This window comes from Electrophorus electricus, chromosome 4 (genome assembly GCF_013358815.1).
Source record: "Electrophorus electricus isolate fEleEle1 chromosome 4, fEleEle1.pri, whole genome shotgun sequence".
Classification (NCBI taxonomy): Eukaryota; Metazoa; Chordata; class Actinopteri; order Gymnotiformes; family Gymnotidae; genus Electrophorus; species Electrophorus electricus.
In genome coordinates, this window is record NC_049538.1 from 28,421,566 (window position 1) to 28,477,625 (window position 56,060).

General features: G+C 40.2%; 2 protein-coding genes across 2 annotated transcripts; one reads left to right on the forward strand and one right to left on the reverse strand.

Moving 5' to 3' along the window:
- The first annotated feature begins 9,126 nt into the window (after nt 1–9,126).
- Nucleotides 9,127–22,257, forward strand: rgma (repulsive guidance molecule BMP co-receptor a). The gene is made up of 4 exons (XM_027004580.2): nt 9,127–9,722; nt 12,549–12,664; nt 15,034–15,554; nt 18,578–22,257. The coding sequence occupies exons 1-4, from the start codon at nt 9,709–9,711 to the stop codon at nt 19,289–19,291; spliced, it is 1,365 nt and encodes a 454-aa protein (XP_026860381.2). The 5' UTR covers nt 9,127–9,708; the 3' UTR covers nt 19,292–22,257.
- A 1,593-nt stretch (nt 22,258–23,850) lies between these two features.
- chd2 (chromodomain helicase DNA binding protein 2) lies at nt 23,851–55,359 on the reverse strand. Its single transcript, XM_027004577.2, is given in 44 exon segments — nt 23,851–24,547; nt 24,960–25,209; nt 25,491–25,689; nt 25,785–25,884; nt 26,096–26,274; nt 26,513–26,629; nt 26,833–26,973; nt 27,161–27,280; nt 27,583–27,705; nt 27,945–28,095; nt 28,456–28,594; nt 28,705–28,844; nt 29,201–29,242; nt 29,340–29,515; nt 30,689–30,859; nt 31,079–31,171; nt 31,275–31,371; nt 31,824–31,972; nt 32,109–32,258; nt 32,666–32,685; nt 32,688–32,736; nt 33,278–33,427; nt 33,520–33,682; nt 34,651–34,839; nt 35,150–35,340; nt 35,492–35,581; nt 35,708–35,924; nt 36,259–36,383; nt 36,652–36,821; nt 37,078–37,119; nt 37,251–37,351; nt 37,575–37,800; nt 37,992–38,128; nt 38,291–38,461; nt 38,933–39,049; nt 39,823–39,884; nt 40,224–40,310; nt 41,091–41,325; nt 45,840–45,950; nt 46,297–47,872; nt 49,875–49,933; nt 53,542–53,593; nt 53,720–53,775; nt 55,196–55,359. Coding segments are annotated over 39 exon segments (5,442 nt in total). The 5' UTR covers nt 45,902–45,950; nt 46,297–47,872; nt 49,875–49,933; nt 53,542–53,593; nt 53,720–53,775; nt 55,196–55,359; the 3' UTR covers nt 23,851–24,246.
- Between the last annotated feature and the right edge of the window lie 701 nt (nt 55,360–56,060).

Below are 56,060 nucleotides of genomic sequence, written 5' to 3' on the forward strand. Positions count from 1 at the left end.
AGTGGAGGTGATCAATAAGGGTGTAATTTAGCTCGTTGGCACAGTCCCTGCTTCGAGAAGACTGGGGGAATATCTGTAACTCATTTTCCAGTAATCAGGAGCCTGCAGCCTCTTTAATTCATCTGGACCTGCGCTCTGGCATTTCTACGGCGCAACTAATGAACGACGTTTAACTCAAAACCTGACAGATCCCCAGCGCCAGCCCAAAACACATTCACAACATCTCAGGCCATGTGTGAAGAACTTGGGAAACCATACTGCAAAGAGAAGTACAGAGAAGTGTCACCTAAGCTTAGTGTTGGGTTAATTGTGTCTTGCACATTTGTTTCACAGTTAAGAGGTTACAACTGACCTGTAACTGACTATAACTAGTGTAATACACTATTGCCATGTTGAAACTAATTAAATAAAAATATCAAAGTGTGTTTTCCCCTATATTGAATAGTTTTGTGTGCGTGTGCATGTGTGTGTGTGTGTGTGTGTGTGTGTGTGTGTGTGTGTGTGTGTGGGTGTGTGCACTATTTGTTTGAATTCAAATCAAAATGTGTAGGCTTATTTGCCATAGCCCTATTCAGCACTGGTGTTGTACAGTATAATTGTTATATATGTAAAAAATGAATAAGCAGGGCATGTTTATATGTGGATGCTCATGTGCATGTCCAATTACACCTCTATTTAAAAAGTCCCATAATCCGCCCAAAGGGCACAGGTCCACAGGTTGCCATCTCAGATCTGCTCTGCAGAGGAGCAGTGGGGACACAGTGAAGGGCTGCTAATTGGCTCGTGCAGCTGTAGTAACTTTAGTTGGGTGGCTTTGGCCCCTTTCGTGAGTGGATGCCACAAAGGCGAGAGAGGACATTGCCTCCACAGCTGTGCACACAACTCAGCTCTGCAGGACCTTCCTCAAAAGTCTAACATCATAGCCATTAGATGTGAAAAACAAAGAGGGATGGAGAGGGAGTGATAGAAAGAGAGAGAGAGAGAGAGAGTGAGAGAGAGAGAGAGAGAGAGAGACTGACCTCTTACATGAATCATTGCCTTGTTGCTTGTTTTTTTTCCCCTTTTTTCTAATCTCTGTTCACCAGATGTCAGACAGTCAGTTTCATGGTTTGGAATAAAATTATAGCACATTTGCCTAGGAGAGGGTGGGTAGAAGTTGATCTATTTCCCCAAGATGATTGTGTTCTGTTCTCTTGTTCTGAGTGTGCAATGTATCTGTGTTTCCAATAGGAACACAGATATGACTATTCTGCAATAATGCAAGAATAGAAAACAACAAGCTTGTACTGTATATACACATATTCCAAAAAATACACAAATGAAAAATACACGAACTGGACAATCTGGTGGCTCTGATACTCAAACAGTTGAGAGTATTAACTGTAATATACATAAGCCATCTAACATACTTTTTCATACTTGGATTCTACCAATTATGAAGTGTATGTTCAATATGTAGTGCATTGTTTCACATAAATTCATAAGGATTCTGTATAGTATAACATTTCACTAAATCTTCCATACAAAAAAAAAAAGCTGAAGAGCCTCTGTTACCATGACAACAAAGCAGGATGTGGTCATGAAGTCATCTTAGAGGACATCTTAGCACATGAACAAAATCCGAGTGTCAGTGACAACTGAGTGACCAACACTGAAGAGGAAAAAACCCTAGGCCAATCTGTAAAACGACCAAGACAGGATTATTACAATGCACAGACAGAGAAGCCTGTAACCCATTGCAGAAACTTAACCCAAGTCCTTTAAAATACTCAGCTGAACCAAACTACCAATAGAATGTTACACAAAAACTGTTTTGTGTTTATTTGCTCAAGTTGTATATCCTATGATTTGAAGACTTGAGTGTGAAACACAGGGTTGTCTTTGTTGTCCATCTATACTGATGCTCTGAGAAACAGAACAGTCTGGCCTCTCTGTACTGGTGCTTTGAGAAACAGAACAGTCTGGCCTCTCTGTACTGATGCTCTGAGAAACAGAACAGTCTGGCCTCTCTGTACTGATGCTCTGAGAAACAGAACAGTCTGGCCTCTCTGTACTGATGCTCTAAGAAACAGAACAGTCTGGCCTCTCTGTACTGATGCTCTGAGAAACAGAACAGTCTGGCCTCTCTGTACTGATGCTCAGAGAAACAGAACAGTCTGGCCTCTCTGTACTGATGCTCTGAGAAACAGAACAGTCTGGCCTCTCCGTACTGATGCTCTAAGAAACAGAACAGTCTGGCCTCTCCGTACTGACGCTCTGAGAAACAGAACAGTCTGGCCTCTCTGTACTGACGCTCTGAGAAACAGAACAGTCTGGCCTCTCCGTACTGATGCTCTGAGAAACAGAACAGTCTGGCCTCTCTGTACTGACGCTCTGAGAAACAGACCAGTCTGGCCTCTCTGTACTGATGCTCTGAGAAACAGAACAGTCTGGCCTCTCTGTACTGATGCTCTAAGAAACAGAACAGTCTGGCCTCTCTGTACTGATGCTCAGAGAAACAGAACAGTCTGGCCTCTGTACTGATGCTCTGAGAAACAGAACAGTCTGGCCTCTCTGTACTGATGCTCTAAGAAACAAAACAGTCTGGCCTCTCTGTACTGATGCTCTAAGAAACAGAACAGTCTGGCCTCTCTGTACTGATGCTCAGAGAAACAGAACAGTCTGGCCTCTCTGTACTGATGCTCTGAGAAACAGAACAGTCTGGCCTCTCTGTACTGATGCTCTGAGAAACAGAACAGTCTGGCCTCTCCATACTGATGCTCTGAGAAACAGAACAGTCTGGCCTTTCTGTACTGATGCTCTAAGAAACAGAACAGTCTGGCCTCTCTGTACTGATGCTCTGAGAAACAGAACAGTCTAGCCTCTCCGTACTGATGCTCTGAGAAACAGAACAGTCTGGCCTCTCCGTACTGATGCTCTGAGAAACAGAACAGTCTGGCCTCTCTGTACTGATGCTCTAAGAAACAGAACAGTCTGGCCTCTCCGTACTGATGCTCTGAGAAACAGAACAGTCTGGCCTCTCCGTACTGACACTCTAAGAAACAGAACAGTCTGGCCTCTCCGTACTGATGCTCTGAGAAACAGAACAGTCTGGCCTCTCCGTACTGACGCTCTGAGAAACAGAACAGTCTGGCCTCTCTGTACTGATGCTCTGAGAAACAGAACAGTCTGGCCTCTCTGTACTGATGCGCTAAGAAACAGAACAGTCTGGCCTCTCTGTACTGATGCTCAGAGAAACAGAACAGTCTGGCCTCTGTACTGATGCTCTGAGAAACAGAACAGTCTGGCCTCTCTGTACTGATGCTCTAAGAAACAAAACAGTCTGGCCTCTCTGTACTGATGCTCTGAGAAACAGAACAGTCTGGCCTCTCTGTACTGATGCTCAGAGAAACAGAACAGTCTGGCCTCTCTGTACTGATGCTCTGAGAAACAGAACAGTCTGGCCTCTCCGTACTGATGCTCTGAGAAACAGAACAGTCTGGCCTCTCTGTACTGATGCTCTGAGAAACAGAACAGTCTGGCCTCTCTGTACTGATGCTCTGAGAAACAGAACAGTCTGGCCTCTCTGTACTGATGCTCTGAGAAACAGAACAGTCTGGCCTCTCCGTACTGATGCTCTGAGAAACAGAACAGTCTGGCCTCTCTGTACTGATGCTCTGAGAAACAGAACAGTCTGGCCTCTCCGTACTGATGCTCTGAGAAACAGAACAGTCTGGCCTCTCTGTACTGATGCTCTAAGAAACAGAACAGCCTGGCCTCTCTGCCCTTCATGAACTCTCCAAGTATTCTCCGCTCTCCTCAAGGCCATTCAGCCTATCAGACTGTCCATTTGCTATGCAGTGTACAACTGGGTATTCAAAAGCATAATGATTTTCAATTCAATCAACCCCTATGACAAAAATAAATAATTAATTGTGAAATATTCAATAATCCTTTGGGAAATGTATGAGGAGAATTAATCTCAGAATATAACCCTCTACAAGTTGATACGTCTGCACAAGAAACATCTAGCCCATTTATGTAAAGCAGTCCTAAACTTGCAACACTGGTATACCACCTTTAAAAAAATAGTGCATATGTTCTGCTGCTTTAGGACTCAAGATAATTCTGGGTGACACTGATCAAGCTTGACCGTTGTGATAATTATAAACACAACCATAAAACACCCCAGCTCTGTTCTGTGTGAGATCCTTTGTGCAGAAGATGCTGATGATGTATTCTTATCTGTGACTGGTTTCTTTCCTAATGTGCTCATGGACAGAAAGGGCCACCCGACCACCACAATGACCGCTCCTTTTCTCTATCATTCAGCCAAACCCCTGATGTATAATGTATGTCTAATTATACATCCATGGGGTAGATCAGGCAATGATGTGTGTGTACGTATGTGTGTGTGTGTGTAACATAAATAGAGGTAAGCTACAAAAAACAATAGGGTGTGCGTGTGTGTGTGTGTGTGTGTGTGTGTGTGTGCACATGCGCGCATGTAACATAATGAAGGTAAGCTACAAATCCCAATAGTAATATCTGCCTGTAATTATTTATTGATATTTTTTTTTCTTTAGCTGTATGCAGTCATTGTAATGCACAGAAAATTTCCCAGTCTACAAAAGATACAGAACATTTTCAGACCATTTCAAGTTTTCCACATTTTGGTATATTTAGACTCATCTTAAAATGAAGCCAATGCATTTTAGTTCTCCTTAATCTACACAACATTCTCCACACTGACAAAGCAAAGTTTGGCTTGTGTAATGTAAATGTATTAAAGGTAAAAGACATACATGAAATACAGACTGTTATGAGACTTGCATACATGAAATACAAACTGTTAAAACACTTGCAATTCATCTCTGGTGCATTGTACTTCTATCAATGGTCTTTTCTAATGGTACAACTTCAGTGGAATCCACCTGTGCCTAACCAAATTGATTTGACTTAATTAGGAAAGGCACCAACCAGCCTATATAAGGTCTCAAAGATTGTAGCAGAGTTCCTTTGTGGAGATCAGAGAACCTCACAAAAAGACTATCAGTATAGCACTCCACCAGCTGGGTCGTCATAGCAAAGTTGCCAGACAGATGCAATTCCACACTAATGGGCACATTAGAGCCCACTTTGCAACAGCAGTGGCAGCATCGTGCATCAGTGTATGACTGGGAGACTAATAATGGCAGAGTATCTTTGGAGAGACTAGTAAGGACAGAGTATATCTGGAGAGACTAGTAAGGGCAGAGTATCTCTGGAGAGACTAGCAAGAAGAGAGTATCTCTGGAGAGGACTGAAAATAGCTGTGCATGGACACTCCCCTGCCACCTGGCAGACGTTGTGTGATTCTGCCAAAAGTGGCGTAAACTTCCAACAGAGTGGTGTGTCAAGATTCTAGGACCTTTCTCAAAACAACTTGTGGTTGTCATTGCTGCCAAACGTGCTTAAACCAAGTAGTAAGGGTCTGAATACTTATGCAAATATTTCCTTTTTAATTAATTTATAAAATATTCCAAAAAGATATTACATAGGTAACATTCCCATCATTCTTTGTTTAAATATGTTGAAATTCCAAAGCCACTGAGGCACACAGATACAAGGTTGTCTGTTGGTTGTCCATTGATTTGAGGCTGCTCAAATCTTTCTGTTCAGCAGTACTGTCTCCTCCCACAAACCCTACCCCAACCATCACCCTCAGTGTAGACATTACTTCAGGTCTTTGCTCATCATAGAGCTCCCCTACAACCATTTCTTTAGGACAGTCAAGCTGAGCTCTTTTGACAGTAAGGGATATAAACAATGCAATACAATTTCCTCCCATTGTATTGATTACACAGAAACCCTCAAGGCCTGTCCCTTTCTAAGACTTCATAGGGAGCCGACACGCAAATTACCATGGGGAATGAATAATTAATGAGATCTACTTTATGCATATACATACAGTTTTGAGTTTATAGTGATCACTTGAGATAATGAGGTAATCATATCCCTGTATTTATATGCACAGTTCTATGGGAGTAATTACAGTCACCTGCCATCCAATGAATTGACTTGATGCATAATGTATGAGCTCTAACAGGAGAGGGGATTATCCTCATCTGTTCTGTGGGACAGACAGAGATAAATGAAGGTGCTTATTTAGGTTGGCACAGCAACCACAGGTAGGGATGTTCTTCACAGCAAGTCCTGACATACTTTGTGTGAAAAGTAATGATTTGGCATTGCATTTGCTGAATCACTAAACCACCTAATCAGTGACGTATACCAAACTATAGGGTCACATCCCAAAACCATCAGCCTCTTAATTAATTAACAAACACATTTTTATTGATTGCTAAAAGTTAATTATTTTACTTTTACACCAGTATTATTGCACCTATAATTTTGTCTAATCTCTGATCACCACTAGCAATGTTTTAAGCATCGACAATTTGCATTCATTTTGTTGTCATTTGGCAAAGTGTTCCATTACTAATTTAAATATGTCAGTTCTTAACTCTGTCTGTATCTCCTGGCCCAGCACCTGTAACTTTTTTCGCTATCATAAATACTTATTGAGTACCTTAAATATATTTGTTTAACTGCTTTGTGCATATAAATGACAACATGGAATGTCCCTTGAGCAAAAAAGTGGCTGAGTAAGAATGTAAACAAACCTGAATCTATCAGTTCTGTCATTACATGATTTAGGAAAGGCAGCATACTCACAATAATCAACAAATTATGAAAAGCAAAAATGTTTATGCAAATGTCACTGTGCTTGTTGTGAGGGGGACAGCTCTACACTGCAGATTAACAAGTTAGGTAAAATATTTAACCACAATAAAACATCAAACTAAAACTTTAAAATAAGAAAATATAACTACAAATATATGCACAAAATAATTTTTCTTGTACTTTAATCCTACTAATATATATGGACTATAACACGTTAGTATACAATAATATATTTTAATAAAGTAGGTATAATTATAAAGAAATGACAGTGATATATAGCATGTCTTAATGGAAAGTACTTTGGAGTTGAATGAACTTGACAATGTTATTGTGTTTTGTTCAGTTTTTAATTCAAGTGCAGCCCATTTGCTCTTTAAATGCTGATTATGTAGTCCTGACAAGGTCACACTTACAAGCAAATGACTATTCTCCAACTATAGTCCCCCCATTACAGCTGGCTTGTGCTGCAATGAAGATAACACAGCGACAGCACTGTTTAATTCTCCAAGCAGCTATTTAGAGAGCTTAGTATGAATATTCCCAGGCACACACTAGCACTGATAAGTCCTTGCCTTTGTAAAGAGGGAAATCACCAAGCTAGACATTCTAAGCTTATCTACCTAATTACACGCCGTACAATGGAACTTAGATAAAGCCTCCTTTGATCGGGTCCTCTGCATTGTTACACGTTTCCTTCAAATGTGTGAATAAACTTGGGATCATAACGGTCTTAAAAGCAGTCCTTCAAATGCAGACATTCATAAAATAAACATCTGCTGGAGCCAAGTGGCCTTTCGCAAGGCCATTCCCAATCTCCGGCCTTTTCATAGAACAAATTGGAAAATAAATGGTTTTGCCTGGATCAGGAACTCATGATCTCTCTTTGTAATTATTAGCTGAAATACACCTATTCTCTTTGTGACACTGTCATCTTCAAACAAATCCTAATTTCACTTTCAGGCTCTATTATAGTGGTTGGGCATTTAACACAGGCCTAGACCTGCCAGACTGCATATAATGGATTGAATGAAACAAAATTACATTGGCCCTGTCAGTCATCTGTGGTAAGCAAATTAAAGGAAGTCACAGGGTGTCAGGGCGGGATGGGTTTATTGATTTCTGCTCTATAGAATGTGATAATAACAGTTACATGGCTGATTGTCTGTTTTCTGAACAGAAAATAATTATGTTTTAAGAGAAAATAAATAGCTTTATTTTTTATTCATACAGAATATGTGTATGTTGTTGATACAAATAAGTAATCCTGTGTGATAAGATGTGTGTGACCTTGATGTATGTATTTTTCCTTTATTTGTTCTGCCCTATTTTCCACTAGATTCATCACATTCTTTTCACTTGCCATATCTATTTTCAATTAATATTCACCTCTGATAGATAGCTCTCTCACTGAACACCAAACAAAAAATGTGGAACAAGATCAATCTCTGTATGCCCCGATCATTTTTGAAGTCCATACAATTGGTTTCACAATAAGAAGCCTAAAATCCTACTTCCTGTCACCCTGCCCACTGTGAAATGACTGAATAGGGTTGGGGTGGGGTGGGGACGCTGAAGAACTTAAAAGCATCATTTTTCACCTTGCATGGTGTATCACTCAAATGTCAGCTAGTTATGTGTGTGTCAACTGCTCATGGTGCTTTAGTGAGCCCAGTCTGTTTGCCCTCCCCCCCCCCCCATTTCTCCTCCCACCAGCTGTGTTTGAGGTAGAGGTCCAGCACCCGGCCCTTCTGAAGCTATTCTCTTCACACCAGGGTGAAAGCCTCTCCCATGGAAGCTGCCAGATCAATGCAAATTGATGCATCTCATACATCCATCATGGACAAGCTGGAGGTTGTGTTGCTGATATTAATAACACACAAATTCCCAAGCGCTAATTAAAACATTATATGAAATTAAAGTGCATGTTATCAGGTTAGTGTTACAAAACAATTAGAATTTGGTATTGAATCATACATTATAGTTTTCACAGAATCTCAGTAAAATAGTTCTACCTGATATCAAACAAGATTCCTTTAAAAGAACAACGTGAAGAACCTCTGTATTGCACAACATGCCATTTGCTTCAGCTCACTCATTATATATCCTAGGCAATTTATAAACTTAAGCGTTGTGTTACTGTGGTATAAATATGTTACATATATAACTGGCAGTGTCTTTATTGTGGTGCTATTTCTTGTAACATAATATGCAAGAGTCTAGACATAACGAACTTTACCTAGAACTGTCTATCTTATGTGTTGGCGTTAGCCAATTCTAAATGTAGAGTATGTCCAGAAACGATAAGCTGTCAATGGTCAGCCTTCACTGGGGCGATGTTGGGTGCTTTGGGACTGCGGCGTCACACAGCGCTGAATAATGTGTCTCACACTTTCTAACCAGCCGTTTCACAACATTGAGGAGAGGAAAGGAGCCAGTGCTCTCAGCAGTCCCCGAGGAACCGCAGCGCCCCGAGGGCTCTTCTGCCTAAAGTCTGAGCGCTAAGAAGGCATGCAAGACTTACTCACGCCAAGATGAAGAATGCATTTGATTAAAAAACAGCAACAACAACAACAACAAAAAAACAACCATCGGTTAAGATTTTTTTTTTTAATCTTCTACGACTGCGTGAACAAGAACTTGGATCGTAAATAGAAATCGCGACACTTCGCCTTACGACGACGAAAACACACACCAGACAAGACAATCGAAGTAAGATATCACCACATCTGAGTTCAAGACCTGTTTCGTTATCTCCGAGACGTTTATCTGTAAAAATCACTTTCCTCGCGCGTCTTATCTGGGACAGACTACGTAGAGAGGAGGACATCATGCGGGACCGACAGCAGTATTTTTCACCTAGTTGAACCACGGTGTTCAGCACTAATTTTGGATTATTGATCCACGGACTAAGACGTCTGCTTGTGTGGACTCGGGTGTTCGTGCGGTTGTAATCTTCGTCCCGGTTCCGAAGCGGAACTCAACCGCGTTGAACTGGAAAGCTCCATGCATTCAAAAAGGTCGGTGGTCGTTTGCTTACTAACCCATGTGTATAGTTTGTGGTAAATTAGGTTTTTGACGCAAATACGGCCAATTTGTCATTGTTGCAATCGATCGTCCAACATTTTAAGCCTTTTTTTTGCTTGGAGAACACATTTAACGTTATTTTCACAATCGTCAGCTTCTACATTTACGTGATCTTGGAGGTTTTTATGTCTCAGAAACATTCGGTGGGAAACTGAACCAGCCGCACTTTTTATTTTACTCTAGCCTGAGCTAAAACAGTTTTATGTCAGATATTTTGCCATCTTTCGATTTTGAAAACTAGCATTTCGTTTCTGCTTTATAATGTACCAGTCTATGGTGCAGCCACAACAAGCATACTTTAACGATGTAGATAATGACAAATTATTATTAACTGAACTAATCTAAGTATATTACGAATAATAATGTGTGTTGTCCTTATTAATCTCTTCTTCGTGAATCTGTTAAATCTGGAGCACGCATAAATAATGTGTCGTCCGTTGATCTGTATGTACTTTAAATATTTTGTGCAGCTGGAAAGCCAAAACGGGGTCAGAAGTTGGCATCATAAATTAATAAAAAGTTGCCCTAATCCTCAAATAAGGCCATGCGCATAAGAGAATGTATCTCCTTCATCACGCTTCCACAGTACAAGCGCCATCTACTGGACTTTAAAATGTGTAGTCTCAAAACCTATATGGATGGTTGATGTGTGTGTGTGTATTTTTATATATATTCAAATTGTAGTAAAGTACACAGTTTCCAGAGAATCAGGACGTTTTGGAGAAATTTCCCCTATCAGCTATGCAAGCAAAGTGTCTGTGTGTGTGTGTGTGTGTGTGTGTGTGTATAAATATATATGCTGATATGTATGTGTATATGTATATGTTTGCATCATGCAATGCAGTCTTTGCAGTGATTGATATCCCCCACACTCCCTTCAGTATTTTATCAAGACAACTAATGTAATGTATATGACAGTCATGTAGCAGTTTTTAGACACTGGAAAACTGTGTAGACAACAGTTTTTGTTATTGTCTGCAATTTGTAAAAATGTAGAGAGGCCATTTAAACCCTTTGACAGCCAAATACATCATGTAAAAAGCAAAATAGATCTCTGTTTATCAGAACATTGTCTCGTTGTTTCGTTCATGAAGCTGGTAGTCTTATTACATGAGCTACGTCACAACTTTATTAAATGTCCTGTTGTATTAGTGTATCTAATGTTATGTTCATATTGAGCTGTCATTCTGTCTGTGAATATCTGGAAATAAACAGGGAAATGTACAGTATATTTATGGGTAAACTGGATGCTGTTAATATTAGCATTTGGCATATGATGATTGGCTGATCAGTTGATTGGCAGGTAGACCAATGATTAGATTAAATCAAGTAATATTTACTGGCCTCACTGGTTAATATTTCCTCTTAGTTTGAGCTTTGTTAATTGGAAATGCACCATGGTTTGTTTCTAACTGATAAGCCTATATTCCTGTTAAGCAAAATAGAAAGGTGCTTTTTTTCCCCTTTACTGGACACATTAATAGAGGAAGAATTTGCACATGAATCCTGTAAAGCTGACCTTTATACTGAGGAGGTCACTGGGACACTAGCCTAACTAATGCATTAACTGGTTGAATGCATGCAAAATATGTACTTTTTGCAGAATGGAAAAAAGCAATGTGGCCTGATTAGTTATCTCTTACTCTGAGCTGCATCCGAGTTTGCATAATTGTGAAGAAAGACCTCAACCCAGATTGCTGGTTGCTGAGTTCAACAGATGGTGGTTTCCGTATTCTCCACTAATGGTCTAGTCTCCAACTACAAGCCATTCAAAACCTGCATGACAACATTTCATGAAGCATTGCTGTTTTCCTGCACTCAGAGCACTGCATTAATATATTGTTTTGTTCCCATTTGTTTGTCTCAGCTCTGTACATTTTGGCTTGGCTGAGCTCAGATTGCATATAATTTACCCACTGGCATGTTATGCTACTGTGTTCCAGTTGTGTTTCTCTGAAATTAACATACTATAGCATTATGGTCTAGTGTTTTATCAGGCTCAAACACTTTCATTTCTTGAGTGCAACTTTATGTCTTCACACTGTTTATCTTCACCAACAAATAGTCTACTAGCAGGCCTTCATGGGCAGACTTCGTACATCATATCAAAATGGTAAATGACTCTTTTAGACAATGTAATAGTAAAGTATTAATTAAATATATAGGTCTACTAATAAGTATAATACAAAAATGACTTCAGTTTTTACAAAAAAACCTATAGTTTAATGTATGTGAGTTGGCTGTACAACTCACATACATTAAACCAATCATACAACTAACTACAAACTAATCAAGCTTTGCAGTGTATATAACTATAGTTATATTATCTACTTATCCCTAATGAATAGTATTCGCACGTTAAATAATTATTCCTACCAGTACGTAGGCCTACCATTATCAATGTTCGATATAACAGCTTTCTACAGCAGCACAGGGTAAGGAAACGAAGTAGTTCGCTTTTCAAAAGCAGATGTGTAATTTGAAACTGCAAAGAGAAGGGGGGCGAAACAGCGATCTCTTACTGGTTCAATTCATCGTGTAGGCTGTGCGGTCTTTACTCTACGGCACTGCAAGATCGATCGCTACGTTATAACGCGTGTTGAGGAATTTCGGGGAATAGCGTAGCTGAATATAACCCAGAGACACGTTTTAACGGAGGCATGGTCCCGGAGTGCCAGCATTCTTCACCAGCAGTCCGCAAAAGTGGAGTTACTCGCAGTCGACTAACTGGCTTTTCTTCCCATTGCTGACTGACCCAGGGAGAGGAGAGGAGCGCTGTCCTGTGCTGGATGGATGGGTATGGGGAAGGGAGCAGGACCTTCGGCGCTACAAGTCGGCAAGATCCTCCTAGTGCTTCACTGTTTCTTTCCAGCGAGTAAGTCAACTCTTTAAACTCCAGGCATTCATTCTTCATCTCAAAGTACGCAGACGATGTAGAGCTTTGTTATTTATTGAATTTCCAAGTTTGATCCTATAGTTTAGCATGTATTGAACTAGTTTAGTATGCATTTAACACCGGTATCTCATTCTTTTTGGTTAATCTGTTACACATATAAGATAGAATGTTTGATGAAAGGCTTCGCTAAAACAAAGAGGTTGGCCGTGTCAAACGAGGTTCTGTCGAAAGGTTTTCAGTGCAAATAGTAATTGGCCAAGATGATTTTCTGTATAGTTCGGTATTATTTTCTATTAACACTACGTCTGTTGACGGGAACATTAATGTGATTTGTTTTGTTACAGTTTATGACTGAAAAAAATATATACCGAAAAACATATAAATAACATTTTGAAGTTATTACTTTGATTTAAATCTTGACAAGTCTTGAAGTGTTATATCAAGCTATCTGAGTTAGCTCAACTCAGGCATTCTAAAAGACCCACATTCTGTTTTGTTTGGGGGAGGGAGGAAAGATGTTGGCTTTCTATCAAGATCATCTTGATTTTTTGTTGTTGTTAGAGATTACACACAGTTATTATCTGCACGTTTCAAATGGGAAAATAGTTTTCTTGTGTTTGGAAAAGAAATGTTATTACTAAATACAAAGAGGTAGTTCTGCATCAGGAAATAGGTTTCATTTAATTTAGTATCTAATCACTTTGTCAGGATAGTTAAATCCAAACAAAAGACATACAGTTTGTTTCTGTATGTCAGATTACAAACCAAGGGCAATAGCCTATACATACCATGCTAAACTACGAATGTTCACAAATTATATTTGAATGAAATACATATTGAGAGGAACAGTGTTGAGGAACCAGATGTAGGCTACTAGAGCATAAAATATAGGCTAATATAGCTTAAAGTCTTTATGTCAAATGAAGACTGTAGTATAAAGAAGTCTCCCTTTTTCAAAAAACCCTGCCACAACAGGTAGTCTACTTTTGTTGCAGCCCTTGTAATTCAATATGTGTTTGAAATTGCATTTGCCTTTGATTACGGCCTTTTGCAGTGGACAGGTGGCTATCTTATATCCCTTCTGACCTGTGGAATGGCGAGAGCTCCTCTCTGTTGCACCCTCTGGTATTGGAGCCAGTTTCTCTCTAGAGATCCTGTTTCTTTAAGGGAGCCTTCCTCCCCCTTCCATGCTGGCCTGCACGCCTGATGAAACTCTACCTAATCCCTTTACACAGGGCTAATTTATGACTCTGCTGGTCTCTTCTCAATGGCAAATTACATTGTCTTCATTCAAAGCCCTGAGCACCACCTCCTCCACTCACACACACAGATGAGCACACACATCCAAACCGCTGGCCTCCTTCTGTTAAAACCAGCAGTGAATTTTTGCAGAGATGCATTTGTTCGCCCTCCCTTCTGAGGGGGAGGTGAATGACACCTGCTGTGTCCTTACTCACAAAAGCCCCCCCTGTAGATCTGCTTCGCAATGCAAAAGAAGCTAGAACTGGGGTGAGAATGTATGCAAATCCACACTACAACAATTAGCACTGGTAACTGGCTGACATTTAGTGCAGCAACTGACTGTTTGCATACTTCTTTTCCATTTGTCTCAGTGGGCCTGCTTGGAGTTGTGCATTTGACTGAGAATAACTATTCCATGTGCCAATCAAATATTTGATATCAGTCAATATCTTGGTAATAGTGGGTGCAACTCAGCTTTGTGTGTATTTCTGCCATTGCTGAAGTTGTTGAGAGAGTGCAGGATTCTGCAATGATGTCAGTTCACAGGCTTTACCTATGGCATATCAGGAATGTTGACACAGGAACATTCTGTTTTCATATGTATATAGAAAGATATTAAAATTATTTTTTTTTGGGGGGGGGGGGGGGGGGGTTCAGATTTTTTTTGCATGATGCCAGCAAATTTGGGCAGTTCAAATATTCACAGATCTCCTTCTATGCTTCATACTTTTGATGTTCTTAAAATTACAGAACACAGTGGACTGACTTAGTACACTAGGCACGCTTTCATTGGAATGTTTGCTTTTTCACTACACAAAACTGCAGTTATGTGTACAATTTGGTGAGAAACTGCAACATGTAGAAGCAGTTTATACACATGCAGTGTGAAAAGGTCACACATAAATAATCTCAATAGAGGTTAAAATTCATTTGTTTGTATATTCAGTACCTTGAAGATGCTTAGTTTTTGTATGTGAGTGTGTATAGCTATATAATTCTGTGACATTATGGCTTCTAATGGATTTTGTGAGCTACATGAATTTGGTGGCGTCTTTCGAGTCTACGGTGCTGCATGGATGTTCATATCCTCTTCGTTTTTCCTGTAGTCACTCTGCAGTGTAAGATTCTCAAGTGCAACTCTGAGTTCTGGGCCTCCACCCCCAGCTCGGGCCCCAAGGAGGAGTTCTGCACTGCCCTGCGAGCCTACAACAGCTGTGTCCGGCGCACAGCCCGCACCTGCCGTGGTGACCTGGCATACCACTCGGCCCAGCATGGCATCGAGGATCTCATGACACAGCACAACTGCTCCAAGGAAGGCCCTACCACACAGCCTCGTGCCCGCACACCCCCACCACAAGCTCTACCCCTGCCGCCCCAGCCAGACACCCACGTGCCCTCGGATGGCCCCGAGGTGTGCCACTATGAGCGGAGCCTCCCACGCCACACCGCACCGCCCAACTACACCCACTGTGGCTTCTTTGGGGACCCACACCTACGCACATTCAGTGACAACTTCCAGACCTGCAAGGTGGAAGGTGCCTGGCCACTCATTCACAACAAGTACTTGTCCGTGCAGGTGACCAACACTCCGGTCCTGCCTGGCTCAGCTGCTACCGCCACTAGCAAGGTAAGCACAGCCAGCTCACAACTTGACGACTGTGGAATCGAGCTGCCACATTTGTTTCTTACTCTGACTTAAAAATACAGGGGTATTGATATTTAAAACATTCACTGGTCATAATAAATCGATTGGAGTAATTACACAGGAGTGCCAACTGCCACTTTTAACCATTATACTTATTGGACTTAAAGCACCTTTGATTTCTTGCCAAATTAGTAATAAAGAGGCCACAAAAGGAGACGACTCTCAGACACACTAGAGCTGAACTAACACTTTGGGAGCTTTTCTTTTTGCTCCTTCAAGTGGCAAGATATCCCACACGCTTTCTGTTAGACTAAAGCAGTGAGCCAGCGAACCGCATGAACATGACAGGGTGTAGAGAGCAAGCAGGCTTCTTGAGTGCCGAGTCTGGTTAGTATTTGGAGCCAGTCCCCAGCTGATGAAGACACGATAAACAGAACAATTGATGAGGTCTCGATAAGGCCTTTAATTCAGCGTGGGAGTGCCAGTAGTGAAAGAGCTGTAATAACTTAAAATGTTACCAGGCCTCAGCTTTCTTGGTCCTTTCTTCAATTATTTTCCCAACCCGCCAAGACGAATGTTACTATATCTGTAGCAGTCCACACCATTGTTTGCATGCGCATTAAGGGCTTTGTTGTTTCAGCTAAGTGCTTGGTCTGTGCGGGAAACCAGCAATATTTTCTCCGCATTAGCTAGCCCCCATACCTCATAAATTATCATTGTTTTTCTTTACGGTACATTGGACGGGGGCAAGGAGCCATCTTAGAGCCGGCCAGCTGCAGGGGCTTGGGGTGAAAGTGCAGTGCGGGCAATCTGCGAACACCGTTGCCGGTGGCTACTTCATTTATTCCACATGCCGCGCACCTCCGGCCAGCCCCTTCTGCAGCTGCACTCAGGCAGCCGCGCTGCTCCCGACATGTCCCCTGTATGGCTGGTTGTACAAGGGGAAGGGCAGGAAGGAGAAACATAAGAGAACTTTTTGACTGGGGCCACATTTAGAAAGAGACCAATTTTCCTTCATCAAGATCCACTAATGATACACCATTAAGTAGATTGACCACAGCTCTTTGTTGCAGGGGTTGGGGCAGGGGGTTGCATAATGATATTTTGGTTAAGCTGAGCTTGGAAACAAATGGCAGGTTAGGAGGCTGCTCAGCTCTCCACAAAAGGGAAAACAAGACTGTGTGCAGATGCCACCTGTGCAAACAAGGCCTGCGCTGTTTATTGATAGGCCCTCTTGCTTTGAATGACTTCCTGCTACAGTATGGACAACTGGCCTGGGATGGAGGCCTGCAGTTTGCCTGACCGGGGTGATTGCAGGGTGATTTGGTTGTTATCCCCATCTCTGCTGACCCTAACCTTCCCTCTCTTGTACACACACACGCAGGCAGGATCTACAGTGCCAAGGTCACATGGTGACAAAAGCCCACTGGCGTTCTTAATGAAAGAAATGCTGACCAGAGCCAGAGTCAGGAGCAGCGCTCCCTAATTAGCCCCTGTGCAAGCTGGGCTCTCAGGGTTGGCATGGGTCCACTTCCCTGGAGCAGAATCTGTGCTTCACAGGCCATGAATGCATTGCCTTTGTGTCTGCACACTGAGGCCTGCTGTAACATAGACTGAAAGCTGCGTTTCTCCAGAGCACGTTTACATTGCCCCCTCCCCCCTGAGTGCTGGCCAGTGACTTTACAAAGTGGGCTGGAGACTGCACGCCTCCAGACTGATCAAGCTGGAGGTTTAACCTGCGCCAATGCATAAAGACCAGTCACAGCTAGAGCTGCCTCCTATCGCTCACCTTATGCAGAGGGATATTTAAAAATGGTTCATTAAAAAGAGAGTGAGACAGAGATAGATGTATTTTCCTTAGTTAAATACCCAGGAACCCTAACGCTGTGTTATCTTTCTAATTCAGTTAATCTTGCTCTTCTCGCTATATAATGTAGATATACAAAGTGTGCTCTATGAATACCAATTCAAAGGGCAGCATATGACTTATTTAATATGCCAGAACATCTCCTCTTTTGATGTAAAACGGCCGGTCCTGATGCTCTCTCAAGCTTATGTAAGTTTTAGTGTACCCAGTGAAAGCTACACTGACATTAACTCCAGGAAAACTCTATAGTAGACTGTACTAGGTTACGTTATTTTGGAAAAAACACAGCACTGTCCGTGTAGGTCGCTGTATGTGTCTAAGCATATGGATTCATCTTCATCCTGACAGACAAGATTAAAAACCTACCATTCCGTCAGCAGCTGTGAATGAGGCTTATCTGATGCTGGAAATTAAGAATTATTTGAAGATTCTTCATTGTACACATTGTATGTGTACTTTTATGTATCAGTCCAGTTCTCCCTGATTGTGGTGTTAGATTCAGCTCTGACTGCGGAGCATAGCAAGCTAGGAGTCTGACCATGGGTGTCAATCAGTTGTGCTCGCTGAAATGTTTGGATCATGCCCAGTGTGCTTGCTATCCAGTTTGGTTGGGTTTTGAGCAGTGTTATATCAGATATGTTTTTCATTTAGAATTTGCTGAATGTTTAATATAACACTCTAGTTCAGTTTCATGCAAAGTTTTTTTTAAATATTTTTCATTGTGTTCATTGGTTCATTTGAAAAAAAAAATATAAGGGAACAGACAAACCACCAAAGGCCAATTTAAAGGTTACACAGTAATGTAACAAAATATTTGCATATGTACTTTGTGTGAGTATATATTGTAAACCTTTTCCTGTATATTTGCATTTGCTCTGTTCCGCTTTTTGTTGAGCACCATGTAAATTCACTGCATTATTCACAATGGGAGTTTTAAATAACTTCTGCAACTTGTTGCACCAACATGCTGAAAGGTGCCTTTCTCTGTGAGAAACAGACTTTTTTTTTTTTAACTCTACATTGGCACTCAACATAAATGTCCTCCAGTTATTTTGACATAAAATTATTCATTATTTAATTAAATTAAATTAAAAAAATTTATTCCTTCATTTCTTCATGTTCTTTCTTTGTCTTACAGCTGACAATCATCTTCAAGAACTTCCAAGAGTGTGTGGACCAGAAGATGTACCACGCAGAGACAGACGAGCTCCCGGCGGCATTCGCTGATGGCTCAAAGAACGGTGGCGAACGTCATGGGGCCAACACACTGCGTGTGGTGGAGAGGGTCCCAGGGCAGCATGTGGAGATCCAGGCCCGCTACATTGGCACCACCATCGTGGTGCGGCAGGTGGGCCGCTACCTCACATTCGCCGTGCGGATGCCCGAGGAGGTGGTGAATTCAGTGGAGGACCAGGAGAACCAGGAGAACCAGGACCTCTACCTGTGTCTGCATGGCTGCCCTGCCAACCAGCGCATCGACTTCAGGACCTTCCGAGGGCGGGTTGTCGAGAGTCAGGGCCCGGGCCGGGCCAGGCCGGGGGTGGCGGCCCATGGCTTCACCTACCAGTCGGCCATGGCCATGTGTAAAGAGCGCCTCCCAGTGGAGGACCTGTACTTCCAGTCTTGCGTCTTCGACCTGCTCTCCTCTGGAGACATCAACTTTACCCTCGCGGCCTACTATGCCTTCGAGGACGTCAAAATGCTGCACTCCAACAAAGAGAAACACCACCTTTTTGAAAGAGATACGGGCATGTTTAACACAGCCTCCAGGCGATCTAGCGTCATCTTGTTTATGCTCCTTAACCTTATTGCTGTGTCTTTTTGGACTGAGTTGTGCTGTTTGTGCCTGTAGTTCTGCGTAGGTGCCATTGTCGTATTGTGACGGTCGTCATAAAGCTTCGTGTCTGCCAAGCGTAGCTTTCGCCATTGTCGCATCCAATCTTAGCAGAGGCGGAGCCCATTCACCCTGGGCTTTTGGTCTTATGCGAGTCATCACACCCGCCCCAGCCATGGACTCATCTGTTTGTCGTTGTCGAACGGACCTCCGCTGAGCAGCACGGGGGCAGATGTGCCCCTGTGCGCACTGCCACGCTCCTCCTGCCGCTTGCAGGCTGGAGAGGATGGTGGCACCAAACTGTGGAAGGGAGGCTCTGAACTGGATTAGACCCTGCCTGCCCCCTCCCCTCTCAGACCTTGTTCCCACCGAAGTGAAACACCTTTGAGAAGGGTAGGGAGGATGTTCCGCTTGCAGAGAGAAGAGCTCTGGAGCTCTGTCCTGCTCTCCAGTGCCAAGACGAGAGGCCTAGCATGTGTCTTCTGGAACAAGAGCGCGAGATATGACAGGAGCTTTTATTAACCTCTGCTGAAGGAGGGAGCCTTGCAGGAGCTTCTCGCCTTTGATGAGGTTCCAGCTTTGGAAAATTCGCGGTCTTTTTCTGGAAGAAGCCCCCAGCCAAAGTCATGTCATATCAGTGAGCCATGTTGTCTGCATCGGGATTAATAGGCCATAACGGCAGGCCTTTCTTGTACGATGTGTGTAAGAGACTGTGCGTCGCACACGTGGGTGTGTTGCTGAAATGTTTTGTGCATTTGTGTGCATGTGTATGTGCGTGTGTGTGTTCTCGAGGGCTGTAGGAGTTAAGAGAAATATTTCCGAACGTGTTTATATTGCACCCAGGGTTCTAATTTAGCTCTGGCGTGGTGGTCCATGGGTCAGTAAAGAGATTTTCTGCCTGCCAAAAGTGCTCTCCTGCATGAATTGGCAGGCAGGTTGGAAAAGAAATTCCCCATTTCAGTCTCTATGTGTCAGTCATGCTGTCCTGTATATTTTCAACACACCCACACTGCTTACACATACATCTCTGGAAACATGTTATATATTAATATTGGTTGTCCAGGTTCATTTGGACTGTACAGCCCAGAATTGATTTGAGGGCACATACAGAACAAGTATCTTAAACTTTGTGTTTACTAAGTAAATGTCATTGTTTAGATGAGAGAGCTTGTAGTCCAAGCCATACAACTTGTGCGGGAGAAGAGTACCTTGTATTCAACACATGTACTTCCAAGAAAATACAGTAATAGTTAAGTCAGTTAGCAAGACAGTAGCCACAAGTACATAGCCGAGGAGGAGCGGCTAAGAGGCTGATTTTTGGCAAAAAGAAAAGGACTTGCAACGTCCACCAGGCCGATCCATCGGTCATCTTGACTGCTTCTTGAAGAATAAAGTCTCGCTGTCCGTTTCAAAAGGGTGTAGACTTGGTTGCATGGTATTCTCTTTTTGACTCGTAACTCTGTGGATCTGTGAATTTATGGTGGAGGTCTTTTGCCAATGAATGAGCCGTGGTGCCAGTGATTTCCCCGAACAGCTGAGCTCTCCTCTGCCTCTCTCATGGGACATTTTGTGGTTCGCTCAACTATTTGGGTTCAGACCAGAAATCCTGGTTGCGTATAATACTGGAAGGTGCTGCTAAAGCAGAGCGAGCCAAATGAACATTTCCAATGCAGGGGCACACTGAGACACACCACATGCATTTCTCAATTTCTGAACATGGATTAGGGTGGGGAAGGGAGTATCTTCTCACCTGTTGGTAGGCTTTTTGCAAGCAATCACATAGAAGCATACACAAAACGCACACCCAGTCACTGCTTTTCCTACAGATTTTTTGAAAATTGGATTACATGTTCCAGACTTCATTGTCTTTCTCTATAGGCTGAAAGGTGGTGGTTGTTGTTATAACAGAGATTTGGCAGAGATTTGAAACAGATATTAAGAAATGGCACCTCACAGGTGTAAAGGTTATTTCGGACGTTTTAAACCAGATTTCATCAGCATGCAAGACTAAGATAATGTCACCTCTAAGTCTCACACTTGGTGACTTTACAATACAGAGTGGCTCTTAAGCCAACACCTGGAGTTCAAAGGTTGTGTAAGAAATGATTCGCAAAAGGATCCTTTTTTTCTGACCTACATCCAAAGTGCATTTCCACTGAAACAGCCATTACATCTAACAACTGAATGTGTTTGTTAACAGTGTTCTGAGTTTTAAGAGTGACCTAAAAAAAACAAAAACCTAATTAATTAAACATTGGAATCGTTTGAGTAATTTATTTCTACACTGTAAGCTTCGACAGGCCTTAACTACTGCTCTGGAAGCCTGTAACAGTGCCCCTTGTTCATTAGTCTCAAACAAAATTGAATTGTCAAATCTTGTGTGGTTAGTGTTGCCAGTACTCTTTGAATCTAACAGTGTAATGTGAGTTGTAGATATGTTTGTGAGTTATTGAGTTTGCAGATGATAATGTATTTGTGTTTGAAATCTTATATATATATATATATATATTTTTTTTTTTTTTTGGATGAGTGGGATCAGTGAATGTTACCTTTTAATATAAAGGGATGTTGTGTACATGAATACCTCAAACACCACAAATATTAGTGGATCTCAAAACTCCTAATTGTTCTAGAAGACAAAAGGAAGGTTATTCAATCAAATGCAAACAGTAGTTTAGGAAGTAAAAGATGCAGTTTTGTGGTGTTTGTGTTGATTACAAAAGCACTTTATGTTTTTTTTTTTTTTTTTGTCTAATTCTAATTTGGTTGAACTTGATTGTAAATAGACAACACATTTGTAATATTAGATATGAAAAACAAACAAAAAATGAAAACTCTGATATGTACTGACAGTGAATGGAATGAGCCAGACAGATCAAACTGGTTTTGTATGTAGGATTAAAATGGTGCCACACTCCACCTGTATATATTGTAAATTATTTATTGAACAAAAAAATAAAAGTGTCTTGTTGAGTTGTTTTGGACAAATGACTGCATTTCTGTGCTTTAGAATGGTTGGCATTAGGGGTACGCACAGACATTAATTTACCACTTTATAATTGATTAAATCAAGCAGTTAATAACCTACAGCTTTCTGAGATTGCCTTATACTGCCATCTGCTGGTTGTATTTCCACAATCCATTCTTTTGAGTTTCATAATAACTAACTAAAAAAACAATACTATGGTTGTGTTAGATTCTACATAATCCCAAAAGAACATTTACTTCAGGCACATAAAACAGTACTAACCAATAATGCATGATGTAGGAAAGTTTAATACATATAGGTCTATAAACAGTATGTACAGTGTAGTACATGTGAACAGTGGGTTTTTCACAAATATAAATTACTTTAATTGGTTTGTCTCAAAGAACAAACAGGTTCATGAAGTGCAGCTTCAAGCACTGGGGGAGAAAGAGAGGAGTGCTAACACCTCCGCACAGAAAGACGAGTTCTGAAACCTCCGCACAGAGCACCATCCCTGTTAGAGGTCTGCATTCATCCACTCTCTCTGCCCTCAAACGCTGACACCACAACCCTCTAGGATTCGCAAAGAGCACTGCCATATCAATCCTGTTTATCAGCAATTCTTCGTATAAAGATCAGTTTAAAACCCCCGATGTCCCAACGAGTGACTCCATCAACCACTACTCGATACTGCATTGTCTTCTGTTAAGACCATGAAAAACACCATATGCACCATACCGGAGTTTCATTCAGACACAAGAGTAAGGCACAGATGGAGGGGGAGGGGGAGGGAGAAAACACTCAACGAATGTTGTTTACCAGCACGCCAGTCTGTGGTTTTTGGCACCAAACCTAGTGAACCCAGAATAGCACTACATTCCTGTTTTTTTTGTTTGTTTTTTTTCCCACACACTTCTGTGCATTATATTCAAATACATACAGTTCCAACATATCCATTTAAAGGATATCGACAGTTCAGAACACTTACATAGAAAGGGAAAACAATCCAGAAATTATTTTCGGTTTTCTCTATTGGATACCGGAGATTCATAGAGTACTGTACTTTTAGTGCAACATAAAGCTTGGACAGTACTAATCAGTACTGACATTACAGATAAAGAATGAAATTATGCCACGTTTGCGTTTAAAAATCCTATAGCGTTCATGTGTCAGTTATCTAGTGTTCTAACATTTAGGTCTGCACAGACTCTGAACTCCATCCAGCCTTTTAAGTCAAGTCAGCAACAGGGGGATTGGGCACCACAGACTCAACATGTTGAAGGTTTGTAATAATAAATTTAGCTATTCGCTAATTCAGTGGCCTCTCGTGTCTACAGCTTCTCAATCATTCCATAAGATCAACAAGAGCACAAAGACAAATGCACAAGTAGTTACAAGTTCTAACAACCAGGCTTTTTTATCAGTATGATGTGCCCAGGAGGAGGAGGGTGTTGATCTGCTTTAGTCAAGATTAAACCAATACATGATCAACACAACTCATAAAACATGGCTAACATTAATGTTCAAAGGTGTGGTTGAAGAACCTCCACTCCCCCAACAGGTACTTTCATGGAACTTTTACAAAAGTAATTCACGGTTGGGGGGGGGGGGGGGGGGGGGGGGAGTAAATTAAATATACGTCAAGGTAACATTTGCTTGGGAACACTCCCTTTTCTACTAATGACTTTCAAAAAAGGCCAAATACATGAGGCACTTTCAAGCTTCCAACTCAGTCATTTCAAAGGCTCTCTTTAAGGTTATTCACATAATAGTCCATAGGACTAACCCCATTTCTTCTCCTCAGTTCAAACCTCCTGACTTGTACCTGGTCACCGACACCCAAGGGAGACCTCCAGATGCTGGATCTTCAGGTTATAGCTGAAGGAAGGGATTTGGTGGAGGCTGGTCAAGATGGACCTGTCGTGCCCATGAGGGACTGATGATGTCCTCCCTACAGTGTCTATTAGTGGTACGGACTGCCCCCCACGCATACCCCTGCCCCTGTTCACGTCTTTCTGTTGTTCCAGTTGAGGTCTGGCCCAGGTTTCTGCTCTACAGTCCTCTCAAGGGGCGAGAGGCACTCAAGGGGAGATTTCTGTGCTTGTGGGGAGCGGGGATCCATAAGAGGAGGGGGCTTGTCTGGGTGAAATGGTCGGTAGTGATCGGGTCCCGCTGGGCCATGGTTCCCTGGCGGCCCCCGGTGATCAGGCATCCTCCTGAAGTCCTGAGAGTGACCTCCCCCTCCTCCCTGGTGGTAGTTTGGGGAGCGATACTCATCCGATCGCCTTCTCTTGGGGTCTGGATGTCTTTTTTAAAAACAAAGTTACAGTTAACCTGAACAAATTACTTATTTCCATAAGAGTTCATTAATGGGCTCCTTTTCAAATAAACAAAAATTAGCTAAAGGATTTGTAGCCAACTTGTTCATGTAATTTGTTTCACAAGAATCTTTTCTCAAGGTGTTTGAATTCTGAACATATCCCTTCCATCTTCTTGTTAACTTTCATAAAGTTTGGTTTGAAGCTACAGACCAAACGGATACTTTTAGGTTGCTGGGTTTTTTTTTTTGGAAAGTTGGAAAAATTTTCCCTCTCAAACCTTTTTGATCCTAAAATAAAAAGTTAACTCCAAATACAAAAACCCATTTTAAATATGTATTAACAAATCCTTGAAACAAAGTTAAAAAGCAAGATGCATTGTTTTTTTCTTTTTTGTTACCTGTCGTAATAGTCACGATGGCTTCGGTGGTCACGGTCGTTTCCATACTGGTCATAGGGTCGTTTTCGGGGGGAACTGGGATTACGATAGCCTCCGGGGTTACGGTAAGAGTCTGTGTGTAGTCGCCGGTCACCATAGTGATGGTCCTTATATCTGTGGGTGTCGTAGGGGTGATGGCGGTCGACTTGCCAAGACTGGCTGCTGTTACCAGGGTAGTTATATTTACGTTCCCTTTGCCAGTCTCCCCGATCTGTAGAACAAGACAGGAACTAAATCAATGAAAGAGGAATTTAACAGTAATTCCAAAGCGCACAACATTGCTAACTAGTACACTAACAAACTGATTTCAAGCATCTTCCAATCATCCTCCAATAAAAAGCCTTCCAGTAATAAAATATTTGATTTCAGTAATAAACAATTTGATTTCAAGCATCCTCCCAGCACGTACCAATAAAATCTAATAATGCAAGTAATAATCTAATGATGTAAGTTAAGTCAGTTTTTATTAATTAGTGAAGCGCTTCCTCTCACCATCATTAGGGAAGTGCCTCTTACTGGACTGGTTGTAGGACTCTCTGTGGTGGGAGTGGGAGGGGGGACCTGCAGGGTGGTTCTGGGGCAGGTGGGATTTGGTTGGAGGCTGGGCTCCGCTAGAATCCCGACTCGATCCGGATGGTTCTGGCCGGAAGGGCTTTTTCCTGCCAGGGTCGTCTTTCTTCTTTTGCTCCTTCTGAAAGAGACATGTGGGGAAAGAAGTGAGCCTGAGTGGATGTGGGTTTCAGAGGGAAAGCGCATGCTCTCATCCTGGGCTGGAGCAGACTTTACCTCTTCCTCTTGGGAGCGCTTCTTCTGAGCCATTTTATATAGCTTGTGCAGTTTCCTGGCTCCAAATTCAGTGAATTTGGACACAAAGATCCAGAGATTTCTATATGGAGAAGGTGAAGACAATGAGTGGAGAATTCCACTGAAAAGACTGAGTCAAAAGGTCACATCAGAATAAAATCCTCCTATAAATAAATTACGTCTTCTCTCTTTTACAAAGAATTTAATCTAAACACTACTGTGCTTTCAGGTTCCTGTTCAAGCAGTGTGTGTGTGTGTGTGTGTGTGTGTGTGCGCGCGCACGAGAGAGAGACCTGCGCCAGGTCTTGACATGCTCTGGGTCGTTGTAAGCTTTAAGGCACTCCGTGATGCGGTCTCCAATCTTCAGCAAGCAGGCGCGGGTGTGCTGCAGCTGCTCTTGTACCGACAGGCCCTCATCTGGCTTATCCAGCTGCTTCAGAGCCTTCTTCACTGGCCTCATCCTCTCTTTACACTGCACGCACACACAAACACGTAGGAGGTACACTCAAAGTGAATTCATGGGTAGAAGGCATCAGACCAATGTTCCTGAACATTGCTGAAATCACAAGACCAACATGCATCATTTATTGTCTGCTCTATTTCTCCATGAGCCTCATCTGAAGGTTCGATACAGAAGAACAAGATAAAGATTCAAGGATGAAGAGAAGCTGGACACTGAGATCTGTGAGGACAAGGAGAACCAGACTCACAACGCTGAAGGTTTCCTGATCTAGCTCATCATCCTCCTCCCCGATAGGAACTGGCTCGCTGCCTGCTGTAATGTGCACAGGGCCCTGAGCCTTCTTCCCTTTGCCTCCTGATTTGCTCTGAAAAATCCCCAATACAAACGTCACAGAAGAGTACTGTGCGCACGTACAAATTCCTGCACGGTCAACTGTTTTAATAATTCTGCAGGACCTGAACACTGCCAGACGCAAGGCAGAGAAAGGCAACGTGCCAAGCACACGCAGAGGAAAAGTTGTACCGAAACCTTAGACGTGCCAGACCTGCCACTCGAGGCTTGAGCTACCTTGTCTTTCTTGAGCTTGGGGCGCTTTTTCCCCCTGTCACTCTCCTTGTCTTTCTTCTGAGCTCCTTGCTTTTCTTTGTTCTCTTTGTTGTCCTTCTTCTTTGGCTTCTTTTTTGCAGGGGATTTTTCAGTTCCGTCATCCTGGAAGAAACGCGCAAACAAAAGGTGTCAGAGTTCCAACAAAAATGTAAACTGACTGGTTGAGAGTGCTGACGTCTCGCGCCCAATTTGGTGTCCACTGATCTGTGAACAAGCCGCTGGTTTTGTTTGCACTGTTGTCCTGACGGGGATTGGAAGCACTGTTTTGGTTATATCAAAGAAAGCATACCTTCACTTCACCTTCCTCAGAAGGGTTGTCGGAGAGGCGGGGAGAGGAGATTTCGTTGACTAGCTCATCTTTAAGAGCCTTTTCTTTCTTCACTCGAGGTTTCCTCTTTTTCAGCTTGGCCTGGGAGCAAATATGACACAAACCTCATGATAGGAATGCAGTCATTTAAAAAAAAAATTCAAGGAATTATCTAATAAAGCATTTTTGATGCTCAATCCTAATTGCCAACACATCTAAAATAGATAGCAATGAATGGACACCAACTTAATGCCAATTATATTATTATAACATGCCCTCACCATTTTTATTCACAATTGCCCCTTCAGAGGAGAGGATCGTATGTTGTTAGGATATTCCTCTGACTTACAATACTCCCTTTAGTCTGGTTTCATATGCTTTCATCACTTGCTAACCTTGCTCACCTCCTCTCCTGCTTTAGAGACATCTTTGCTCTCCTGTTCCTTCTTCAGCGTCTTCAGTAAGTAGTCTGCCCTCATCTGCAGCTGTTTTGCCTGCGGTTTTTTGTTAGGGTCATCTGGAAGGATCTACACAACATGACAGCACAGTCAGCTCAGGCACATAAACGATAAAGACATGGTAAGTGTGTTCCAACCTGCTTTTCAGGGTCCCCATCCCAATAAATGAACAAGGATTTGGTGTTCGTGATTAGTGTCTCAGGTGCATTTGGGAGATGAGATAAAGCAAAAAAGATGGACTGTAAGTGGGTCCCTGTGGACAAGTTTGGAAAACACTGCTCTAAATTAAGCAGCTGTGCTGAAGGCACCTTGTCTGAGAGCTTCAGGTCTGGATCCGTCTTGACTAGGTCCCAGTTGCCATAGCCATGCTCGTAGATCCCCAGCAATAGCTGTGTGTCATCTTGAATGTCCCAGTCCACGTCAAAATGAGGCATCTTCACACGACAGGTGAGCTGAAATCTATTAAGAGTGTGTCCTTCAGTATGGGTCCTATCTGCACTAGTGGTAAGCCATTTCTCTTGTCCAGTCACACAGAGGACTTGAAAAGCCGTTGGAAAAAGTTTACTCTATTATTATTAGTTTTATTTAATAGATACATTTTATTTGTTTATCATTTAGCTTCATTTTGAACTTCATTTATCCTGTAAGAATTTACACTGTAAATTCAGTGTTTTTTAAAAAAGTGCACTTTTTAAAAAAGGCACAACACAAATGTTGTAAAATATATTTTTATAGCATACACCAAATATTTTATGCTCTAGAGTTATGAAATAAGGCATGTAAAACAAAGGAGACATTTTAGGTTATGTTTGGACATACTTGCTCCGCTCAGCGGGGATGGAGGGCATGACTTTGTGAAGAGGCTCAAACTCTTCCTCATGCTGGATGATGGACTTGGCATTGACCTGGACCCCTGAGATCTTGATGTTGATTCCTCGTCTTTTCCCTGGCCCTTTAGCTGCAGAGAGAAACAGCAATGTAATGGAAATAAGTAGCAAGATCATCATCGCTATCAAACACCTGCCTGGGTCTGCACGCGCACACGCTCACACGTGCGCACACACACACCTTCTGTGGGATTCTCTTTCATATGTTCCTCATGCTCCTGTACAGCAGTCACACAGGACGTGTGGACCAGCTCTCCAAGTCTCTTCAGATCTGCTATCGACTTATCCACCAGCTCAGAGTCACGGGCAATAGCCTCCAGCCTGAAAACAATGTGCAGCCAACCAACATGCTCCTGTTGCTCAATTGGTAGAGCAGACACAGCAAAATGCTAGTAGCACCAAGGTCATGGGTTCAAGTCCAAAAGAGTACATGCTGTATGATAAAGATACAATTCACTCTGGATAAGAGCCCTTGGCAAATACTATAACTGTACACTTGGCTCTATAAACATACAGCTTTAATAAATACTTTTTCAACTGAGAAGCAATATTAATGAATTACTAATCATCCATACTAATTTTTAAGTCTCTTTTTAAAGAGCCTTTCTGTTATACAAATTACAAATCCTTAATTCGTGACATCTGATTCTTCTACAGTGCATTGTTTTTGCTCATACCTCTCAAGCGGGGCTCCAAACTTCTTATAAGCCTTTATGAACCTGTCAAGAGGAGAATTCACCCAAGCTTCAGCATCATCATTGGAAAGTCACCATTTTGACTATGACTACTTCAGCCCAGGCACGACTGAGGCGAGACCTGCGTATCTCGGCATCGGTGAAGCCCTCCACGTTGTTCTTGCGGGCGCGCGGCCGGCCTCGACGCTTGGGCTTCTTGTCGTCCTCGCTGTCGTCTGTCTCGCTCTCTGAGCCTGACGAGTGGCCCTTCAGCTTGAGTTTGGAACCCACGTCACTGTCACTGTCGTTGGCCTGCGCCTGCCGAGCACCACATGAGCCCTCACACACAGTACAACAGTAGAGCCAGAGAGTCTAGCACTCATCTCAGAAGAACTCTTCAAAAACGATATTATTGCTGTACACATCCACTGCAAGATGGCCTTTTTTGAGTATTAAAAGCATACTGTAGCAAAACCATAAAAACAACAAAGGTTTGGTGTTGTCCAAGTACTTAGGGCAGGAATGGCTGAAAAAGTGACATGGCATGCAAAAAATATTAACAAGAAACATGCTTGTACTGGCAAATTTGTAATAGAAATGTGTCATGTGTCATACTGGGAGATTTGGTCTATTTGTAGGCTCTAAACAAAATAAATCGTCAAGCATCTTCAACTGCAGACAGATCAATAGGCATGCATTAAGAAGCACCATGCTGGATATTCTTTTAAATCAAACACTCCTTGTAGCTCCTATTCACTGCTTTTTAAACATCATCTCCAGCCAAATTGAACAGTACCCAGTGTGTTGTTTAGTGTGTACCCACAGATGGTAAGCCAGGGGAACCCACAATGTCATAAAACTTAATGAGCCATTTTGGAGGCACATGATTCTACATGCCTCACACATGCAGCACACGGCTCTAATGAGTCGTCGATGTCTGCCCAACAGTACATTTACACTGCAGCAAAACAAGAACTTGCGAACCAAGCAAACAGAGCATCGAAAAGTTATTTTCTCACTTTTATGAAATGAGAATTGAGGCTAGCTGACAGCAGCCAATAACTGCCAATCCTGATGGATGAGAGGATAACAGGTTTTCTTTTACTTTTTGACATGATTCTATATGAGTACAGAGTTAAGTGTGTGTATATATATATATATATATATATATATAAAGGTTTAGCATGGAATGCAGTGTATGCATTAGATGGTGTTTTAGTGACAGGCCAGCAGGAGGTGAAACAAGGATTTTGCTTCAATGCAATGTAAAGGTATGCTAACCCATAACAGCTTTAGGAAGAGATTAGCCTACCATCAGCCATAAATATACACATCCAGAACACACAGAGAACTACATCAATCATGCAGGGCCATACTTGTACTAATTACTACCACTTACATTGATAATTTATGCCAAATTAATTAAGAGAAGCCAATTCAGAGTTTTCATATCAACTCCTGGGCTAGAGGCATCTACAAGCTTCTCCTTACTCTCTTGTTGGAGCTCCTGCTCCTGGGCAGCATGTAGATGTCCTCCATCTCCTTTTGCTTCTCCTCTTCCTCCACCCGTCGCCGTTGCTCCTCCGGGATGATCTCATCCCAGTCCCTCATGGGCTTCTCCTCCAGCTCAGGTGTGCTCTCATCCATGGTAAAGTTAGCCACCTGTCAGACACACAGACACACACTCCTCTGCCTAAGAAAACAAGCAAATGTGGAATCTGAAGTTCTGTATCTAATTATTTTAGTCGTGGAACTAAACAAGATTGAGCTGCACTGCAACATCTTCCTAATCAAATCATGTCACACTAGGATTTTCTATCCGGGTTAAATCTGCTTCAAAAATGTTTCGATCTGGGTCAAATACGTGGTCTAGTAAATTACCTTAAACTGGGACAACAGCTCATCTGTAGCACTGGAGCCTAGATCACTCTCTCTGGTCTCAGCCAGCCGCAAGATCTCATCAATATCCATCTCCTGTAAAAGAAATACACCAGTGCCCAAAAAATTATAACAAATAACTTTGCATGGTGAGATAAAAATAAAAAGCACTATAATGCTCTAGGTAGAACATGAATACCTGGGGCTCAGCCTCCTCCTCTTCTGCCTCTTTAAACAGATCCTCAGCACCAAACTTCAAGATGGCTGCCAGTTCCTCCTTATTAAAAGGGTTTGAGCTGGAAACAGAAGTTCAAATACAATATGACGTTACCACCCTTCCTTTACTAGCCCTGCTGATAAATGGATTTTGCAAAATATACTTAAACAAAGGCATAATTTCCAAAATTTGCACAACAAACACTGTAAACTGAGTTACGGAGTTAAATTAAAAAAAAACTTTTGACCTACTAAATTTGTCCTCCGAAAATAGGTCTTAAAAAATAGTCACTGTAAATATAAAAGTACAGAAATGCGTCTTGTATACATTTATCTTCCTCTATCACACATTAACAATATGTAAGAACTCTCCTGCTTTGTCTAATGTTGTCCACCACCGATGTCAAACATGTTGAACTGGGGTGTCTGGTGTTCTCTCCCTCACAACAGCTTCGTAATAGCTTTGGTGTTAGCAGCTGTTTAGCTTTTAATCAATTGAATAGCACACTGCATGTTTCTAAGAGAGGCTCACTTTGAATTGCCTGAGCTGTTGTCCAGTACTGTTCTTCCAGTGGTGTCCATTCTCTGAATCACAAGATGGTCTAGAACCATCTTCTTCTTTGCCCTTTCAATAATATCCTCCTCCACAGTCCCTTTTGTGACCAGCCGATAAATATTGACCTGGAGAGGAAAATAAAACACACAATATTCTAATTATGAAAGCAAACGCAGGTGATACTTTTCTTCAAAATGCCAGTGAGCTCTATACAAAATTCAGAAAAGTCTACAAGTAGATCACAGACTGAATGCCACTGACCTGTTTCTTCTGTCCAATCCTGTGGGCTCTGGCCTGTGCCTGCAGGTCGTTCTGGGGGTTCCAGTCTGAGTCGAAGATGACCACGGTGTCGGCTGAGGCCAGGTTGATGCCCAGGCCTCCGGCACGGGTGGACAACAGGAAGCAGAAGTCCTGGAGCAGAAGACAAGAGGCATTGAGGGCAGAGCTAAGTAGAGTTTCGCTCAGAGGTTTATGTAGGATAAAAAAAGGATTATTATTTCACCTATTCAAAGAAAAGCTCTCAATTTAAAGTGGCACAGTATTAAAGTATTTAAAGTGGCTGGTATTTGGATCGCACTGAAGTCACCACAGTGCCTTTCCTACATTATTATTATAAACCTAGGTTTACTGGCTTACTGCAACACTGAAGTATACCATGAATTTATATGCACAGCACCTCAGTGCAGTTATGGGGAGCAGCTGGGACGAGGCCAAGATGAGCATGCTCTGACCCAGATAAAATTGCACTGCCATTAGCAGTGTCTTGGACCATCTCAAACTCCACACCAGCCATGCAGTCATCTAGTTTTAGTACATACCTCAGAGCCCTCGGCATTAAGTGGTCAAGTGCTTGTTTCCTTAGCTCTCCTTTGATGGAACCATCCAAGCGCTAATCAAAGGGAAGGAACAAAAGCAATGTTAGCAATGGTACCTTGTCTTCCTTCAGTTCTAAGACCTTAGCAAGCTACAGTTCTACAGGTTCTCTGTGTTGTTACGAAGTTGGAATGTTCCCCATAACTACTAAGCTCAGGAAGGCGATAATTTTTTTCCTAACACAGCACTGAGAAGTGCGTTGCCCCAGTGCTGAAGCTAGTACACATCAAAAAATAACTGGTAGATAAAAATAGAGGCGTTAGCAGTCCAAGCCAAGACGCTGCTGCAAGCCTGACATCCGAGTCTGCTGGAGCCGCGCGCCATAACTACAGTCTCCACAGCCATAACAAATAAAACTACGAGCTGCACAAGGGTGAGTAAATAAGCGGGACTAAAGGAGCAGAACCACATGAAACATCTGTGCAGCAACCTAAACATATTAACTAAGAGTTTACAGTGAACTCAACCGTAAGATGATCTTGGGTAAGTCTCACACCAGGGCAAACTGCTTTAAAATTACATTCTGCAAATAAAAGTTTTGATATTTCTAACCATACCTGGAAGGGATAGCGTTTAATAGCCAGGTAGTCGGCCAGGATGTCCAGCATGCGGACCATCTGGGAGAAAATGAGCACACGGTTGCCCCGTTCCCTCAGCGGGTGAGCAGCTTATCGAGAAGACAAGCTTCCCACTGCCCGGACCAGTGCCTGAACCCCAAGAAAAGACAACTCTATGTGAGCTGATTCAGCGCCAGTACTCAAGACAGGTCCTAAACGTCAAGGTGCATGCGCTCTAAGACCTGCAAGTGTTCCTGCGGGATTTCACTTTCTCCATCCTCTGGCTGCTTAATGAGGAAGCCATGGTTACAGCACTTCTTCAGCTCCATGACAATGTTTAGGAAGCCCGAGGAGCTGCCCCGAGTGCCTTTGGAGAGGGCTTTATAATTCCTTGTGAGAATCCACCTTAAATGATGAACACAAAATGCACAAATTAAGGAGTGACATGAAAACATTGCTTGGTCTCAGGTTTGGTTTAGTGTTAAGAGTAGCATACAGAGTAGCTGCAAAGGACTTGGGAGAATTTTTAAAGGCGAATCACTGAGGGCTGATTTTTCAGACATGTTAAGACTCATCCCAGACTGGACAGTTTGTCTGTTCCTAAATTCCCAATTGCCAGAATTAAAATGATAAATCCTAACAGAATAAAGATGCAAACTCAAAATTTAGTTGAAAAGAACAACCGGTCCCATTCTTTATTACAACTTAAGGATAACATGCATTTGATGCATCCTTCAGAGAATGTTTGACAATCACACAAGAACTCATGTTTATGGAGTTTTCATGTGCGATGAAGTAATTGCCCCTCCTTTTTTTACACTGCGGCCTTTGAAGTTAGCACCATTATGTCCAAAATATTCATTATTTAACATTATGTAAATTGAAGTTTGATACAATTATATCCCAATGAAAGGTTTGCCTTTTTTAAAAAAATACAATCTCATTTTGCCCACCTAGTATTGATGAGATTGTTTCCTGTACCATCTGGTAGTTGATGCTAAAACAAACCAAAATAATTTGCTTTGCTCCTGCTCAGTGGATTTGAAGTTCTCTGGACCATGTCCTCAGATGCTCACAAACATTAAAGATTCTAATTGAATGGATAAATCCATTTGCAAACTCTCCTTTGCATCACTCTGCACGTGGTCCAGAGTCCTTCAAAGGCTACTACACTGAGGTCACATATCACTTTATGAGAATACAGGATAATATTTAACTCTCTTGACTAAAAACATTTTATTACCTCAGTTTAATCAAAGCTCAAGTCTTTACATTCATGTTACATAAAACAACTATGTAACAAGTGTATAAGTATAAGTAACAAGTAAAATAAGGAAAACCTAGCTTTTGACCAGCCAAAGAGCAGGACTTACTTGTAGAATTGCTTCTGCTGGGCAGACATATCTACTCGGAGGATCTGCTCCACTTTTGCAGGCAGGGATTTTTCCACGTCCTTCTTTACACGGCGCAGCAAGAAGGGCTCCAGTACTTTGTGAAGGCTCTGGTAACCATTGTCCCTGCCCTTACCATGCTCATCCTCAAAATCCTCCCATGACTCAAACCTGAAACGAAGCCAACACCCAATAGCTCACCTAAAGACGAGCACTGGATTTCACAGGTCAAGGAAAGAGCTCGTTTACATTTCATATCAAAAAGTATTGTAATCAAATCTGATCCATTTTGGATTTCTACAATAAATGCTAGAGGTGCAAAAATTAAAATGCAAATATTTAAACTGATTCATGCTGTAAAGCCAGCACATTTTGTAATACACACATATCATATGCATATCAATGCCATAAATTCAACTTCTGCATCACAGAAAACAGCCTATTTCTGCTACGATGTTTGTGCAAGCCATGCAGGACCTACTTGTCAGGCATGAGAAAGTGCAGAAGGGACCAGAGCTCTTTGAGGGAGTTCTGTAGTGGTGTCCCTGTGATGAGCAGCCTGTGGTTGGACCTGAAATCGATCAACGTTTTATACAGCAGCGAGTCATCATTCTTCAGCCGGTGAGCCTCATCTACCCCGAGAAAGGCCCAGTTTATGTTCCCTAAAACACCCTGTATCAGCAAGAACAAAGTTAAATCAACATGCTGTTGGGTCTATACGAGTCATTCACCGCTTTGGAACCCACTGAGATTCAAAAACCACACTGTACATATGTTTATAACAAGAGTGTACCTCGTTGTGGTAGTCATACTTTATTCTTACCTTATCTTTCAGTAGAATTTCATACGTGGTCAAAAGTGCATTGAACTTGATCCTTTTGGTCTGCTGGTGGATCCATTCATAGTCACGAATCTATTTGAAGGGCAAAAAATAAAATGCTGAAAAATCCATTACAGCATACCTCTAAGAACTGTACGGGTCAAGGCATAAAAGGAGCCAGACACTAGAATGGTGCACTGAGATCAAGCTGCATCATACCGTCTTCCTGCTCAAGACATCCCCAAGATAGACCACAACATTCATGTCAGGAGCCCAGGTGTTGAACTCCCGTTGCCAGGATGTGAGTGTAGACAGGGGCACAACCAAGAGGAAGGGCCCATACAGCTGATGCTGATGGAATAGGTAGGAGAGGAATGAAATGGTTTGGATGGTCTTCCCCAGGCCCATCTCATCAGCCAAGATAACACTGTTACACCTAAACGACACACAAGAGAGCCACATGACATTGGGATAAGAGGAAGTCAGTAGATAGACAGACAGAGCAAGCTTATGATCAAATCATACATTTTTCCTACATTTTAAAAAGTACATAGTATGCAAGGAACAATACATTTCACTGTACTTGTATACATTTTGAGGCAGTTGGCAAACTGAATGATAGGATGAATTATAAGAGTTACAATTATTTAAAAGCCCTCTGGACATCATTGGTTAAAGTGTAAAATACAGAGCCAATATTATGAAGACCTTATAGCATGAATCTAATAAAGGAACATAAATTTCATCTAAAAAGGTCTTTAAAAAGGTACCTGCACCAAGAGTGGGCTAGCCAGTTCAACCCATCTAACTGGTAGTCTCTCAGCTCCAAGTTTTCATCCCCGATGTAAGATGGCTGTTTCTTTAGTGCAACAAATCTAGGCCTCTGTTTTAACACCTTCAAGAGTTCAAAGCACAAGGAGAGTTTAGAAATGGCCCAAAATTGCCAGTGATGCATGACAGCTTTAAAAAAAAAAAAAAAAAAAAACTAATATGGATGTGAATGGTTAAAAAAACAAAAACAAAAAAAAAAAACAGATCCCATATAATTCACCCATCGTATTAAAGTATATGATGTGTTATATAATAATAATAATAACATGAAACAAAACTAAACTAAAACTTAATTCAGAGAAATTAATAGAAAGAGTGAAAAAGTCCCTCACCTTACAATCTTTGGAGGGGATAGTCTTCGAGACGTTCCTGTTGTTGAAGCTATCTATACAAGACTGGAACTTTTTTCCTATCAAGGCCCCATCTTCCCAAGTGCACTCCGCATAGGGCAAGCCCATCCACTTACACAAGTACTCAGGCTCACTGGAAGTCGTCTTATGAGCTGTTGTGAAAGGGAAAAATGATAAGACTCAAACAGATGTGTCCAATTATGCAGTAGCAGAAGTAAAATACAGCCTATGAGGAGTAAATATCAACTAAGCTGGTATTAAAGCACTGTGTATCAAAGAGCACTAATTTATGCCACACTCTAGTAAAGGGTAGTTAGAATTTTGCAGTTAAATCATGCTAACTGTTCTGCTTCCCTCTAGCTTTAACTGCCAGCAGTAATAATAATAAATTATGGACAAATCACTTACAGGGAAAATCTGAGGGCACTTGTGACTTTCCTGTTCTCACTGCTGTTAAAGTGACAAAAGAGAAAATTGAGATGGGTCTGTCCAAGTATAACATTATAAAGCAATTCACTTTATATTATTTCAAAAAGGTTTGCATACTGGCCCTTAATTTTAAATGTACAGGCAATACGCACCAATGACTCTTTCCACTATTTGAAATTGCTTGTTCAGATCAATGGTCAGCTCTTGCTGACAGTTGTAATATTCCAAATCCTCAGGTGATGCTTTTTTCAGCCTGCGAGAGATCCAATGCAGGAGTTACTCAAAACAAAGCAACTGAGACCTGCAAACTAACAAACCAACACTGCTGAAGGAAGCCTCTGTAATTTAAATATCAATTCTACTAAAATTTCTGGAGACCAAAGTCTTCTCAATGCATCTGTGACGGAGATTTGAAAAAAACAAACACTTCGCACTGGTGTACCTCATATAATCTAGGCACATTTAACACTACTCACCAAGCACTCAGCTCCTCATTCTTCTTTTTGAAGTTCTCCAACTTTTTCATTCCTTTCACCTTCTGCTGAGTGAGGGAGTCCATGCTCTCCCATGTGTTGTGGATGTAGGACCAGCCTTTCCATTTGATCAGGAAATGAGTCTCCCCTTCCTCCTTCTCTTGGTCAAAATCTGCTCCTGGGTCCCCATTGGCCTCCAAAGCATAGAGAGTTGTGGCAGCTCCGATAGCTGAGTACCGGGAAACACGGATTCAAGAAACCAACATAGATAACATGTGGGCTGAACATTCTGGATGTTACAAAATGCTAAATCTTTGAAAACGGTCCTTAAAAAAAAGATATGCATCTTTGAATACAAAAGATTTTAACTTTTAAATAATTGTAGGAATAATACATAGGGGAAAAAACAGATTTGGGCACCTCCTTTCCTGCCAATCCTGGTGTCCATGACCTTCTCAATGGTCTCACTGTCATCGTCCTGCATGTCTTCTGTCCCCTCAGCCATCTCGATCAGGTCATCAGAGTCAGTCTCAAAATCATTCTGGTCCTCTTTATAACTGCAGTCATATATCGCATAATTTCACATACTTGAGAGAGGGAGGAGACAGCAAAAGCCAAAGGTGAATCTGAAACAACTACCATCTGTACATGGCAGTCCTTGCTGAGTAAGATGTGGCTACAGCTGATCCAAATAGGGCATAAGGGAAGCTGGCCCGTACCTAACTTTGGTAGCTGCCCTGCGGCGTGTCTGTCTCTTTGGAGTATCTTCCTCGTCGTCGTCATCATCGTCGTCGTCATCATCTTCATCCTCCTCTGACGTCTCCTGCTTTCTTGGTTTCCGACCCTTCTGAGATTGATGCTGCTTGGTGGAAGAAGATTTGGTCTGGGGTCTGGAAAGGTTTCAAAAAAAGGCACGCACACAGACACACACAGGCAAATATTTTTCAACTACCACTCTGGGCCAATCAGCTGAGTGTCTGATTCCCTGTCCTCTGTAGAGCAGTGTAGCGACTTGTATTAGCACTCTCATTAGCCTGACTCGTGCCAGTGGCCTTGAGACAGCTTCAGTCAAACCAGCAACATTCAGAGCAAGAGTCAATCAGCCTGGAAGTTACTCGTGGAGCATAGAAAATTCACACCAGAATTTAAGGAGTCATGCAATGGACAAAAACAGCGGCATCCAAATTCACTTTAATCACTTCATACTTAATCACTGCCATGGGCATAGACTCCACAATTCGATCAAAATATTAGTTCAACTAAAATGTGTTAGTTGCTCAGTCCTCATTTAACCCTGTAGATATATTACATAATTAAGCTTCGGTGAGCTGTCTGAAGGCCAGGCTTCGCTACACTCTTACCTTCTAGCAGGAAGCCGTCTGGATCTAACTTTTATTTCTTCCTGCTCACTCTCTGAACTGCTGGCCTCTTCCTCATCCTCATCCTCGTCGTTTGAGTCATCATCTTTCCAGGTATTTCTTTTAACACAGAAATACCACAAATTCACCCATGGTGTCTAGCTTCAACTACTACACTGCCGTGCTGTTGATGAGGATGTGAACGTCATCCACCATACACAAAGCAGCACTCAGAAGCCAAAGGTCTGAGCTATGGATGGGCTAGATATTCTTACTCCATATCACACATACAACTCCCATCTGTTATGGCTCATATGTGTGTGTATTGTACCCCTAATTACATGAACTCATATGATTAGGCAGTCAAAACCACAACCCACCTACCCAAAGAAAGTTTCATTTAAATAAATAAATAGAATTTTTAAAAAACAAATAAAGTTTTGTTGACAAGAGTGACACTGTTGTTCATGCTATGACACTTACACACGTGGTTGTAATATTAATGTCATAATGAGACTTTCCAAATGTTTGTATCTCATTCTGAAGATACCAAATGACACAGGTCTGCTCATGACGTAAACATTTAGAAAGGATGAGTGAGTGAACTGCAGTTGTTCTCAAAATAAAGATATTAAAAGACACATAAATGCACACTGTATGGTCATATGAACCTTTAACACAATATGGCCAATACAGCAGTAATGAAGAATGATTCATTGTCACATAACATGCAATTTTGAAGTTCAATATGAAAATGATGCATTCATGTAAATAACTACTATGGACTGTTCCTAGAATGCAATACGGATATTACTTCAACACAATGAGATATACACAGGCAATAATGAATGTTTTGATAAGGCAGACACAAACATATCCCTGTCTTTACTCACTCTTTCTTTTTTTGCCGTGGTCCTTTCCTTTTGGGGCTCTCACTCTCAGACTCGCTGCTGCCCTGCAAACGGTTTAAAACAGACATTTCCGCTCTGGTCTAACAGTTCTGAACCAAAATATGACACTGATGTCAACTGCAAGTGGAAGTGAAACCACTAGATGGCATCCTACTACAATATTTCAGATAAGTGTCATGGTGGCTCTAAACTGATATTAAGTGTGAATCAGACATTCACAAAGCAAGACGGGCAAATTGTTCTCCATTACTTCTTGTTTACCCATATACATTTTGTTGGATTGGAGAAGAAATTAATAATTTCAGAGATCATCAGTACAAACTCATTGACCCCACACATGACAAAGAACACACAGATGACCAAGGAACAGATGGAAGGCCAACCTCTGCTCCAATATTCAGACGAGCAGGTTCATGCCGGCTCCGATTAGACCTTCTAACGCCGTAAACATCTGGATGCTCCTCCCACATCTGTAAACACAAGGGCAAAAAACATCTTTCCATTTCTTTTACGATCTTCTTGGTTCCAGTGCTGGGTACTCTCTTATTAACATCTGCCCTCTATGGAAGACATTTAGGTTACAAAACTAGTATAATTTGAATGAACCTAATTAGACAGACTTTACTAGCACAAGTCACAAGGTGATTTAGCTACTCTCTAACTGCAGTTACAGTCAACAGTTAATGCCAACTGATTTTGGCTGTTCTTTAATCTTCAGCCCCCTACAGTTATCAATTTGTTTAAGAGCATGTATAAAAAAGTTGGTGAATGTTTTTCACTTCCAATTTATCATTTTCAAAATGATTTTAGGTAGACCTTACACAAGAGGTCACTATATAAAGACCACAAAGCTCTCAGCCAAATAAGCTACTCAAAAAAACCACCAGAAAGAACCAATTCTCTACTCAAACTTTAATCAAGTACTTGAACATGGTTAGTGATGAAGTGCAAATTCAGGTGAAAAGTAACAAGTAAAATTCTACGTGAACACTGGTAGAAGATGCAAGCCGTTCCTGGTTAAATTTGTGGCCCAGTATCTGCCGAGCAGTCAGTAAAGCATTGCTTACAGTTGGTTCCTGGTACTGGTACAGTATTTCAAATAAACAGACCTAGTCCGTGGTCCAATTCTACTGGGGGAAAAATATTACATTCACAGCTCTGCCTAAATGAACTGATTGAGGGTAAAACTAGAGAAGAATGGGGTTCCGAGACCAAGATGTGGACAGAAATCTTGCCTCTTGTACCGTTACCTTCTTCACGTCGGCCAGGCTGTCTTTCTTTTTCACCCGTTTTTGCTTGACCTCAGCAATAGTCTGGCGGGACTTTGACCCGGTAGATCCGCTCTCCGATTCCGAGCGGCTCTCCGAATCAGATGTGCTGTTGGACTCGGAATGGTGTGAGCGTGCCTGCTCGCTGCCTTGCTCGCTCTCTGACTGACTTCCAGACTCAGAGCCAGAATGGTTCGACTCCTCCGAGGCCGAATTGCTATAACATCAAAGACGAGCATGCTCAAAACCCAGGGTGAAAGAAATTCATTTAAGCAGTTATTGTGCACAAACCAAGTGGTGGATACAGGAATACCAATGAAACATAACGCTATCGTGACCAAAATTTTAATAAGGCTATTTGTTAAGAATATTACTATTTAATTGCAACATTTTGGGTGAGAGTGAAGTGTCCATTAATGGGCTAATAAATCATAACACAATTTGACATTTTACAGCATTTGGCAGATGCTCTTTTCCAGAGTGACTTACATGCTTATCACTATGACAGTATGTGTGACCTGACCTTGGTTTTACTAGGGCTTTGCTCTACAGTCTCTACCAAAAAAAAAACCTTTCATGTTCCCTCCAGAAATTTCTAGCGCTATACTATCTCACAGGGGCTCAGAAACAATACAGATCTTCTTCCTTCAGTTCTTTAATAATACCTAAATCATCATGCAGAAATGTATACTCCAACAACCACTTTCATGTGGTCTGTGTTTTTGGGTTTGGGTTTTTTGGCCGGGTGGGTGGAGGAATAGATTATTCAGCATATTAATCATCACTCATGCTAGTAATGAACCACTGACTTCAAACTATTCACAAATCACTCTAGTTCACTAGACCTAAACCAGTGCAATTTAGCAACAGGACACCCTTGCAAAATGTCCTGATCAACCATCCTACCAGAAGGCAAAAAATGTAGCCTACACTTCGGTTTCAGCCAATCCCACTTTAAGCAACACAAATTTAAGATAGCACCAAGTGAAAATGTAATCAATTATGAGTGTGTTATCACTATCTTTAATGGTCTTGTAACTATGCCTAGTTATAAAGTTTGCAATGTTCTGGAAATAGCTGCTAATTTGTTGAATAATGTGTTGATTTAAATGAGCTCCAGATATTACTGTTATTATTTATCTTTACAGCATTTAGCTGACACTTTTATCCAAAGCCAACTTACAATTATAACTGAGTGCAACTTGAACAATTGAGGGTTAAGGGCCTTGCTCAGGGGCAATTTGTCAGTGGTGAGGCTTGAACCAGCAACCTTCCAATTGCAAATCAAGTACCTTAACCACTGAGCTACCACTGCCCTTTACAAATAGAAAAAATTACCTATGTAATTTTAAATTAGGGCATCACTGATTTTCAGGATAGCCAGCCTATTACGCTTATTGGGCTTTATTGCTATAACATGAATATTAAAATAGACTGTTCATGAGAATAGCCCATCATGACTGCACACACAATTGCACTGATATTTTCAGAAATTTCAGGAATCCAGTCACGTTACAATTTAGTAATTTTAAGGTAATAGATACTTACCACAGATATCTTATGTGCAAGTGGATGAATACTCGTACCACCAGTTTCAGTATAAAAATGTTCCAAAAATATCAGCCTTAAGATATCAACTTTGCTGTTACTTGAAATTTAATTAAAATTTCACAATGTTTAGAATACAGGAAAATCTGAGAGGTGGAGGTTAGAACTGTCCCTTTCAACTGATACTCCTATAAGACTAATGCCACAGAACTGGATAACGAGCTTTGACTGAGAGTCTGTTGCATAGTCTAAAAGGACATGTCCCTTTAAATGCATGAACAGGAAACTGTTGAACCCTCACAAGTAAAACAATGTCCTTAGACCAGGTTATTTCATATATTGCTGTCATTTACTGAACTCACAATATATTAAGTAGCTGAACAATCAAAAGTCGTTTAATAAAATTAGTATTATATACAATTGTATGATAAATAATTAAAAGTTATTAGGTCTAACCACTCCACATTAAAGCATACCTTTAATTCAAATTAAGTTAAAAACAGCATCTCAATTAATGAGCTTTTATAAACTTCCAACACCACATAGTGAAGGAAAGCAGTGTTGGAAACTGCTCAGTATATTATTTGCCATGGGCAGTGCTACAGCTGCTGACAAAGCAGACATGCCAACTAGCCAGACTGTCCTTTTATGGTGGGTGACATCACAAATGGGTGGACCCAAGTATCTGAATTGTGGTTGGATGCTCTGTTGCTAGAGGAAGAGAACCAACCAAAATTCACCAGAGAAACTTCTGACCTCTAAAGCACTTCCTGTTCTCCCTTCCTGTAGTTCCATGCACCTTTTATGTAATGCTGTGTAACTCATACAAGCTATGCAGCACAAAGCAAGAGCCATTTTGTGACTTTTAAGTGGACTTTCAGCCATTTAGCGATGTAGCTCATATACCAATAAATGGTACATTGTATTTTCTTGAATGATTCTCATACTGAATACAAGTAAAAATTACACATTTAAAATTGTCTGGACTACCTTATTTTTGTTTTAACTTGTTGATAAATGTGTTAAGAAAATGGCTGCCAAAAGCTTACAACTGTTCAGTCACCTTGTTGAAGGGCAACATCTCATGACAGTGGTTCTTAGTTAATTGAAAAACGTTCCAACAAAACCCAAATAAAAGGAAGTGTCATGAGGAAAAAAAGTATATTCCCTTTCTCTAAAATGCATTTGTATTTATAAATAGTTCAAGAGCTTTAATAAACTACTTTCAACAGTGTCACAACTGTCAGTTTAAATACAAAAAGGTATTAGATAAAAGGAGTTGATCTAATATAATTTCAGCTAAAGCAACAACAAAGTAAATAACACAAATGCTCTTTGTCTTATTTTGCTCATACTTGTTCGTGTTTCTTAGACGTTTCCTCAAGCCTTCACAATTTACCAAGAAGGCACATTAGAATGAACATTTCATAAAAATGGGAAGACGTTTACTGTGTATGAACACCATCATTAGATCTACATATTCTTTTTATGTAGGGACCATAGAGACTTCAGTTATGAAGGTTCATTCATGACACAAAAAGGTCAAATATGTTCCAAGTACATCAAAAAAGTTCAGATCACATCCTCAATTACAAAATACTCCTGCCAATTTGAAAGTTCAGTAAACCTGCAATTGTTTATTAAACTCATTAGACTGACACACTGAACATTTTAGCACAGATACAGTATAACGAGAACATCATATTATACTTACAATAACAATCTGCTTTAGGAAAATGGATCAGATGCCATTGTCACCACTAAGCACACTGCACACAAGGTGGTGGTTGTTTGTGCCATCACTTAAATCGTTACCAGAAACATACATTTCCTTAAATCCACAAAATAATTGTCATTTCTGCCAATATTAGGAGGGGCATAATCATGGAAAGAAACAGTCATGTTAAAGTCCCATTAGTATGAACAGAATACCCTTCTAGGTAAGCACATATAAGGATTATGAAAATACCATTGTTGTAGTAAGGGATTGTAGTGCTTCCACTGTTGTTGAAGCTGTATGGCTATAGTAGAAATGATGCTTTTACATATTCCTACAAGTTTGTATTTTCCCTGACACACACACACACACACACACACACACACACACACACACACACACACACAGGGATGAAAGCTGGGGTATGACTGCAAGGCCTTCTGTTGTGTAGTACCCTGTAGAGGCCTGGCTCAAGAATGAAAGGCTTAGTCCCATCACTCAGCTGGCAGTTATGGGAGACTAAACATAAAACAGCACTTTGAGTCACTGATCCCCAAAATGCAAATTAAGTGAACTAACAATAAATCAATTAATAATAAAATGTATGGCTTGGGGAAAATGCAGATAAATATTAAGCATAAATCCTGAATGAAAAACTGCACAATTCACATGAGGCTGACAGACAGATGTAGATTCCAAAATAAGATGGGGCATACTGAACCCTTATAAAGTAGAACCCTCTTCTGTCAGTGCCCAAAATACAAACACATAATGTTCTACTTTCACAATGCCACTTAAGTTTCCACATAAAAAGAATAGCCCATCATATAAAACTAAATGTTATGGCGCTCTGCTCTGATTCAAATAAAATGCATCATAAACAACCTATTATACATGAATTTCATTTCATGACAACATTTAATCCAAATTGCTGAGCTTTATTCTAACATAACAATAAAAAACAGTAAGGCTCAGTGTAAGACCCAGCAAAGACTATAGCAAAACTTATATGCTATACCTACAACACTATTCCACTATTAGAATTATGTAAATCAAACATTGTCTCGCAATGGGAGAGTAAAACTGTTTTAATCACAGTAATGTTAGATATAAAATGGTGCAATGCAGTACAAAGTAATCAGACAAGGTCATTTAACATAATCACAAAGGGACCTGAAAATATGAGAAACCATATACTGTTTGAGTCAATTGAAAAATCAGAGTGTTGATGTTGATACACACTATAGGGCCAAATCCTTCTGACAGGCCTATAGGTGATATTCAATTTTGGTAATACCAGTAAAATTAGGGTGTGGCTATTCAACTGTCCCAAGGTCAATGATCTGAAACCACTACATTTCCTAGAAACTGTGGCTAAAATCTGTGCACAGGTGATCAACCATGCCTGTCAATGTAAACAATCAAGACATGTAAAAAGAAAAACAGGAAAATTTTAAGTATCATACCTTGAAACATTGCTTTGAGTCGAACCATCGTCCCCTTGTTTTTTGTTCTTGTTCTTCATCATCGTTTTGTCCTGACTTTTTGTTAATGATGATCTTTAGTCCAGGTATTAACTGTCAAAAGTTGAAAGTGGGGTGAACCATCATACAAGTCCCATCAACTTGCTTTTGCTTTAAGGATAGCAAAAGTCCTCCCGTTGCGACATAGGAAAAGAGCAGCATCGAAGGGCACATTTCAAAAATGTGTAACTGTATTTAAATATTAACCTCCAAATATGTAATTAAATGGCACCTGCTCGATAGTGAACGATGTCAAACAACATGCATTCAGATACATTCAATGCAACAGATCCAGCGAGCCACATGCATAAATTCTTACTGCGTCATCAGACAAAGGACGAATAAAAGATCATAAAATTAAAATACAATTGATCATACAAAATATACAATGTAAACATACCTATTCCATTGACAGGTAGGTAAATGTAGCAGTACATTCAAAGCCCCCCAAAAATGTCGGTTTATTACTTCGGCATCAAAAATAAAATATATAAATTTTCTATAGCGTCGGATGAAAATACAAAGCGTAATAAAATTAGAAAAGGAAATAAAGTAACAAAATCAACGATGGCCTTTTGAATGGAGAGTATCTAAAGCGCCGTGCACAGCGCACTAAAAATGGAGGACCGCCATGGCTGCCAGTGCAAGGCAGAGAAAACAACGACCGTCTCATCTACGCTAAAGCCGTACATTTTTTTCGACGAAACAAAGCCACAAAAAAACGACGCATAAACCTTTCTGCATTTCCGCACGAAACACACGAATAAATTCCGTTTAAATATGAGCCCTAACGCGAATTTAAAGTTCGTGAAAGTTGAGGGAGAAGTGCTACAGAGCCCAGCGAGCCTCGGCGCGTTTCCCTTCCCAAGGCTCATCCGCCATCTAAAGCTCCTTCCCAGCTCTGAGAGCTTAGTCTTTGATTGACGTTCTCTCCATTTACCCCGGATTCAGGTGATGTGCTAAAGACCCACCCCTTTTATTTTTGAACAAATAGTTCCATTGACACGTTGTGCCTTAAGATTTGATACCAACCTAAATGGACGGCACAGAAGCCTGAGCACACGTTAAAGCATTAGACATTAAGAGCACTTATTGTTTTATAGGGTGCATAAAATATTTCCCCAAGCCATCACTTCCTGCTCAGACAGGAAATGAGATATGAGGAGCCATTTTAGAGTGAGTTGGACTGTATAGGACACCATTTTAGAATACAACTAACTCTACAAAAGGTTTAATTCATGTTGAAAGTGAGAAAGCCTACTTTTTGTATCATCACGCTTACATATGCGCAATATTATTCAGGAAGTATTGCTGAAATCCATTGGCATAAATAGAGACAATTCCAAAGTACAAACTGACTTCTATTTCAATGTAATTTATTTAATAGACACAATGAGCCAAGATATGAATTTAGCCCTACAAAATTTCAACTTGGTGGATAGCACAGGCTATTGTGATTATAAATGTTGACGGTAATTGGGTGATAGTTATCCAATACAAGTTTATTTTTTGAAGCCAGGCTTAAGCATCATATGGGTGGAACCTGAATAGAGGATTCTATGGTAATAAATAAGATGCATGATTACTTTTTTAAGAAGAAAGGCTTAACTCAGTTTTTCGAGACGGACATAGTATTCCCATCCAATGAGAGCAAGTCGAAATTGTTCAAAAACTAAAATTTTATTTTGTTGGTTCAAAAACGGAATATTCAAATTTGAATTATACAGGCACATTTTTGCTGAAACAGAAGCATGGTTGCATGTTGTAACAAAAAACTATTAAACAGTAGAAAAACAAAATTCAGACACATTATAACAGGCAAAAAACACATGTACCATGGAAAGCAATATATATGTATATATATATATATATTTTTTTTTTTAAAGTTCGGTCTTTCCAAAATCCAAAAGCAAAAAACAGATCCGCCATCTTCCTGATAAAGCTGTAGTCTCCACTTGATTGTCCAGTAGGGGGTTCTTAATGAAATCAAAAAGGAGAAGGGAAAACATGTAAACCCCAAATACGCTTAGAAAGATGAAAGAGCTTTATATATATGAAAATTACCTACTGGTAACTAACCTAGTTATACCATTACGTGATGCATAAAGAGCATATTTGTTCAGAATCAGCACAACCAGAAACGGGAGTTAGCTAGCTTCATGTTATTTCGAGAAATTCGCCAAAAAAAAAATTCAACTGGAAAAGTAGTAGCCTAAACAAATATCTATTTAAAGCAGGACCAAAGATGATCAAAATGCTCAGTTTATATGCAAGTGTGGCAGTTTCTCACAGCCACATGTTAAAATTCTGCAATGGCATGCTATCCATTTATACCATACTAACTTTCACAAACAAAAAGATATGCATGTCCTCTCATGCATCTAGCTCCAATTACTAAACGTATATACTAAATTCACTGTAATACAGTTCCAAAAATGGGAAAAAATCTCAACAATGACAACCCACAACAATTCAGACTTAAATCTCAACACCACTTCTCTATCTGTTCGTGACAATTAGCTTAGCTTGATCTGAGACAACTAAAGCATTACACTTGTCACACCACAAAACATCCACATTTTAAGACATTTCTGGTTTGCTGCGTCACATGTCTGTCATTGGATTTTTCATAATGCATGTAATCGTTTTGGGTGGGATTTTTTTGGGGGGGGGGAGTCCTAACAAGTGACTGATGTTTCACTTAAAAATAAGACAGGACCTCTTATGTTTTTAAATAGAGTATGCTTTAAGTAAAACTCAGAAGAGAATAACGAAACTTCATGTTATACAAAATGCCTGTGTTCTCTTTTCATGAACACAAGCAATGAAGCTATTACATAGTATAACAACATTGTATACTTGGAAGTTTCAGACGGATGATATCAAAGGCCCATGGGTAATCAACATAACGTTCATTACATTTTATTTTTGATAAAGTTAGCACTGGTTCCCCCTCCCTACTACAAAGTTACAAGAGGTTTATTGCAAACTACGAATTGCAAAAAAAAAAACCCTAACACACCACAATCAACTGAATTCACTTAATGATGGTGTTTTTGACAGCAAGCTATCTATGCTAGCAGGAGGTTTTTCCATCCACAGGCAAAAATCTGACTTCCTAACAAGACCTAAATGAGTGTTTTGGGGGGGGGGGGGGGCAGGATTAATCTTATAGCACCATTCTATACAGCATATGTATCCAAAATATGAAAACCTATGTATGGGAATTAATAAAAAAAATTAATAAAAAAAACTAGGCACAGCAGCCCTGTATGACAGAGTGCAACACTGTCATCACGCATCATGTTGGCCTAATTTTAGACCAGAGAGATATGAAAAGTCAAATAAGAAGCAAGGGTTATCCATTTTAGAAAAGAAAATGCTGCTAGTTAAATGAAAGAATCGTGCCTGCACCTCCATAGGGTCAGGAAAAATGTGTAAAATGTTACACAAAAAGCAAGAATCGACTACCCACTGAGACAACATCAGTCTCATGCCTTTGATGGGGAATAAGGTCCATTTCAAGAGGTAGGGCACTGCCCCAAGAGGAATGCAGTAAAGCATATGCAGACATGGAAAAGTACAAATCCATTGAAAATGTACATGATCCTAAGAATACATCAGGAGAAAATGTCAGGGGTGAGGTGGCAGAGTAGATAAACTGCAGTAAAAGTTTAGAGTTGTGTCAGATAGAAACCTCTTTGTAGATAAATTACCAGCTATTACTACAGCAGACCCCCTTTTCCTTTTAACTGGTGATGTCTGCCCTTCCAGATCTCGACAGCCTTTAGAGTGCAAGAGAATGTTTTTTTAAATGAACTTTGTTTAGGATAAATTTGCTCAACTGGTATCTGATATCAAAGCCAAACTGCCCTCTTGTTTCTAGTGACAATTCCATAAGTGAACACCCCACTATGTTACAATGACAGACATATGACGCAACATAACAGGTACAAGGGCAACAGTGTGTGGACTTACCAAGCTGTCTTCTTTGCTTTTCTACAATCAGAACCACGTCCTCAAGCAGACCTCTTCTGCTAAAGGGGAAAAAACAGAACTACTTAAACTGAGCAGAAAATCCTGTACTCATAGAAAGTACATAAGTTACAACTGACGAGTTCCATCAGAGAATGGTCAAATGTTTAAGGAAGAAATTAATTAAATAAAGAGAAATGTGTAAAATATGTTACAGCATGACACACTGGAACTTCTAGTGGTAGATAAAAACTAGGATTAACCATATAATTATCAACCTCTCTATATATTTTCAAACTACAGTCATGTTAAATTGATGTTAGAAAGCCCCAATGTTATTGTGATAATGTAAAAATGTTTAGGATTCACTCCTCTCTCCATGATTAGTTACAAATGTCGTGCATCACCTCCATATAATATTTAAGTAAAGATTAGCAAAACTTGACAATGCACAATTTGACAAGCAGATGCAAAGCTATTTAGTTGATGAATAAGAAATGTGATGGATGAACTGAAATTAGACAACTTGTAATTTAATCGCAGTTGATCTTGTTTTCAGAATGCATATACAATAACTTGTTTGGACTGGGTCAGAATTAAAAAAAATATTTTTTGATGTAAACAAAATTTTATAGCCATTACTTAAATAGATGCTCTACGAAAAAAAAAATAAATCTCTAACTCAACCAGGTCTAGCTATATTAACCAATGAGAAAATCTCTACAAGAAGGCAGTCCTCCACACCTGACAATTGTTTTGGGTGTGCCCATAGTACATAGAAGAGTAGCAAAGCACTTAGCATGGATGTCATTGGAAGGAGGGGCTTTGGAGAATAGTTTGGATAGAGGGCGTTAGATTACAGGGCACAGATTCTTTCAGTGGCCAAGTCTGGGAGATGCTGGCAAGAGCTGTACAAATAGCTTACAGCTGCCTTAATTGAAAAATGATGTTAGTAGAGCTCATCACAAAGCTAAAACAATAGGATTCCTTTTAGGAACTGAAAGTTGTGAGTTTTTATTTGAACTCCACTATACACAAATACTACAATCTATGATCTCATTTAATATTAGAAGTTAAAAAATGCAAATACATTACAACCAGCTGTTCCAAGTGTTTTTATATTATATAAGATAGCCAAGATTACCATCACAATGTATAGTTCATTTATTCTTAAAAGCAGCTCACCTTTAAAAATTATTTTGGATATATGCTTTCAAGTTTTTATTGGACAGTGAAGCACATAGCACACAATTCTGCTTTTTTGCAACTAGTACCAAACTGTGTTCTGATGAGAAAACCATGTACAAATATCATGCAAATATTGTTCTCATCCAGCAATACTTTTTTTCCCTTTTTACTGATTTACATTTCCTCTACCCTATACCTCAAAGCACTTTTGTAACTACTCAATTGTCACACAACAGCATCTCCTCTCTTAGAAGACTATTGCTCCCATATATCTCTCCAATATGCATCAGGCATATTGAATTGTTTCAACAATTCATTTTTAACTGTGTGTAATCTGATGATGACACACTGCCTTTTCCCATATGCCTATATGATCAAGGAAAGGCTGTTATGCTTCCTAGACATTTCCATGGGCCCTTATCCATAAATGTTCTCAGCCTATGATGTAAGTATGCCTACTACCCTAGTTTAAGGCTCACAGAATGAATTTCCTACAAAGTCAAGTTTCAAATGTATAATGTCAAATGAATAAGATTTTAAATGCAAGCCATCACGTTTGTTTTGGGTTCCACACATACTGAATTCCAGAAAGAGGCTGGTAGACAGAATAACTTACAACCACTTGCTAAACGTACATTAATGCCTGCTTAAATCCCCACTCTATGCGTCATGAACATGACCAAAAAGACCTGCTCATTAGCTCATAGCTCTAGTTGTTACTTCGAGACTTTTTTTTACTTTTATCAACTGCAAATGAATGCTCAGTTGTGTACTTAAGTGAGAGTAAATTGTTTCCACTCTCAGAATGGTAATGTAAATAAATAAATAAATAAATAGAGATGCCAAAAATACATGAGACCATCTCAAACTTCTCAGTGCCCAATCTTCAACAACTGTTAATGATCAAATTTGTTATAATATAAATGCAGATGGCAGTATTCAGTAACATCAGAGGGTTTGAAATGCATGGAAAGATGGTTCATTAATTATAAAATGTTTACTCCAGAACTAGTGACCAGTATGGTAAAACAGCCTGCAAAACTTGGATATGAAAACTGACATTTAGCTTCTGACAGCAGTTTAAGGACCTAATTTAATTCAAACGGATAACAGGGACTTTTGCATAAGCATAATATTGCTGACAAAAGATGGCTCTCAACGATCCTATTTACACCTGGTCATTTTGTGTCTTGTACCTGGACTGAATCAAAATGGGATTGATTAAATGCATTTACTACATAGTCAAATGCAGCGGTACTTAGCCAGACTGAAGTCTGAATCCTTTTAACTCCCCAAAAAATCCGTTCATACGCCTAACCCAAATTCACGATTCTCTTTTCTTCTTGTGTTACACACAAATGTTACTTTGAGCTTGCAATTATTATGGTTTTTAATTTCCCCAAAGTTAGCATAAAGACATCAACTTTGGCACTTCCACTTAGAGGTAGTACTTGGATGCTTACATTATGTTATGTAATGTGAAGGCTAGGGGTTTTGAGTACAAAACATGGATCAGAGAGATGAGTACATTTACATTTGCATAACATCTGGTTTAAATGCATCTCTCTTGACCATCTCCTGAAGTGGTTTTGTGAGCAGATTTAAATCCTTTTTAAATGCTTCTTGGGTGTGTTTACACTTTTTAGTGGATATTCCAGATTCAGATATAATCCTGATATTTGCGGTGTGTGAAACAACCAAGTACAATGCTCAAAACCAATTAGTGATTTATATCAGCAAATGCTTTTTCACATTAAACTAATTTTTCCAAAGAAGACAGACATATGTACTAGACCATGTCCACTAATACTTAAAATACATCTCTGAAAACAGAAATGTTACAAGATTGTATGTTTCATAAAGCAATAACAGTTAATGGGATTGTATGTTTCATGACCAATATCCTACTACTAAATTGTATTGTTTTATTATGATTGTTTTGTCAGGAAATATGCACAAAATACATTTAAGAAGAGCCATTTTGCACCAGAGCTAATTCCAACAACCTAACAAGTGCAGTGGAAGGCTCCATATTTGGCAACAATTCATTTAATTATGATCAAATGTTTAGGTTTACACAGAAGAAATTATATTTAGCCATTATTTTCAAATACAAATTTGGCTTTCCCGCTGTGGGTGCCAACAAAGAAATTAGTGGCTAATAACCAGCCAACATGCTACCAAAGGCTAGTTACCAAAGCATATTCAAGAATCACTGTTTAGGAAATCCAGTAACACTCAAAATGATTTTGTTTCCATAATTTTTTTTTACTATCTTTATTGATGGATTACAATTTAGTTATCATTGTTCTTCGACCCTAAATGTGCATTCTGCATTTTTCTTCTTGTGATGGTTACTCAACCATTAACTCTTTATTGTTTTATTTACAAGTCAGCTATAGCCGAAGACAGAAATGGACCAGTGCTGATGGCGAGAACTTACTTATTCTTTTTTATGTCTATTTGCTTCTATAATACTTACAAGGAAACATTCGCGTCCATTTTCGTCATCATCTGAATTACAGATCGAAATCCTTTAAAGAGAAAAACAAAGTTTTGAGTATAGCTAAAATAAACCAAATTTACGATTTGATTTACAGCACACCCTAGTGGCTATAAAAAAGAAACAGCCTCGAATTAGGTGGGTGGGAGACCCTTACCTTGTCAGCAAATGGAACCAAATATTCTTCGATCTTTTATCCAGCTGTAACGATGCCTGTACACAAGATTTTTTCATATAATTAGCTTATTACAAGCAATTTTAGCCAATTGGAGTTTATTAAAATTAGGTAAAATGTTGTGCTAAAGCACTAATCAAATATAAATCAGATAAAGTGCTCTGGTGACAGCCTCACGCAAATTTTAGCTAAATGGGTTTAAAATCTTCATTGTGAAATGAATCAATGTAGGAATAATACATATGCTCTACACTAGCAAACCATTACAAAATCACCCTTTCCCCTTTTATGCCTAGATGTCTTTATATATTGTTCACACATATATTGTAATATTGTTCACATTCACACAAGTTGAATTGACATTCCATAGACAATCTTCATAATACTGGGTTTGTATATCCTGAATACTATCCTCAGGCTTTAGTAATTTAAATACATGTTAAGAAAACTAAGAACAAGTCAGTCTGCAAATAATTTACATTCAGTTTTCTTGTGTGGACATGACAATATATTAACATTTTCTATTAATTGAATAATTTTGGGGATTCTTAACACTCTGTACTCTACAAACGAAAAGAAAATTTACTTCACATTAAACTATGATCAAGACAAAGAAAAGGCAAGTTAAAGAACATTTTAATATAACAAGAAAAAGGTTCCTTTTCTGCACCACAAAGGGTTAAAAGCCAACACCCTATTATTTAAAATCGAAAAATACTACATAAATGTTAAAAGCACAATGAATGTAACTAACATATACACTGCATATCTCAAATGGAGAAAAAAACATTAAAGAAATAAATGCATAAAGATTTAATTTTTATGCAGATAACAACTGGATATAGCAACAAAATATAAAAATTACAGTTTGGTTCTAAATCTTACAGTAGTTGGAGCTACAGTGCCAGTATTGTTTGTATAACATAAAAAATAAAGGACATTTGAAGAAAAAAAATAATTTTACACTAATTAAAACAAGGTATATAAATAAAAAAATATTTTAAAAGCTTTCTTCTTAAAATACGCTTTCAAATCAACAGAATGATACCCCTAAATGTTCAAATAGTAGTTGCCGTACATCAGTTTGATTTTTTTAACAGCAATTTTAATTTCTAATTCATTTTTCCTTATACAGTTTTGGCAAGGACGTTTGTCCTCCCAAGGACAAAGCAAAATTTAACTGCGTAGTCAGTAAAATACCGTTTTATCTCCATTGCCAAGTTTTGAAATGTTCGCCATTTATAGCGACCAAACCAATGTTTTCCTATATAATTTCACGACTTAAATATCTCGATAGCTGTTAATTTAACCGACTAAAAATATTTCCTTACTTGGCGCTGTACTCATGATGGCCATTTTCACAACACCCCTCCGAACCTTCTTCACATCCACCATATTGGAACATCTTTAAACTCGCCTAACCGCCGTCTTTCACTTCACATCACAACAAAATCTTACCAAGGTCCAAAAGAGAAGTTCTGCCTCTTCATCTGAACACGAAGACAGCGTGCTTTTTCACGGATTTTTCCCTTTTCTTTGGGGACTTGTCGGCGAAACGTCGCCTCCCGGCCATCTCTGTCCGCCGCCTTCGCCTCGTCTCTCGCATCTAGCTTGCTCGCGCTGCGCCGTTGCCCTATTAGAGTGGGCTGCTCCGGGCGCGAGCGCAGACGACTTCCTCTTACTCTGGCATTCTGGGTAGAAGAAGCGATGCAGCCATTTCTGCCCTTAGTTACGGTGTCTCGGCCATTGTCGCTTGTAGCGAGCTTCGGGGTGAAGTTAAGAAGACCGTACACGAAAACTAAGATTGTAGGACAAGCAGTCCAGTGTTAAAGACGTATTAAAACTCTTACATGCCATCTTCAGATACATATGTGAGACCTGTAGTGCACGAATTCAAATAACCTCAAGAATATGTCATGCGTTTCTTTTAATGACGTTATTTCTTATAACTTGTTTAATTAGCAGTGGCCTAATAATTAGAAAATAAATGATGTAGTGTACCAGGGGAAGAAGCAACAGGTACTGTGCTGTACACGGGTTTATAGGAGATGTTGACGTAGGCTAGGCCTAGTAGATAAACCTGTCTCACTTCTCTTTCTTGACCTTAACAGTTGCGCAGAACATATTGCAACATGGCGCCCATGTTTTGTTGCAGGGAAATATAAACAATAGGCTACTAATATTGGCTTCACGTTGAGTGCATATTTAATTCATGTAATTGATTTAGGTAAAGGTCTCTTAGCAGAAACAAAGTAGGATTGGCTGTGTTTGCTGAGAGACCATTGTTTTTGTTTTTGTTTTGGTTTTGTGGTCTTTTGATGTA

Excerpts from the sequence above, each read along its gene's own strand:
- rgma (XM_027004580.2), top strand. Across the intron at positions 12,665-15,033 it reads TCACTGTTTCTTTCCAGCGA|TCACTCTGCAGTGTAAGATT; the intron begins GTAAGTCAACTC and ends TTTTTCCTGTAG. Across the intron at positions 15,555-18,577 it reads CTGCTACCGCCACTAGCAAG|CTGACAATCATCTTCAAGAA; the intron begins GTAAGCACAGCC and ends TTTGTCTTACAG.